This window comes from Dermacentor albipictus, chromosome 9 (assembly GCF_038994185.2).
Source record: "Dermacentor albipictus isolate Rhodes 1998 colony chromosome 9, USDA_Dalb.pri_finalv2, whole genome shotgun sequence".
In the NCBI taxonomy this organism is placed as follows: Eukaryota; Metazoa; Arthropoda; class Arachnida; order Ixodida; family Ixodidae; genus Dermacentor; species Dermacentor albipictus.
The window spans coordinates 66,663,220-66,730,307 of NC_091829.1; the positions used below are offsets into that span (position 1 = coordinate 66,663,220).

Below are 67,088 nucleotides of genomic sequence, written 5' to 3' on the forward strand. Positions count from 1 at the left end.
GGGGGAAGGATGTGACGTAATAAAATGTTGTGGCCTGCTATTTTTTATGCGCAAATGCTGCCGAGAGTGTTCTGTAATAGAACTCACAACAATGGTGCCATGCTTTCAGGAAGTGTTCATTATCTGAGCGTGTCTCGTGAAGAGTGCAAATTTGACTTGCTATACTAGATTAATGGTGGAGGAACGGAAAATAACACACACACACACCCAAAACTCTCACGCATTTTCACTCGTGCTCGCACGCACCGCCCCTCGGCAACCAACAGCAGCACCATCAATGTGGTATTGCGTGGCAGACGGGAGTGCTTAAAAGTTTCCATCACACTTGATGTTCCCTTACCCCTTACTATACCTACACCGACATTACGTATTCCAAGGGTACAGCCATAACAGGGAAATACCGTACGAGACGACGGCAGAGCCGCCACAAGATCGCGCGTCGCTGCGTGGTTCAAAGAGAGACCGTACGTTTCCCCAAGCGACGCGCGCGACGCCTCTCCTCCTCGGGAAAGCCTGCATACATCCCGGACTGACCGCAAGAGCGAAGAGACCGGCGATGAGCGCAGAAACCCCGGGCGCTCTGTGATGTGGGGGCGAACGAAAACGCGCGTCCTCCTACCGATTCGGCGGCCATTCATATCGCCGCCTTTATGCCGGTCACAGGCAACCGTTATACCCATCCCACCCCCACCCCCTCCTGGCTCCTCCGTGTCCCCGCTTCGCCCCCCCCCCTCCCTCCTCCTGCTCCCTCAGTCCGAGCGTCGGCGGTCGCGTCCTCGAGAAAGCTGTCGCCAAATCGTCCCAGCTTTAAACATTTACTGGGGCGAGCCTGCGGGCATCAATCTGGTCCTTTTTTGGTCGGCTCCGAAATGGAAAGAAATTGAAAAAAGGAAAATGGTGCGAGGCGAGCGCCCGGTGTTTTGTCCGCGAGTCGGAGCGTTGTTTGTACACGCATCGATGCGATCCATTTCCTGCACCAAGCTCTTTTTTTTGTGCCTTTTATTTTTAGTACGCGCGTTTGAATGATTGCTCCTGTTCAGTGGCAAAAGTGGCAATTTTCAATGGCAAATTTAAGCATAAAAAAGGAAAGAAGAAATAGAGGGAAAACCGAATGCGCGTGAGTGAAAAAATGTTTTTGAAGTATCGTTCTTTTTTATTTTGTCCCGCCTTCGTAGTGGTTCGTTCGAGGAATTCAGAACGTTTCCAACTGAGACGCCAGTGTGGCAAGTGCTCTACAAGCGACAGACATAGCAGTTTAATATTTTCAATAAGTAGTCCAAGTTTAACAGTGTCCGAAATAAATATATAGTAACGTGCAATCAAATGTACGTGTATCGGCTGTTAAGGCGCAATGAATCCTGTTGGCACAAGAACAGCGCGTAGCCGAAAAGCTGCAGAGACCACATTTTGAAGTTTCTCATAAATGTAAGGAAGTAAAAAGGCTCGTTTTAAAAGTACGAGTTCCATTGCATCATGCTGACGTGTATGCATTATTAAATTAGAGTCCTGATTCTAAAATAACGTGTTATTTAAGTACCTATACAACAGCTGTACGCATACAATAAACGTACTAGTTCAACTTGTAAACGTCGAATCTGCAGGGAAGAATGCGGTGGAAATTTAGCGGCGAATGCGAGACACATGCGGATGCATTGCGTGGCGCCTCTTTCAGGGCTCGGACCGACGATGCGTAGAGTAGGAAAGCATGAGATCTGCGTGCGTTGCTGGTGAAGCAGAGGCTACGTGCAGGATGCCGGAGATATTGCAACGCAACGCAAAAAAAAAGTGGAATCGTGAATAGTCATTTCTGTCGAAAGCCGCAAGTGACATTACTTGCACAGTAAATTACTATGTTCCTATAGCTAAATAGCCAAATTTCTCTCGCTTACATTTTAATGGCTGACTTTAACACGCACCTTTTCATTGCATAAATGTAGTGAGCCCACGCGTAGCGGTAGTCTTGGGACAAACAACAGTTTCAAGACGTCCGTTCACAAAATACATATATAAAAGAAAGTTCCTTGGTGTTACAATTATTTCCTGCGATGAGTGGACGAGGCTTCCCCAAAGTGCTAGGTGGAATGCCAATGAATAATGGCACAAATTAAGAACGGTCACATCAATAATAGTGGTAGTGTCGGAACATCAGCTAATAGAATATGACTTAGGTCATATCCCAGTTTCACATACCACTGGCTGCAATAACGTACAATGCCTGTCTGCCACGCGATATAAATTCAAATAACACATCGTATAGTGCGAAACAAACGCACCCCCATCAGTGGTTCAGGCTTGTTCTTCTTGCAGTGTCCTAGGAATTAACAGGTTATGGGAAAGCCTAAAAGGACACTGAGATATCAGATACTAGATCTAATATTAGATACTAGATCGATATATTGTTCGACAAGAAGTATATAATCCTTTGCTGTCTGCAAAATATCACTTTGTTACCTAGGAAAATTGCCGCAGAAATCTCTGCTGATGCTTCTCTATTTGAACCGCCACCGCCAAAACAGACGAGTAGGCGTAATCTGCACGTGACCTCCCTCTATACCCCTCTGTGACTAAGCCAGTGCTGACGTCACACGAGCGGTAGTATAGTCCAGAACAAGTGCCACTTCTTCGGAATTTTTATTTTAATCTTTTTCTCGGTTACAGAAGCTATTTTCTCGTTACGAACGGTGAATTCGTTAATGTAGAAGCCTAGTCTTTCCATCTAGCTAGGGTAAATGTTTCACTTTAGCACACCTTTAAGGACTTCCACGCAAAACAGGCATGCAGCCGCACACAGGCCGCTGATTACCTGTACGCCGCAGCTGCTGCAACGTTCGGGAAACTGAGCACAAGGTATAGGCTATAGCAATGAGGGCAGAGTCATGGTCGGGCTTCTACATCCACTACTACCCTGTGAACATTTTGTGCAGGGGTGGCAGCCATTAAAGCGAGATCGGAAACTGATTGTTTCAGCGACAGCTCATCGTTATTTCAAACACTTTTCTCAGCAACAGAGCAAGAAGGCCTGCTTGAGCGCTTTGCATGAGAAGACGTCTCAGTGCTCATTAACTCAATTGAGCTAACGAGCGCGCGCCTTAACAGCGGCAGAAGCTTCCAGTCGTGAGCGAAACTCGCTCTGTGACACCGATATGCTCCGATACACTGTCGTTGGGCGCCTGTAGAGCGTGCTTCACCGCGCGTGTACCCTTAGTGCAAAAAAGCCAACTTTGCGTTCTGTCGCGGCAAGTCAGCGCAGAAGGAAAAATAAAAACATAGGAAATAAACTAAATATACTGTGAAACTGAAATCGCGGGCGCTTCTGAATGTTTTCACGCTTTCGTTGCGCATACTGTTTTCTTCTCGCTGGACGCGCGCGCATGGGGACAGCGTGAAAAAAAAAAAAGAGGCCGTTAATTAAGCTGCGTCCGAGAACAAGCAGTCGAAGTGGGGCGACCACCTCCCCGAGCTACACACTCGGGTCTCGACCTAACGCTCCGAGAGCGGGCCGGGGAGAACAGACTGCCCCGACCGAGTCGCCAGGAAGGGCGGGCGGTCATAAAAGAAGAACATATTGGCCAGGGGCCGCTCCACCCCGGCCGCGGTTTTCGCGGCTCTGGGCCGAACGATACGTGGGGGGTACTAAACGATCCGCTCGAGCATAGTTGCGGCGTGACTCAAGGCAGGGTCGGCCCGCGGGGTGGTATTGGCCGCTTGTTAACCGCTGTTACCGAGACCACCAACAATATAATCGCCACGTCGCCATCCATCAAAGCAGGACGGAGGTCCGCTCGTATCGTAACAACGCGACAAAAGAAATAAAGAAAGGCGACGTACCCGATAGATACGAGAAACCTGAAAACAAAAGCGCGCGATTCTCCGAGTGAAGAAACGGCACGGTGGGATCCGGAGCTACCAGCGAGGAAGGTTCGAGCTCGAACGCGCGGGTAGTTTGCAACGCTATACGGCGCTTACGCGCAACTTATACGTGGCGCTTCTTGCAGAAGGGCCGCAGTGCCGGGTGAGGAGCGAGGATTATGGAGTGTTTTGCGAACCGCGGAGCGCGGTTAGCTCCCGGTTGAGCCGCCCAGCGGTGGCAGGGAGGATATCGGCGGCGTATAATAATGAGCATCGGCAGGAAAGTGGGCAGGCTGGCGGCCCCATCTGCCGCACTTGCGTCGGATCGCCCCGCGCCTCTTCGCCGCTTCTCCCTTTCTCTTTTCAACGACCAGCGAAGCCGCGGACGCCAAGTAAGGGGGGGGGGGAAGAGAAGGGTGCGCGACGTCAGGCCGCGGTTACGACCTGCGAAGAGCAAACCGCGGACGTGCCCGGACTCCGAAAACGAGTGCTCTGGAGGAGTGCGCCGAACGAAGGGCACGCTTGAACGATCCGTTGCACCTCGCTTGGGCTTCCGCAGTTCGTTTTCGCTCCGGGACGCCTTCTCTCCGCCTTCGCCACTGTCTTGCGCCCATTTCTTTCGACATAGTTGGGGGGGGGGGGGGGGGGGAGCGAGGTACCGACCGCTCGCTGAGTCAGCCCCACTGACAGGCTGATGGATTCCCGCGATTAGCCCGCTCCTTTTGCGGGAACGAGGACTGACCGCGAGAGAGCTAGAAAATAACAAAAAAATGAAACCTCGGACCCTGACAGTGGGCCTCGCCGCCAGCGCAGGTTTGCCGTGTGCCGCGCAGTTGGCGACGTGTCTGGCGTGCGCATTCCCGCCGTGACCCCGGGCAGGCGGACCGCGCAATCTGTCACTGGGTGCAGCGAGTTCTGAACCCGAGCTAGGGTAGAGAGAGAGAGAGAGAGAGAGAGAGAAACGGTCCTCATACGCTTCCTTCTCCGCTGCCTTTTCTAACGCTATAGCTTTCATTTAAGAAGCACTCCCCGGTCATGTCACCCTCTCCTTTTCTCCTGGTTCTGCGGACTTCGCCGGCACCACTGTTTCCATTTCTGACCTATGGGTCGTGCTTTGACACTGCGGTAGGTATTCCAGCAGTGCCAAGCAGGGTGAAGACTCTAGGCTGCGTGGGGTTAGTGGGGCGCGAGGGGGGAAGGGGGGGAGGAGTATGGGTTTCTTTTCGGCGACCCTGCCCCGTGACTCGTGCCACCGATGAAGGCGGAGGGCTTCGACGTCGTACGCCGGGGCTGAAGCGAGGACCCGCTCGACTCGGGTCGCGTCGTAGCCTCTGCCGTGCCGGGATCCGAGCGCTCGCGCCAGAGCGCAGACAGATTCGGTGCTCTTCAAAGCGTCGTTTCGCGGCCGAGCCCTTTTTAATGGGCCAGAGCCCAGCCAGCGTTTCTTTGCGGGCGTTCGGGTGCCCGGAAGGAACGGCAGGCGGACGTGCAGCCGCCTCTAGAAGCTCTTTTCCCTATTTCCCTTTCGCCCTTCCTTACGTACCCTTTCTCCCCTCAAGAAGCATTCGCCCTTTCTCTCTGTTTCTCCGGCGCGCGCAGTGTGGAGCTCTTTCGAAAGCGACGTTGCATAGCCGGCGGCTGGGCATGCATCGAAAGAGAGAGAGAGAAAGAGATGGCGAGCGGCCGCAGAGGGTCGGATTGCATCGTCACCCTCGCCGCTGCGTCGACGGCTGCACGTGGGCCGGCACTGGCGCTTTACTTCTCTCTCTCTCTCTCTGTCTCACTCTCCGTTCTCGTTGCCGCGGGTGATCTGCGATGCGCTTTTCATGAGGCCCGTCACGTGGCCGCCCGACGCCCGCAGAGCCCACAGGCGCGGCGCGGAGAACTGCGCGCGCCAAAGCGACTTTCCATTGAGGCTGCAATTAACGACGGGCCGTTGCCGCTGGCTGGATCGACGAGCTGCCGACTCGGATAGAGGGGAGGGGGGGAGGGGTGACGGCGAGCTCGCGAGACTGTGGAGCCCGGCGGCGCCGAAGGTCCTTAAAAGCGCCGCGGGGGCAATTAGCGGCTGCTGCCACGGGCTCGCGGCGGAGAGGGGTTTCGCGCCGCAAGATGTGGCTCTCCGCTGCTCTCATCTCCCATTTATGGGCTCTGGCGCGCTTTTTTTTTTCATCTGTGAGGTGCCGCATTTTCTTTTTGGACCTTGTTCCTCGCTAACGCTGCTCGCATTCGCCTCAGACAATGACTTTTAGTATTCTTTGCAGAAATTAAAACTTTGGTTCCATTCTCAGTTTTAATTGCTTGGTTCGCTCGCGGTTACGATTTGGTACGGGCGTGCACAACAGGTGGAAATGGTGGTGGACACAACAGGACATACGTGGTGAACAACTATCCTTTCGTTAATTTTGTTCCGAGCATCATCGGGGTTCTAGGCGCGTACAGCTGGCGTATGCGAAGGAAATATACGGAAGAATAAAAAAAAAATGGCTGGATTGCGTACGGCGGGCAGTGCCAAATCGTGACTGCAAGCTTACCGCTGTCGCTGACGAGGAAAGTGAGCAATCATTGCGTTCTACCGGCGCTGCCATACGGAACAGAAAATTTGTGGTTAACAAAGAAGCTTGAGAACAAATCAAGGACTGCGAAAATAGTGATGGAACGGAAAATGTTAGCCCTCACGTTCAGAGACAGGAAGAGAGCGGTGGGGATGAGGCACCAAACGGAGATATCCGATATTCTAGTTGACATTAGGAGAAAAAAATGGCGCTTGGAGAGCCATGCAGATAACGGGTGGGCCATTAGAGTTACGGAATAGGTGCTAAGAGAAGAGAAGCGCAGTCGATGATAGAACATTTTGTGGCGTGATCAGATTAGGAAGCTTGCAGACGCAAGTTGGAATTAGTGCAAGACAGGGCTAATTGGATATTGTTGGGAGACACCTCCGTCCTGCAGTCGACATAAATGTCGGCTGATGGTGATGACGCTTCTACTGTTGGTGATGGTGACCTGGTGTACGAGTTTCCAGAGTAATACATTCACTCGGAATCTTCAATGTAAATCTGCCCAATTTCTTCATTGACGGCTAAAGTGGTAGCGTGTGCGTCTAAATTAGTGCGCTGTTGAAATGGCAGGTGTGAAAGTCAAGCTTACGCTGTGTCTGTGTCTGGGACGGATGCAATTGGCAACTTCAGCACAATAAGGGCACATTCACACCGGCGACTGACAGTGGTCGCGCGACCAAGTTGGTCGCAAAGCGACCAGTCGCAAATGGTCGCAAACGGTCGCCTTTCTTGAAAAGCGACCATTTTGGGCCAGTCGCTCTCTGCGCGATTTTTCAGTCGCGCGACCGTGGTCGCAAAACTGATAAACCAATCAGCGGCGCACCGGAAGTGATCTTTCGTGTGTCTACGTCCGGCCTCCTCCGGCGTCGCGTTCAAATTCCGCGTAGATTCCGAGAGTTCTCGCTGAGAACGATAATCTCCGGGATTGCGACTTGCGGGTCGCGCTCAGCCGGGCTTGCCGGTGTGAACATCAGTCGCCTTCGGTCGCTTTTTGATTGCGAGTCGCAAATGGTCGCGCGACCTCCTCAAGTCGCCGGTGTGAATGAGCCCTAAGGTTTAAATGAAGCAGCCATTTGAACGCAGCCGTCTTCCTCAACTACGTTCCGTTGTGTTGCCAATGCCATGGGCCTGTATTGATCCAGGCGAGAAGACATATTAGGAAAGTGAGGCGACGTACGGAGTAGGGACCATTATTTGCTCTTTTTTTTTTCCCAACATGCTAAACTTCCAATGTACAAGGCACGCTTCTTAAGGGATTAACGAACTGGAATTTCTAAGCTTAGCGAGTTGCGAATTGAGGTGGCAGGCGATACACTTGCGCTCGGGCAAACTGATCCCCAGCTTCTCGCTGCCTCTGCGCTTTTGGGTGATAAGCAACAGTTTGCACAAACATTTTTTTCCCTATTTTAGCAGTGTCTCTTGGCATGTTGGCTGTCGACGCTAGTCCTATAGTCTATTGTTATTTATTTTCTCGCTAAATCTGCTTTTGAATCTCGGGTTTGGTTTCCGCAAACACATGCATATAGCACACCATGCCGCCACAGAATCGCTTTTTGGAACGTTCGGGGAAGACAAGAAGGTGCGGTACGTCTTCTTTTATTCCTTGCAAACTAGCACCAAAAGTGCAATGCGTTTTCGTTTTCAGAAAGCTAACTGTGGCGATAGTTATCCCCTCGTGGGGAATGTTCCGTGCACTCGGATGCTGGTCTTCTTCTCGCGATTTTTTTTTTACTCACAGAAAAAAAGAAATCGAAAACTTACTTTCCTTAACAATTCAAGTCTTATGTAAGTCGTCGACGTTGATAATGTGCTGCGCATGAATTGCACGAGCTTTAAGTTTGCCAACGTTGTTGACAGCGGTGGTACGAAGACCGGTCGCATCTCGAGAGATACCAACGCCCTCGGGCCAAATGCAGTATGAACGCCGCTAATGGGTGGGCTTCCCATTTTGACATCTGTGACAACGAACAGACGAGTGGCGTGTATATATATATATATGTATATATATATATATATATATATATATATATATATATATATATATATATATATATATATATATATATATATATATGACTACAACCGAAAAAGAAATCAAACCATCCCATCCCTTGTTCTCCCCCTGTTCTGTTACTCCTTTATTTTTTCTCGGTGTCGAAGTCGCCGTCTCGGCTGCGATGCGGGGGACGCCGGTATATATGGGCGACTTATGGCGGGAGGAGGGTTTAAGGGGTGCTGGGGCGTGCGAATATAATCCTCGAGCCATTTAACACCCTACACGAAACCCAGTCTTCCCCTCTCATCGACGGCACGAAATACGCGTTGAACCGACACGCAGAGAGCGTAGTGAAAAAGAAAAAGGGGGGGGGGGGGAGGTGTCACGCGATGGGTTCAAGAGGGGTGCTTGTTCTTCTCTTCGAGGGTGCTTTTAGGGAGGAGCGGGTGGAACAAGGAAAAATGACTCCCTCTCGGAGAGCGCGGAAGAAGCGAGAAAGAAAAGGCCAAGTGGAACTATTAGAAAAGCTGGAGGCACAACAGGGGACAAAAGTGAAAAAAAAAAAGTGAGAGATAGAGAGAACAAGCAAAGTGTGTTCAAGTGTACAGACGGAAACCGACGCAATCCTTTTATCGCGCGCCCTTTCTCCTCGGATTTTGCTCGAAAACCGAGAACCGTCGCACGTGGAGGAAAAGCCAACTGTTCTTTTCTTTCCGTTTCGAACTCTCGCAGCAAATAGCTTTCTGGTTGTGAATCGCTCTAGTTGAAGCGTCGACACGGGAAGGAGCGAAGAAAGCGCTATTTCTGCTGTTGACAGCCGGAATCGATTGCAAGATGACCACATCATTGTCCTAACACGGCCAAACCGGAGTGTCCACACGCAGCTTATATTTTGCGAAGAAGGTGTGAAAGAGTCGTTCACGTTTAAGAAGTAGAAAAAAGGGAGGGATCTATTGATAGTAAGGCTTAGGGGTGGGCCTCAGTCAGAGTTCTGACCAGCTACTCAATAATGAGGAAAGTAAATCGGTGTAAAAATATAGAGAGAAATGTGAATCATATGAATGAAAATGGTTTTGCCGAATGAACACGAACAGCGAAGACACTTTAAATTCTCAGAACCAGACGACTGTCGTGCACAGATTTGATAATAGTCTTCGTAATACCCAGGCGATGACAAGGGCCCGGTCAAGGTCTCGAGGGGCTTTTCAGGTGAAGGTTCGTCGGTGAGTTTTGACAAACGCTCAGCCAGTGATTGTCTCTTCTCGGCATACTGCCGGCAGGTACGCAACGTGTGTTCTCTAGTGTGTAGTGTGTTCTGCACCACTAGTCGCAGGCATGCTGCAGGCGCGACTTGATTAGGAATCAGCTGGCGCAAAGCAGGGGTAATTGGAGATCGCTGGGAGAGGCCTTCGTTCTGGCAGTGGAGATAAAAGTAGGCTGACGATGATGACGACGATGAAAGGGAAGAAGTGAGTTAACCTGCGTTAGTAACATTATTAATGACTCCTCAGACAATGGCAAAATGGCCGCTATAGTCGTGTGCAAAGTCTTGGTAAACAAGAAACCACGGTAAAACGAGGGCCGGGCACTGACGCTTATTGTTTCCGCATTACCTCCCCTTGACGTATTTCGTAGAATCTACTAATGTCTAGTCATACCATTTTGGATAAGGAAGCAGTGAATTATGATTTGAGTGTATCGATGACTGAATGCAACAACTTCGTGTAACAGTTACTGTGCCAGAGTGGCTCTTATGTGAGAAAACGTCTTCCTATAATTCATTATGTCATGTCGTTGTACTGGCATCGAGGTTTTGCAACCATATCACAAAAAGAAATATGGTTCATAATTTATTTTATACCGTAACACCCAAAATTTTCGGCCAGACTAATTAAACTAGAGTTCTTTTATTGAAAATAATTGACCACTATAAATTGATGTAGCGTTGCTCTTTAGCGTCTGTTGAAAGTGACGCTGCTGAAAAAAAAAATACGTTGAGCTATAATACTCAACTATTTCCCTAAAATAACAAGAAAAGCCACTCTTACCCCAGGAAGAGGCTTAATAAACCCGAAAACAAAAAAAAAGACCGCGAGACGACGGTGGCGCCACCGCCTTGAAGTTCGCGCACTAGCCGGTCGTAACGTCATGAATTTCGACGACGTCGGCTTGGGCCCAGTAAATGTATCCGCAAAGATGGATTGCATTGTACTCTAAAGGAGCCAAAGACGGCACTTAGCAAGTTTGTGCTCCTTTACCGTCCATAAGAGCACAAATACGAGGAAAAAAACAACAACATTAAATCAGTAAGGTCACGCGGTCGTAGAGGAGAGGCAGGAAGAGTAAGGTGGTTGGAGAACTGGAAAAATGCGAACATTTTAACGCCACTTGAGATAAACAGGAGAATAAACCAGTCACACACGACACCACCGTCCATATGGTCTCCGTCGTAATACGTGGCCGCTTCGTCGTGGAGGAGTGCGGGTGAACGGAAAATATCCTTTTCGACTCCACGAACTAACAAGTATAGTTAAAGGTATTGTTGTTACCACACTGAAGCCAAAAAGCACGAGGGTCGATGTATCAAAGAAAAAAACCTGAAAACGGACGCTTCTGGAGCATATTCTGCCACTGTGTCATTAAGTATAATCAATGACTATTTCATGTCAAAAAATTTTGATCTGCCGTGTTCCCTTGGGAGCTATAGTGCAGCGCACCACTCCGGCCTAACCGCGTTGCATGCGTTTGTCTTTATTTTAATGGTGTATTCACTTTGTAAAATTCTCCATTTATTTTTGGCCATGCATAGAGTTCCCCTAAATGCTTTTTAGAACACAATTATAGCGTGTAAGCGGACGTGCTGCAATATAAACGAGATTAAAGGTATTCATCTCAACGAAAGGCGTGCGAAAAGCGCAGACGTTCGACAGAGAGCTGGGGAGACTGAGTAGCGAGTTCATTTCCTCAACGTCAAAAGAAACCAGGTTGGAGAATGATTCAATGCGCTTTGACAACAAGCCGCAGAGCCTGGTAGCAACTGACTTTCAAGAGGTCTCATGCAGTGGTACGTTAACAATAAAATTTAGGAAAATAAATTTGTTGTTGTCGCTTGTGTTTGCAAGATTTTGCAGTAAACGTCAGTAGTCTTTTTAAGGGCAAGGTGAGGACCACTGATTGCACGAATATTGTTGTGAGGATGGCGAGATGCAGGGAAGAAACATGAACACTGTTCTTTTTTGCTGTCTGTATGCAGCGAAATCTCGTTTTAACGAAATGTGCTACAACAATGTAGTGGATATAACGAAGCAAGTGAAATTTTCCTTGAAATGCCCATATATATTCATAGAGCAGTAGATGCAATAATCGATATAGCGAAGTAATTCACGTAAATAAACAACTCTGACTCTCCATTCAACTTCGTTGAAACGAGGTTTTACTTATGTGTACTCTCAAGCAATGACATCTAGGCAAATTTGACAGAACGACTTGGGGCAGGCAGATCCATAAGACTAATGTTCTTGCTTGTGTTCAGTGTCGACCTACCTGCAAATACGGGCTAGGTGGTCAATTATAGGGTTATTAAATTTTCCCATTCCTCCAGCGTGGTTTCCCACTCCTCCCTATAGCAGGGATAAAATGCCTCGCATTTCGTAGTTTACAGTTTTCCCTCCCCTTTTCAAAGCTTCCAGGACGTCCTGGAAGAAAGAGCTACCGCGTCATTGCGGCCGAATGTCATGATGTAACCTTAGAGTACTTCAGCTGGTAGCTATGGCAGCAACTAAATTATGCAGGGAATTCACATGTGAGAGAACTCTGCTGTTCCTACCGCCTCTCCGCTGTTCCCGAGTCCCGGCACGAAAAAAAAAAGAAACTTTGACTGAATGCATCGCCTCTACCCGACGCACTTCGGCTACCTCTGCCCACTTTGCAACGTACCCGACACTCTGGCACACTTGCTCCTGGAATGTCCGCGGCAGGAAGGCAGCGATATGCAACCAGAAACGCACGAAAAACGAGCAATAGAAGGAAGCGACCTATTCGAAACGTGGGAGGCCAAGCTAACCTTCGGGGACCTGTAAGACCAACGACAACTCGTCGCCAGGGCCAAGAGAGCAGCCGAAGCCAGAGGGTTCCTGGACTAAGGAGCCCTCCCACCTTAGGGCGATACCCGGCCTCGCTCGGGACACTGTTTCGTTTAATAAACGTTTCTCTCTCTCTCTCTCTGTATTTTTCGCTTCCGATAAACAACAACATTGTACTGGAAAGTTAACGAAAACAGAGGTTGTGAAAGAATGCTTTACCAGTGTAAACTGATACTGTGTTTCTCTGTGTAGCGCCCCTTTTAACATCGCGTTTCATAGCTGCAGGCGCGTCCTGCCACCGTCGCGCCGCTTCGTCAGAAAGTGGCGCGCATCTTTCTTGTTCGCGCGGACTGGCATCGCACGATGGCCCGCGCAGTCACCCCCCAAAACGGCTCGCGGCGCCAGGCCGCGAGCGCGTAGTGTATAGTCAGGTCGCAGCGCGGGACGAATGATAAATGACCGCCCCGTCGGCCCGACATCAATCGCGTGTTTCGGCGACGCATGATATAGCGCCCCCCCTCCCCCCCCCCACCGCCCACCCTTTTCTTTTCCCGTCTTCGTTCCCTCCTTCACCCCGCCTACGTATCGATGCATCCGCATTCGAGGTCCATGTTGTCCCGGCCCCACGCGTGCACACACTTCGACGCCGGCACAAATACGCGCGCGCACACCCGTTCCTATTCTGCGGGACTTTTCTTTCCTGTGTTCCATTATACTCCGCCTCTACAACACAGACACTTCTCCTTTTCCGTTTCTGTTTCGGTGAAAGCTTCGAGAAAAATGAAACGTGGGACCTGCGGCCTAAGCGTCTTCGGCTTAACCCGAGTCTCGCTTTCCGGGTTTTTTAATTTTTTTTCTGTTTTACCGTCGATCGTGCCGACGAACCACGGCAGTGAAAGTGTGCAGATGCGAAATGGCGGGGTTGCGCGCGAGACGCCATTCCTCTCTCTCTCTCTTTCTCTCTCTCTCTATACCCCGGTGGTTCGGTTGGTTGGAGATAAGGGCGTTCGCTCGGAAGACTACCCCTCATTCCACTTCCAGATGCTCAGATGAGAGGTGCGGTTATCGGGTCGGGAAAGGGCTAGAGCGGGGGGGAGGGGGGGAGAAGGGGGGATATAGAAAGTGGCGGCGACGGTCGCGTGCCTAAGTACACGGAAAGAAAGGTTTTGAATAAATGCAACGCGCGTCGTCCCTTTCGCCGCGCCATAAGTCATGTCCTGACGGCGCGCGAAGTCGAAAATATAGGCGCGTTATGCGGCGCGCGCGAGAAACTGAATCGACGGCGGTTTCGCGCGAACCGGAAGGGCTGCGCGATTCACATTTTTTTCTCGAGAGTTCCTACCCCCCCCCTCCTCCCGTTTCCTCTCCCGCCGTAATCGTGCCTTCCCTTAAACACACTCTAAAATGAAATACCGTTCGCGGCGAGAGTGTCGTGAGAAACGAGCTGCTGGACAACGCGGAAATAGGAGAATAAAGGAGGCGATTGCGGAGGAGATGTCTGTAAAGTTAACTGCCACGAAATTTCGTCGTGGTTGAATCGGTTGTAAGTGAGTATTGTTACGTTTCGCCTACGACGCGCGGTAAAGCCAGCGCGGATGCAACGTACGCCGGAGCTTCGTTCAAAGCGGCGGACATTTTGGCCCGTTCGGAGCGGCCGCGACGCATCCCCGCCGAGCGCGTCCCGGCATGTTCAGTGCCACGTGTCTTTGTGTGTGCGTGTGTGTGTGTGTGCCCACGCTTGTCAAAGCGCGGCAGCCGGGGAGAGGAGCTCCCCCAGTGTGAAGCGAGGAGGTCTGACCGGCGCCGGCCCGGCTGATGCGTCACCTCCTTGTCTCTACATGTCTCTCAGTCCGTCCGCGCCTTGCTGTCACGTGGTGTCATCTCGTGACCTTCCTTCTTGCCCGCGACGCCAAGAGTATAAGAGCAGCTGCTCTTATGCTTGGAGACGCCAGGAGAGAGGCTCCGATTTCTTCTGTTGAGTAACGTGCTCTCCTGTCTCTCTACTTCGGTCGACCTGACCGCCCGCTCTTTGCGATGCTAGAATAAACAAGTTCTGTTAGCAATCGCCTCATGCTTTGCTGGGACCTTCGTATGCTCCCAGTGTGCCCCAGGCCGCCAGGCCAACGCTACCCTTGGGGCTTGCGACACATTTGCAACAACGGGCGCCAACGGTCCGGTTGCAACAACGGGTGTCAGCACTGAGGTTCCAACAGCTGGTGGCAGCGCTGAGGTTCTAACAGCCGGTGCCATCGGTGCGGATCAAATAGCTGGTTGCCAGCGGTGAGATCGCGACAACGGAGGCCAGCAGCGAAGATATGCGGTTGACTGTATGCTGAGAAGCACAACGACCATCCGGGAGCAGTGCAACGAGCCCTGTGTGATGACTGGTTGCCTGCAGCGGAACGACTGCGCTGAATTCTTGGCTGCGAGGTTTGGTGAGTGCGGGACTTTCTTCTTCTGAGTTTTGCCAGGCTTTTGTTAGTGTCAGAAACAGAGCTGGTAATTGGGGTTGTCGTTGCTGCCGGGTTAGTTGCGGCAAGACAATAGTAGGCAGTAGAGAAAGCAGCATTCAGAGCAGCCATGGATTTGAAGTCGTTGCGCAAACCGAAATTGTTGGAGCTTGCAAGAGAGTTGGGTCTGGATGTCTCAGACAAACTCAGAAGGCGAGAACTGCTAAGGGCTATTCTTGAGTTGGGAGCTGAGGATGACGAGCTGTCGGAATGCCTTGAGACCATTGAGGAGAGGGAGACGGCAAAAAGACAGGAACGCGAACTTAAAGAACAGCAACAGAGAGAGAAAGATGAGCTTGAACGAAACGAACGAAAAGAAAAAGAAGAGCGCGACCGTCAACACGCTTTGGAAATGAAGCGTCTCGAGGTGGAGATGGAACGCGCTCGTAATGGAAGTCAGGCACACGGTGCAGGAGAACGAGTATTGTTTAAAATGACTGACCTGATGCGGCCGTTTAAGCTTGGAGAGGACATTGGTTTGTTCCTGGTTAACTTTGAGCGAACGTGCGAGAAGCAGGGGTTCTCTCGGGAAACGTGGCCACAGCGCTTGCTCACTTTGTTACCCGGCGAGGCGGCCGACGTAGTCGCTCGCTTGGAGAGAGAGGAGGCAGAGGATTTCGACAAAGTGAAATCGAGTCTGCTAAAAAAGTACAGGCTGTCCGCGGAGGCGTTCCGTCGGAAGTTTCGAGAAAATGAGAAAGGCAAAAGTGAGTCATATACAGAGTTTGCCTACAGGCTAATGTCAAACATGCAGGAGTGGCTCAAAGAAGAGAAAGCGTTTGGTGACCACGAGAAAGTTCTGCAGTGTTTCGGGCTAGAACAGTTTTATAGTCGGTTACCTGAGAACGTGCGGTACTGGGTCTTGGATAGGCCAGACGTTAGTACGGTGGCTAGAGCCGCTGAGCTAGCCGAAGAGTTTGTGACGCGTCGGGCTCGCGGAGCTAAGGACGGTCAAAAGGGTGAATTTGGCTCCAAGTTTGAGAGGCCGAAGTTCAAGCCCATGAGAGCAAAGGGGGACACACGTAGTGCGGATGCGAGTGAAAGCAGTCCGACCGAACGTAAGGAGACGGCGGCAACCGAAGCCGAACGCAGAAAGCGGTTCGAGACTAGGCAAGCGCGCGTGTGTTATACGTGCCAGAAGCCGGGTCACTTTTCGGCTCAGTGTCCGGAAACAAAAACTAAAGTCGTGTTTTTGTCATTATGCAGCACTGACGAGAACATGAAGCTTCTCGAGCCTTACATGCGAGACCTCCTCGTGAACGGGAAAGAGTGACGAGTGCATCGCGATTCCGCAGCTACAATGGATGTAGTTCACCCTTCTTACGTAGAACCCGATATGTTCACGGGCGAGTGCGCATGGATCAAGCAAGCCGTGGAAGCTCATAGCGTGTGTCTGCCCGTAGCAAAAGTGCTTATTGAAGGACCTTTCGGAGCACTTGAGACGGAGGCGGCAGTGTCATCTATGCTGCCCCCCCAGTACCCGTACCTATTTTCGAACAGGTCCGATCACCTCCTGCGCGAGAAGGGGCTTTTGTTTGGTGAGGCTAGCGTTCAGGCCTTAACCAGATCGAAGGTTCGGGAGCTCGCTGCAAAGGCGGTAGTTGCGGGGCCGACGTTGTCGAACGATGAGAAAGGGTCAGAGGCGCAGCAAGCTGATATTCAGAGCACGCCCGAGCTGAATAAAACTGAGTCTGTAGCGTTAAAGGCACCAGATACTGGAGCGGAAATGCCCGATGCGGGAAAGTTAGAAGAGATATCTGCAGATTTGCTCATCGCGCCTACGTCAGACGGACTTAATAGGTTGCTAAAAGTCAGCCGGTCGGCTTTGATAGCCGAGCAAAAGAAGGATGGCAGCCTAGAAAACATACGCTGCATTGTCAAGGAAGGTATCGCCAAGAAAAATGCTCGCTTTGTGGAAAGAGGTGGGGTCCTGTACCGGAAGTATCTAGACCGCAGGGGAGTGGAGTTCGATCAGCTGATCGTGCCTCAGTGCTACCGTCAGGATCTGTTGCGCTTGTCTCATGGGGGTTCGTGGTCCGGACACCTAGGAGTTAAGAAAACTAAGGACCGTCTCTTGCAAGAGTACTATTGGCCAGGGTGTTTTCGGGACGCAGACCACTTTGTGAAGACATGCGACACCTGTCAGCGGGTGGGCAAACCAGGGGACAAATCGAGGGCGCCGTTGAAGTTGGTACCTGTCATTACGGAGCCTTTTAGACGGCTCGTTATTGACACAGTGGGACCTCTGCCGGTAACAGCCACGGGGTACAGACACATTTTGACTGTGATCTGCCCAGCGACAAAGTTCCCTGAAGCAGTGCCGCTTAAAGAACTCAGCTCAGTTGAGATAGTCAATGCACTACTGTCCATATTTGCGCGAGTTGGTTTTCCTGCGGAAATCCAATCAGATCAGGGCACAGTGTTTACTAGCGCTTTGACGACAGCCTTTCTCGAAAGGTGCGGGGTAAAGCTGCTACACAGCTCAGTGCACCACCCCCAGTCGAATTCCGTTGAGAAGCTCCACTCCGTCATGAAGCGCGTGTTGAGAGCATTGTGTTTTGAACATCAAACTGACTGGGAGCTGTGTCTGCCTGGGGCGATGTTTGCATTACGGACCGCGCCGCATGCGGCTACGGGGTTTTCGCCAGCTGAGCTGGTGTACGGTCGCTCGCTTCGGTCTCCGCTTCGCATGCTTCGAGAATCGTGGGAAGGCAGGGGCGACGACCCAGTCGTGGTGGAGTACGTGCTTAAGCTCCTCGAACGCTTAAGAAGGGCACAGGAGTTGTCAGGAGAAGCAATGGCAAAGGCCCAGCAGAGGGCCAAGGTTTATTATGATCGGACAGCCAGGGCCCGTCGTTTTGAGGTGGGCGATGAGGTCATGATATTGCGCACATCGCTAAAAAACAAACTCGACGTGCAGTGGGAGGGCCCAGCACGGATTGTTCAAAAACTGTCGGACGTCAACTACGTGGTCAGTCTGCCAGGAAAACGGAAAGCACAGCAAGTTTACCACTGTAATCTGCTCAAACCCTATAAGCAACGGGAAGCAGTAGTGTGTATGATGGTAAACGCTCCCGAAGAGCTTCCGGTCGAGCTTCCGGGACTAGGCTCAGTGACGAACAGGGAAGACACCGATCAAGTCATTAGTGACTTAATCAGTAAAGCACCGCTGTCGCCTGAGCAGAAAACCGAACTACACCAACTCTTACAAGAGTTTCAAGGTCAGTTCTCTGAGAGGCCTGGTAGGACTTCTGTCCTCACCCATGATATAGAACTTACCTCCCCAGAGCCACTACGATCCAAGGCGTACCGGGTGTCACCCCGCCAGCACGATATTATGGAGGCTGAGGTAAAGAAGATGCTACAGCTCGGTGTTATTGAGGCGGGTGAGAGTGATTATACCTCCCCTTTGATTTTAGTTGAGGCACCGGGCAAGGAACCTCGTCCTTGTGTCGACTACCGCAGGCTAAATTCCATAACTAAAGATCAAATTTATCCGATCCCTAACATCGAGGAGCGCCTTGAGAAAGTTAGTAGCGCTCAGTTTATTTCCACCCTAGATCTTGTCAGGGGTTATTGGCAGGTTTCACTTACAGAAGAGGCTAGTAGGTATGCGGCGTTCATTTCACCAATGGGAACATTCCGTCCTAAAGTGTTGAGTTTTGGTTTGAAGAACGCGCCATACTGTTTTTCAAGCCTCATGGATAAAGTGTTGCGGGGACAGCAAGAATTCGCTTTACCGTATTTAGACGACGTAGCGATATTCTCCGCATCCTGGTCTGAGCATATGGCACACTTGCGGGCAGTGCTAACCCGCCTGCGCGAAGCGGGCTTGACAGTCAAGGCTCCCAAGTGCCAGTTAGCACAGGCCGAGGTTGTCTACCTTGGTCACGTGATTGGTCGGGGTCGTCGCCGCCCGTCTGAAATAAAGGTGGCCGCTGTGCGAGACTTTCCGCAACCGCGCACGAAGACCGATATTCGGTCGTTCTTAGGTGTCGCCGGCTACTATCAGAGGTACATCCCCAGGTACTCTGATATCGCGGCTCCCCTGACGGATGCTCTAAGAAAGACAGAGCCGCAAACAGTCGTCTGGGACGAGACAAAGGAAAGAGCTTTTAGCGCCCTAAAGAGCGCCCTAACAAGCCAGCCTGTGCTACGATCGCCCGACTACACCAAAGGGTTCGTTGTTCAGTGCGATGCTAGTGAGCGAGGCATGGGCGTTGTACTGTGCCAACGGGAAAATGGAGAAGTAGAACACCCCGTCCTGTATGCTAGTCGTAAGCTGACCAGTCGTGAGCAGGCGTACAGCGCCACCGAGAAAGAGTGTGCGTGTCTCGTGTGGGCCGTTCAGAAATTGTCATGCTACCTAGCCGGCTCGAGGTTTATCATTGAGACGGATCACTGCCCTCTCCAATGGCTGCAGACCATCTCTCCCAAAAATGGCCGCCTCCTGCGCTGGAGCCTCGCTTTGCAACAATATTCCTTTGAGGTGCGTTACAAAAAGGGGAGTCTCAACGGTAACGCCGATGGCTTAAGTCAAAGCCCCTAACGTGGGAATCAGCCTCAAAATTGTTTGTTATTGATATTTTTCTTCCTGAGGCAGGATTTTTAACATATTGCTTTTGTGTAGTGTTTCAAAGTCATGATGTGCTTTCTAGTGCAATTTTCCAATTTGTGGACGCGTTCTGAGTGCTGCTATAGACTACTGTAAGGAACTAGGCAGTAGTATAAAAGGAGAAAGAGCCTGGCATGGCTTAGTGAGGGTTGTGCCGTGCTTGCTGACTGAGCGGCTGAGTTTCGGCGCAGTTCTAACGCTTGCTGGGAAAGAGAACAAAAATGGCAACTCTCCTGAAGTCACTTTGCAGTGTCCTGTGTGAACCTGAACGTGAGAACGAGGCCTTCTCGGTGCGCTGCGCTCAAGAAACGCCGAGGGACGACCGACTTCGGTTATGAGCATCATCGAGCGACATCCCTCCGGACAGCGGATGCAGTCCCCTGACCATCGGGATCTCCCTCCCCCGGCGGGGCGGTCTGTTACGTTTCGCCTACGACGCGCGGTAAAGCCAGCGCGGATGCAACGTACGCCGGAGCTTCGTTCAAAGCGGCGGACATTTTGGCCCGTTCGGAGCGGCCGCGACGCATCCCCGCCGAGCGCGTCCCGGCATGTTCAGTGCCACGTGTCTTTGTGTGTGCGTGTGTGTGTGTGTGCCCACGCTTGTCAAAGCGCGGCAGCCGGGGAGAGGAGCTCCCCCAGTGTGAAGCGAGGAGGTCTGACCGGCGCCGGCCCGGCTGATGCGTCACCTCCTTGTCTCTACATGTCTCTCAGTCCGTCCGCGCCTTGCTGTCACGTGGTGTCATCTCGTGACCTTCCTTCTTGCCCGCGACGCCAAGAGTATAAGAGCAGCTGCTCTTATACTTGGAGACGCCAGGAGAGAGGCTCCGATTTCTTCTGTTGAGTAACGTGCTCTCCTGTCTCTCTACTTCGGTCGACCTGACCGCCCGCTCTTTGCGATGCTAGAATAAACAAGTTGTTCTGTTAGCAGTCGCCTCATGCTTTGCTGGGACCTTCGGATGCTTCCAGTGTGCCCCAGGCCGCCAGGCCAACGCTACCCTTGGGGCTTGCGACCCATTTGCAACAACGGGCGCCAACGGTCCGGTTGCAACAACGGGTGTCAGCACTGAGGTTCCAACAGCTGGTGGCAGCGCTGAGGTTCTAACAGCCAGTGCCATCGGTGCGGATCAAACAGTATCAATACTTAAGAAGTGTTTTTGACAAAGCTTCATGGCTGCTAATTGTGTATTTTTTTTACTAACAGTCTTTAAATTACACCTAAGCTCATAAAGTGTGCGTCTGGCGATCATGGGACAGGACACAACGCAAATCTCTTCGCGTCTTCTCCGAGATTCTCAGTTCGCAGCTGATGCCGTCTATAATCCCGGATGTCGTGCCTAGGAGTCGGGCTGGTTCTCAATGTTATGTAGCTATAGTGCTTCATTTCTGGCCCACGGTAACACCGGCGTTTCTTTTTCTACTTTCTTTCTTATTTTTCTGCATTTCTTATGTAGGAAAAAATAATGTTTTTTGTCAGCTTTCCGAGAAATACTTTGCACGTAATACTTTGCACGGAGACTGCTGTATCCACACTTTCTGAATCTACGATTTTTAGGCGGACCAAGAAGATTGCGTTGCAAGTTGGCCTTTGACTACAGTAGCTTATGTTGGCCAATTCCCGCTGGGGGAAGCAAACAGAGGAAGAGAAGAATGAGGTAGATGGAGAGAGAGGCTGCTTGCAACATATCTAAGCGAAAGAGCTCTACGTCATCAAGTCAAAGGCGTTCGCACAGGCTCCTTGTTATAAGAAAGCACGCCAAACTTGTTACCTTCTAGTTCACTATAGTGATGCGATCCGTATTAGGGTAATTTCCGAGTGTAGAAGTGTTGGTTGTCGAGTTATAAATGACGGGAGAGATCGTATTTGCCTGTCGAGTTGGAGACAAAAGCACAACTCGGTGTTTCTTTCGGAGCGTTGTCGTACTGAACGCTTTTCGCCTCACCCATCACTGATGGGTGTGCTCTGATCAAGGTTATTATCGGTCACGAGCTGGTATAGAACGGCTGTTCAGTGTAACGTGCTCAAACTGTAGTGTGACACGTACATGCAATGCGACATTAAGGCAAACACATTGGTGTGTGACAAGGAGTCTGATATCGAAACAGTATCCCATCCTTATTTGTTTCTTGCCCAATATTATAACGTGACGATACTGAGCACGAGCTGGACAGGCATGTATACGGAGTCTCCTACGATTTATCGTACGCATGGCACTGGACTTCATTGTTTATGTTTTTTACTCCAGCACAGCAGTACACGTGCAATTTAAGACTAAATCTATGAGAAGCGATTAGTGTGAGGGTTCATGCAGCTCTCCCGAAACGTTTTTTGAAAATCCAATCACTTCATTCTTTCCATGCTCACTCTATCATAGCAACAATGACACTGAATTCATATGGGTGCTTACGTGTGTCACGATGCGCTGAAAAAGCACTTGCCAAGGAAGAAGCGTATTTGTTTGACAGTGTAAGTATTGATGTGAAAGGTAATAGGTTAGAACAAAAATCAAATTTCCTCTGCGTAGTTGATAGGGTTGCGATAATAGCAATTTTTTAAGACGGAATTGAATAGTTCCAGAAGCGAATCGAATCATATAACGAAAACTTTTTGAATATGGGGAGCCAATTTCACAGTTTACGTAAAAATATGTCGACATCCAAGTATTCACAAAGTTAGCTAGTTCCCGGCATTAAGCTACACATTAGCAAGCGTTGTTTAATAAGAAGCAAGTGGATCGTTATCAACTATTAAGCAGTTAGTTCACGTGCACGATGTTCTTCGGAGAGGGCCAATTTGATTGTTGTCACGACGTTCAAGTCGGGCTCCCTGGTTGACGTAGAGGGCTCCACTGCATAAGTTCTGAAGTTCTGTGCCTACAATATAACGGCGGTGATGAACATTATTGTACTTTTGCTCCAATTTTCATATTTGGTTGCGCACCCAGTTATAGCTTTAAAATATCCGAAAACTATTCGATAAACGTTCTTATTTACAAATAGTGTCTGTTTTATACGGTCTTCGAATCGAATAGGACATTATTCGATTATTTATTCGAAAGTTTCCGATATTCGCGCAGCCTTAGTATAACCCTTGCGCCATGGCCATGAACTCTTACGCGCTCAAGTGCTGCCTCTCAGCTATACATCTTGCTGACCTTCTCTTGAAGATTTGGCGTTACTGGCTCACTAATGCTGCTAGCTGAGTCGCTCACTGAAATTCACGATTATTTCGTCTCTTGTTCACTTTCATCTTCGCGCGTCACTTATTGCCACTCGGTTGCTTCGTTCGCTTCCCCAGCAGGCGGCGTTATTGATTTTATCTCCTTGACTATTTTTTTTTTTTTTGCTAGTGCGGCTGCATATAAAGGCGGTGTTATATAAGCTCATAAAAAAGATACTGCCGCCATCACGGGAAAATGTTTTTTCTGCAGCGTCAGCTGTTAGGCTCTGCTCACTCTGCGCTGGAGTGCTATAGCCTGCTTTCCAGAAGATTTTCGCTTATACGAGTTCCGTCTCCAGTCGTGCATCTCAGTGAATACATTGGATAAATGAGCTCTGTAATTTCGCAAGGTGCACAACACCAACCGGGTCGATTTTTGCTTCCGCATGGACGAGTCATGCGGCGTATATATAGTTGCTGCAGTTCTAATTCCGCCCCATGAAAACGCGGTCATTGTGTAGTCCGAGAATCGAACCCTCGACCTCATGGACAGGAAGGAGGGGGGGGGGCGAAGTGCCTCGGCAGTAGTAACACCTCAGCCACCGAGCCATAGAGCCTGGTAAATGACTCTCCGACGACAAATTAGCTGCAGGGTGTTTTAATAAAGCCACGAATTGCACCCATCATTATCATACGACGGCTTCAGCGGTCGCACTGGCTGCCCACGCAAACACCCGACCACGTATTTTTCTACCTACGTGCATTTGCGGTACGGCTCCGCAAGAAAGTCCCAAGAAAGCGATACAACGCCGAATCTCGAAGAAATCAACCGACACGTTTTCAGGCTTACACGCAACGCCGTTTCGGTCAGCGACCCAAGCAGTCGCAACAAACCTGGAAGGGAAAAACTAGAAGCACTTTCAAACGCATTTGCGTTTCACGAGCTCAATAAGCGAAGACGATGCCAGGGCGCAACGCAAGGCCCAAGCACGTGCTAGAGCTGCGCAAATGTCGCGGAAAAGTCACCACTCAAAAGACAATTTGTCTACGCCCGAGAAACAGGTCGGGGCAAAGCATAGCAGGAGCGGGAGCAAATTGAGGAGGAAGACGAGGGGGAAGGCGAGGAGCGTGTGTATGTGTGTGCGCAGGGAGAAGAAGGTGGCGGAAAAACGCCACCTCGAATGAAAAACGGTGGCGCCCGCGCTACACAAATCTGTTTCGCTTAAGGCGGCAGAAATGACGCCGATTCGCGGGAAAAACAGGCGACGACGCGCAGCGCGACGCATACGTCAGCGACGCAACCAACCGACTCGGCGCTCCTCGACGTATATGTGTGTTGACATGTGCCTCCGCTTTGGACTTGACGTGGAGTAAAGACATCCACGCCCCCCCCCCCCTTCCCATCCCTCCACCCTCTCCCCCCGGTTCTCAAGCGCCTTTCAATTTCCCCTGCAACTCCCATTCCTCGGTGTACGTACGCCCATCGCCTATACCACAGCGGCGCCCCGCAAACAAAACCGCTTCCCCGAGCGCAACCTGGACCTCAAATCATCTCAACTTGGCGGGCAAAGCTTTTTCGCTTACGCTATAAGAAAGCCGGCGCACGCCTATTTTGTGGCCGCAGGCACGTTGCCGCCAAACCGCCCGGAAGAAACAGAAACGGCACAACACCAAACAGCGAGGGGGGGAGAGGGGGGGGGGCGAAAGCAGCGACACCCGCGCACGTATCACCGCACCCCTCCCGTAGCGACAACCGGCGCGGCCGCCTCACAAACCGCGACTGTCGCCCATATATGGGGAAGGCGGCAAACGTAGCGAGCGAAAAGCGTCGTTCCTGCGGCGGCACCCGAAACCCAGACCCCGGGGAGTTTAATTATGAGCCCGTGTTTCAAACGCGTCGTCCGCCTCGCGCCTGCTACAGCGGCGCGACAGCGGGCGGGCGCTTCCCGGGTAAAAGATACCGAGAGAAGGACGAAAGAAAAAAAGAAACAAGTAAAGCAACGCGAAAGAAACCGCGCGAAGAAATTTCCTTCCGCGTTATTAAATCGCGCAGGCGGCGCCGCTCGCGCCTTGACGGGAAGCGCTTATGCCAACCGCTGCGTCCCCTTGCGGAGGAGAGTGGCGGCTGCGAGGGTACACGCAGGGGGCGCTGCAATCGCACGTCGTGCGATCGCGGACCCGCCGCTACCGCAGCGACGAACGCATGGCCCGGGCCTGGCGGCTGGCCGGCTTGGCTAGGCAGTTTCCGGGCCTGCAAGGCCTTATGAAGGAGTCTTCCTGCGACGCCCCCTTTCCTTCCCTTTCGCCACCGCTTCCCTTTCACCACCCTTCGCATTTCGCCGAAGCTCGCGCGCTCCTCTTCGGACCGGCGTCGGGACGGCGCGGAGCCTCATGAATTTCAACGTTTTCCTCGCGCAATCTGTTTAGAAGCGCAAGCCGTTCCCAGCTCCGGCTACCGTATATGCCTCAGGGAGAGGACGGTCGGTGAATAAATTGCGCAGCCTCCGTCGCTGTCGTAGCGATCTTGATTCTTATTTTTTTTTTCGTTATTGTTCTTTTCGTCTTGGACCGAAGCGTTGGCGCGAGCGATTTCGTTGGGCTGCCAATCATTCTTTCGAGGACCGGCCGTGTCGACAGCGGACACCCACTCGTATGTTACGCGCCTATGCTTCTTTCACCAGGCTGTCGGTTCGTTTCGTGCCCGATATAGAAAAGAGGTGAATTAATCTGGATCAAGGGTGACGCTGATCTTCAATTTGCACGGTAATCTCTAGCGGATGATTCCAGTTAGCGAGCAAGCTGACGAGTAGCAAAAATATATGCCACCGAGGAAAATGAAACCTAAACTTCGCAGTACTGTGCAACAGTTTAGGTGGCTACGTAAAGCGCTGATGTGTACCATTGCACGTTCTGTGATCAAAGCGTCATTTATTGGAGGCATTGATCATGGAACCTTAAGCCTTCTTATGAGGCTTCTAGGTAGGTAATTTGTTAGCAGCTGACCTAAAATGAATTTATGAATACGTGTCGATCGTTGAAGATGTGTTTCGAAGTCATGCACAGGGGCTTTCATTGTTTGTTCAGCCTTCATTAAAACTGTCTGCACGGAGCAAACGCACTGTTCAACGCGCCGTTACCGCTCTCTATGCTCCCTTTTCGCGGAGTAATTTGTTACAGAGTAACGAGATGGCGCTTTCGGCGGCGCGGCGCACGTTGCCTCAGCGAAGGCGTACGAATACGAAACCATTGCCGCTTCAGCCCTGCTACTATATACGATCAGCAGTCGGAAATGCAACTGGGTGTTCGCTAACACACTGTGCTCCATTCATGCTGCAAAATGTGAAACGGTAGTAGAAAGGCGTGTGCAGTAGTTGGCTGCAAAAAATACTCACTGGCATATTACGGAATGTAATGAATCTGTGGACCAAATCTACGAACCGCTTCTACATAATAAGCACTGCCTGTCTTTCCGCTCCTTCGCGATGAGCGCACACTTGAATCAATGCGCCGCAGCATATATGTGGTGGGGACTATACGCCGACAACACAGGAATGTTCAATACGGAACGTTTCGTGGGGGTTCCAGGGTAGGCGAGTGACTAGCGACAATGCGTCTTTGCTACACGCTATTGCAAAGTTCGGGGCATCTACGTTCCAAGCCCCTCGTGCGCAGCAAGAACAAATCTCTCGCAACTGCGCACACCCGCGAACGATTAGGCAGAGAGTAATGAGACAGTAACCGCAATGTGAAACTTTAACAGGGGCGGTGCCAGGGTGGGTATGGGGGGGGGGCGGTCTCCCCTCCCCCATATGTTCGCCCCCCCTCCCTGGCCCCCCAAGAGCTCCGAAAAGCTGACCCAAGGTATGAAACAAAATGACAATTTTGCCTCCTACAGTAGCTCTGTAGCGGCATGCAAGAGCCTCGGCCGCACGCCTCGACTCTTGTATAAGGCCCCCCTTCATCCCAAAAGCCGCGGCCAGTCTGCAATTACTGAAAGAGGCGCGTCGCCACTCACTCGGCAAGGAGAGGCATCGCGACCGTGACGCCTCTCCTACTCAGTGAAAAACATGGAAATCCGCTCCTTCAACGTGTTTGCCAAAATAAAGAACGATGAGCGAAACATTCTGATCCTGATTTAATTCATAAGCGGAAAGTTTGGATAGATTGCAATACATTTCTAGCCCCGCTTACGTCGCACCATTCGGACACGGCGTAATGAGCTCTGAAAACGCTTACATGTGTCCGTGGCCAAATCTTCGTGTCGTCCACGCAGTCACCGTCGATTTTATCCATCGAAACAGATGCTTAATGAGCGCCATCGTTGTCATGCAAATACATTGTAAACACGGAGGCATTGGAGGCAGCCGAGGCAAGCAATGGACGCGTCGTCATATGATCAAACATGGGGAGAGAGAGAGAGAGAGACAAAGAGGAGGAAAGACAGGGAGGTTAGCCAGTGTAAGTACCGGCTGGCTACCCTGTGCTGGGGAAAGGGGTAAAGGGAATAAAAGGAGAAAGAAGAAGAAGGGGAGAAAAAAAACATGGAGGCGCCCACGGTACCGCCGTGAAAAGTGTCATTCATGGCGGAAGAAAAAAAAAATACTAGGCGAGAGTGTCACATGATGCCGCTAGCCTCGGCAATCCAAGCTCCTCCCGCTCTCCGGGGCCATGTGCGCGGTGCCTCATGGGTAGGATTCGGCCCACATGGTTGCCGCATCACTCTGTATTTTTTGGTACGTGGCAACTTTTAGTGACGCCTGCCGTCACAGGCATGGATGCACGTAGGATGTACCGGGTTGTTTTCTGTGCCCTCGCGCTTCGAATGCGTTATCTTGAAACGTAGAGAGAGGCTGGGGTGCATGACTCATGACGACAGAATTTGAAAAGCGTCACTCGCGCTTACCACCGCGGTTAGTACAGTTGCCAGCGCTCTCACCTCGAAACTCGTCCAGAATGCCCTAGCATGGAGTGTTTCTCCGACGGACTCCTTAAGTTCCGTCAAATCAGATGTTGTACACCTTAAGCTGCGGTGAGTATTATTTTCGCAAACTTTTGTCCTGCTGTCTTGCACCTAGGAAAGGACCATATGTTTTGCGGGACACTTCTTTTGTCGCGTTTTCGATTAGTAAAAGGCTCTGCCGTGCCTCTTTCGTTGTGAGAGTAATAAATAGCCTTAGCCTGCACTTTAAACGCCGAAGTCCTTGTCTTTTCTTCAGATTTACGCGCATTTTTCTGTAAGATTGTGGGATTGAGACGTCGTTACGCTGTCGAGACGCGTCCGTTAAGTTCTCGCTGGTCCGCTGAGATGGCCGAAGAGCCGAAGACTTTGAGCAGAACGACAGCGCCCACTGGGACCGTCAGCCCTAACGATGGGCCGGCACGGCCTTCAGTATGTTCGGTGTCCCCGGCTCGACAGTCAGTTCTTGGGCACAAGAAGGGACGGTTTTTCTTTTCTGCCACAGGAAAGCAGTCGCTGCGCACCCTGGACGTACGTTTAATCGCTTGCGCGTGGCTGCGGGCGCGAAATGTGTCATTGTTTCCCAGAAGACGTTCCCAAAGGCGATGAATCGCCGTCGAAAGGGTGGCATCGTTGCCTGCACACGTTTGCAGGGCGACAGGCTTCCTCGTTTCCCAGAAGCCGCCCCGGATCACGACCCGTCGTGCTTGAGGTGGTCCTCAGGTTGGGCACCGTGCCGGTCCTTCGACGCCTTCGTTTGCTACACAGCCTTGACGCCTGTCGGCCGCTTAAGCGGCGAGCCGCGTGTACGTACCGTGAGGGGGTTCGGTGCGTTACCTGACGGACGTAACACAGACTCGACTGCTTCACCCGCTTGAACCTTCCCTAACCTCGGCGTGTGTCTGTCACGTCTATACCACGTGCGTGTATTCCGAAACCCCCGCAGCAGGCGCAACCGAAGCGAGCCCACTAGAGCCTACCGCTTGCCTACTTGTCTCCTATTTTTTTTTTATGACTAGGATTCAAGAGCGTCACGTGATGCTTCCTCCTAGTGTGTTCCTTCCTTATGGGGTCAATAGACGGAGTGTAGTGAAGCTGGGCCGGCACGGCGCTGTGCGGGGAATCGACCACAGGCGATGGGCTTGTGTCCTGTGCCGCCTCCGCGTTGTCTTGTTCGCCCCCCGACTCGCACACCGTTTCCGAAGCATGACGAACTTTCCTAGTATTTCCTGAAAGATGGCGTCCGGGTGGAACAATCGACGACATGTTTCTAAGGACGCAGTTGGACGTAGCCTCTACGGACCCAGGTACAACGGACGAAGTTGTCTTGGTCGACTCACAGACGCGACACGACGCGTGGGCGTAGGCTCTCCAGGAACCAAATCTAGCGCCCACCTCACCTTCATTGCCATTATCGTTTGCTAACAGACGTTGCATAATGTCAAGGCGCGGTCTGTTTTCCTGTTTTTTTTTCCCCTCTCTTCTTGATGACTGTGATTCGGACGCCCTTGTTTTCACCGAAACCCGGCTACATCCTGTCATCACTGATTGCGAAACTTTTTTTTTCCAGGCAACACCACTTACAACATATACAGGTGCGACCGAACTTGCAAACGAGGGAATAGTGTCATGATAGCGATTAAAATACCTTTTATGACACTTGCTGTTTAACACCAGTACCGACCTTTAGATCGTTTCAGTGGCTTGCTTTGCATCATCCGTGAGAATACTGATTGGTAATTGTTACCGTACGTACGCCGGATTCCGACATTGACTTTTTTTGAATTCGCTGCGTGACAGCATTAGTAGGTCAACTGGTCTCTACTATTTGGTCACTTCAACCACCCTCTAACTGACTTGGCTAAGTTATCCTAATCATGTCATACGTAAAAAAGTTGTATTACCTTGACATTAGACTTTTACCCTTTTCAAGTTGTTAACCAACCAAACCACGAATCAAATCTTTTATATCTCACTTAAACAACAGCTCCCTGAAACTGTCACACACATAACCTACATAACGGATTAAGCGATCATTAGCTGCTCCAAGGGACCATAATTATTCCACCCAAGTTCGCAAGTGTGACATCAAAGCAAATTACAGATTATAGCAATGGTAGTTATGGTATCATGTAATTCCGAACTTGAAACCTTCTTTAATAGACCTTGGGGGGGGGGGGGGGGGTTGGAGGGGGCCAACCGTAATTTTACAGCAGGTCCGTCGAAGAGAACTCGGTAGTTTTCAGAGAAGAGTTGTCAGGGTTAATCGAAAAGCACATACCACTGATTCCAATAACAATTGTATGGTAACTCCAATTGATGGTTGACAAAAAGAAAAGCTTCACCGCTTTAAAAACAAGGAAACATAAAAAAAACGCCTGTATAGCAACTTAAAGCGCGTGCAAACACCATTGGATGGGGATAGGTATAAAAACTATCGAAAGACTACTTTTCAGTTTTGTCGATCTACAAGAAATCTGCAAAAGAATGATCTACAAGATGTTTTCAAAAAATAATGGAAGAAAATTCTGAAAAATAGGAAACTCGAATCACCAGAGTGGCAGTGTGTCCTTACACGACGTAAAGAACACTCCTACTTCTGACAGGGAATGTCCGGCAGCATTTCATTTCGCGTCCGTTCATACAAGAGAAGTATTTCCAACACACCTTTTGTATCCGATTTCCATTTCCTGTACATGGCTCCTATCATTACCCCTTTAGAGGGCGTAATGTCCCTTATATGTAACCTTAGGGTACCTTCATTCTTTGGCATTGATGGTATCAATTCTAACATATTAAAAAAGATACAAATCCAGTATCAAGCATTATTCTGCTCCTCATCTTCAACCAATTACTTACATACTGATATGCGTCCTGCAGACTGGAAGGTAGAAAAAGTATTACCTGTATTTAAAAGTGGCCACTAAAGGTTCGAGTGAAAGTTACCGTCCCATCTCCGTGACATGTATTTGCTGCAAGATGCTCAAGAAAATTATCGCCTCTTGCATTTGCTCTAGCGTAGAATGTAATGATTTCTTACCCAAAACAGCATGGATTACGGAAAGGATTTGCTTGCGAAACCCAGTTCCTGGAATCCACGTCAGACTTGAACAGTGACCAACAAATTGACTGCATCTATTTAGATTCTTTTTTTCAAAAGCATTAGATCGTGTAGCCCACTATCGTCTGAAACCTTAACTGTCCGTGCTTAACGCAGACTCAACTAACCCTATCATGGCTTCGTAATTTTCTTTCTACTCGCGGTAGAATACGCTTGTTGATTTTGCTCTCCTCTTTCTGACGTTACTTATGGTGTCCCTCAAGGCAGTGTAATCAGATCATTTTTTTTTATTTCACATCAACGACTCACCGAATAACATATCCTGTTGCTTGCGATTATTTGTGACGATTGTATTGCTCGCGATGCAATTAAGAGTCCCACTGACTACGTGGTACCCGAAACCGATCTTCGACGTATGGCTGATTGTTATGCTACGGGGCTTATGTCCCAGAACAGGTCGATGTGCAGGGCAATTTGTTTCACTCGTAGAACTGTTAACTCCCAAGGTTTATTGCCACTTCAATACAGACACAGTGTCCCAGACACACGAGTAGACATATACTTAGGAGTTTTGCTCACGCACAATCCATCGTGGACTGTCACTGTTATCTCTGCTAACGATTTAGGATCATTAGGTTTTCTGTACTGCCCCTTAAGAAATGCCCCTTCCGAACTCCGAAAACTCGCTCATTTACTATGGTTCGGCCACAACTTCATTACGCCTCTTCATCATCAAAAATAGCTTATCGACATTCTGGAGGGCATACAAAATAGGGCGAGCCGTTTGATTTCAAGCGTTTATACGACGAACAAGAATCTTTTGGACGTTCTCGTCGACAACGTTCCTGTGTGCGCGCTCATTGACACCGGGGCGCATGTGTCCATTATGAGTGCTGCTCTCCGCCGTCGGCTCAAGAAAGTTCTGACGCCTGCCCCGAACCGATTTGTACAAGTCGCCGACGGAGGGACTGTCGCTATTGTTGGCATGTGCTCTGCGCGACTCACCATTGCTGAGAGACACACTGTCGTTCTCTTCACCGTCATCGAGCATTGCCCTCACGAACTCATTCTCGGTCTGGATTTTCTTGCCCATCATTCTGCCCTCATTGACTGTTCGGCCGGCTCACTTCACCTTGACTTGCCTCTTCTTGCCGACCCTGTGGACCCGCCTCCCAGCCATCTGAGCTGCATACGGTCATTGCTGCATTCAACTGCAACCAAAATAAGGCTCGACCTTTCATTGCATCCGTCACGTAGCAGGCGTGACAAATCTGTCACGTAGCGGGCGTCAAATCTGAAAGAAGCATCCTGGAAGACACGAAGACTGCTCAACCATTTGAGCTACAGACGAATTTGTGGCATTACAAACGCTTTCAGTTTTTCAGCTCTGCTTAGTGCTGTCCCTTCTGTCGAACCCTCCCTCGGATAACATCGCTTCCCAATCCAATCATTACACATTTCACAGTAGACTGCTCGAACCATATTATTGTTGTTGACCTGAGTGGTTGTATCGCATATCCACGGTGGGGGTTGGCAAATAATCGCGTGATTAAATTAGGTGTATAAAGGTAGGGGGTTAACAATTTCAAAGTTGGAATTATGAAAGTAAAACTTTTGTGAGAGGAAGGAAGCAATGAGAAGAAAACCGTAAATAAATAAATAAATAAATAAATAAATAAATAAATAAATAAATAAATAAATAAATAAATAAAATGTTTGGAGGATGCTTAACCCTCGACTTTAAGAGTGGAACGCGATAGCATTCAAAGATCTCCGACTGCTTCTCAAGCTTCCCGACAACTGTAGCTTATGTAACTGTAATGTTTATCGGGAAACGCTTGCGGGGAACGCTTATGTACTAAGACGAGCTCTCAGGTAGAAACGCGGCCTCTGCGTGGGTCGCGATGCAGCGGAGGCGGGCGCCATCTGGAGTGGTTGCAAGGAACCGGGCGCGCCGCTTTTTGGCCTTTGGGAGTTGCGAAAGGGGTTTGTGTTTAGAGTTTCCGCGCAAGATAATTATGTTTTCTCGTATATTCAAATTACACTGCGAAGCTGTTGTGTCTGCAGGTTTTGTGTAAGTCGTACTTTACGATTTCTTTGACATATTTTACCTTGAGAAATTCCATTAGTTCAGTAATTTTCTTGCGCTACATGGAGGGCCTGCGTGGTTGGGTATGCGTGGTCCGAAATGGACTTCGCCGGCATGACGGTCCATGCTGGGCGTGGGACACCGGACGCTGACGCCGGATGTTATGTGACATGGGGCCCTTAACACTATCGCGTTAATAAATAAATAAATAAATAAATAAATAAATAAATAAATAAATAAATAAATAAATAAATAAATAAATAAATAAACAAATAAATAAATAAATACTGTGGTGGGGAGGGGCTATGATCAGTATAGCATGGTAATCGATTAGATTCAATCACGCAATTTTGATACGCTTTGCTGTCTGAGCTTTCCAGTCCTTCTGTCTCTTCATTTTTTCTTCTACATTTGTTCTTTCCGTGCATCTTTCGCTATTCTTATCAAGCATATTCATTGATTTGTAGTGCATAAATTCCGTGCGTGTTATGTGTTCATTATTCATTTTTAGGAACAAATCCAGTGTGAATTCAGGCACTTTTCATAATCTGTGAACCTGCTACCTATTGTCGATGACAGAGTTTATTGTCGTCGGCAGCGTGACATTTTTCTCATTTTGCATTGCGATGATTAACCAGTTTGTCTTCCCTCGCGTTGGTATGCTGAACCTGTAATGCAATGATTTTCATGTAATACTCGTATTTATACGTATGATTCCGCATGTATTGGCTGCTGTTTTTCGTTTTTATTTTAATTTAATTTTGTACTGCCTATTCTGACGTTGCGTGCTATTGTGTTGTAGAAATAGGGCTTTTGTTACGCTGATGCTTTCAATGTTGTTTTGAATAATGCTTCCATTGTGTTTATGTAGCCATACTCCACCATTACCAAATGCCTTCCTTAAGGCCTGTAAATTATTCCTGAATGTCTTGATAGGCCAGATCAGCCTGCAGCCAACATCCTCCTGCACCAGGTAAAGTTAGGTTATCTAGGCATTTGTCGGGCAATCCTCACTTGTCGCTCCTTCAGGTGGCGCGTGGAAAATGGGTGTAAATCTCTGCACTAGTTCTTCAAAAAAGAAAGAAAACAAAACATGTTCACGTTCCAATGTGATATCTTCTGTCTGGGTCTTCTGTAACGCTCTATGGTCTAGTTTTCATTCGCTCTCTTAATAAATTCCCGTGGATTCCCCCAACCCCCCAACAAAATGCCCAGTGTAATATATCTCTACACTTACTTACAGAAATCGAGCTCTTGTCCTAAACCCGACATTCCCTAATGAAGCTGTGAAACAAAAAGTTCTACTCCTGCGGTGGAGCCGGTCTTAAAACACTCAGCTGAGTGCTCATTGCTAAATATAGTGCTCCTAGAGGCCATTGTTTAACGTGATACTGCGTATGCTGCTATTTCTGTGGCCTTGCTCAGAAGGGCAAATACCAAGCATGACAAATTGGCCAAAAGCCACCAGGCTGCTACACAAAACCTATCTAAGACATCTAACAAAATGTAAATATGTAACATAGCAAAAAAAAGAAAGAAAGAAAGCGGGTCTCAGTAGTCGGAATACTGTCGCAGAAATTTTAACTTCGTAGAAAAAGAATGTCCCTGACCTGTAAGCACTATACACCAAAACACCGTGAATTCAAAGGGCGCCGCCATATTGATGAGCGCCGGTCGCGCCATCTATCCCAAGTGCCGCGAAGTAGCAGGCCTGGGCTGCCACGCCGGGAGATGCGACCCGGCGCGAAAGCGAAACTTGGGCTTTTTAGCTGGCCGGAAGGCGTGTTTCGCGTTTTTTCTAACCTGTCATTTTCGCTGTCTGGATTCAATCAAACTTCAAGACCTCATGCAAGTCCGCAATGGCCACACTGAGTGCTGTGCAGACTGCAGAAGCAAATACATCGGGTAGGTACGCTATTACGTTTGTACAAACCGCGCGCTATATGCTAGAACACGTGTGAGCTTTTTGGCACGTAACCTGTGAAGGAATTTACAGCACTGCGTTGGTGCCATATATTATTAAAGCACGCAGAACACTGTCATCGGCACTTTCAGTTTGGTCTTGTTTGTCATGGTCTCTACTGGGTTGGCCGCGTTTGGCAACCAACTGGCGAGGTCGTTTGACTGCCTGGTTAGCAGACGCCTGCCCTTCACCACCTGCACAATGAAAACGAAATAGATGTTATAGGAAGAAGGGCTGTAGTTCTTTCCCATGCCATCACTGTTGCGAACATATAAAGTCCTCTCAAAATGAAATAGAAAATACACCAGGCCAATTGTATCGTGCAACCACTTAAGAGTACAACATTCAGAACAAAAGCCTACAGCACTCGAACAAACAGCATATGATGCTAAACCTGCACTCATTGGAAAATGAGGTACTACAGTAGTTATAGTGTTCAACTACATGTGCAGTCAAAGCCCGTATAACAGGCCGAGCATGACAGATGCAGGTGTTGTACAGTTGCACAAACCATGACAGGGCACGTAAAATTACCATCCCTACTTAAAGCTGCATCATCAGGACCCCTTTGGTACAAGACAACAACCGCACCTGCATTCCAAGAAATTAGCCCCACCAACTGCAGCTACCTGGTACCAGACCTGTTTCGCTTGTGCGAGGCCATCGGATTGTTGGCGCTCCCTTAGAAAAGAAAACAGTAAAAAAAAAACTAGTGAGAACGATCAAAATTTTGTTACAAAATACAATAATAATTAAGCACCTTATTTTCCTCGCCATATGAACGGAAATATTTCGCGCTTTGCCCCGCATAACAGCCCGCACGCAGTTTAGAGACGAAATATTTCGCGCTTTGCCCCGCATAACAGCCCGCACGCAGTTTAGAGACGAAATATATTGCGCTTTGCCCCGCATAACAGCCCGCACGCAGTTTAGAGCTCAGGAGGCTCAAATGAATTCGTTACGAATGACACCTGCAATACCAGCTCGTAAAGGTAGGTGCGCTGCAAGAACACCTTCGGCGACGAGTAGTCGTTGTTTACGTTTTTGTGGACGCATGCTACGTGAAGAGCAGACTTCGGTTTACTTTCATTAGCAATAACGCTCACCAGCAAGGCCTACAACTTGTCGTTCACGCTTAATGGTCATTCCGTGCACCAGCTGCAAGTATCGCTAACCGCAAACTCAACTGTTCCGCTTAACCGTCGGGAGCTCTGCCTGAATGAAAACACGAAAAGGCTTGCCTTTTTGTTATAGCCAAGGCGAAGCGCCGGCGCGGGATTCTGCTCTGTAGGCTTGTTGCCCAGAAAGTGCTCGGAGCAAACCTGCGTGTTACACGTATTACGTTTGTAGGGCGCAAAGTTGAACGTGGCACCAAAATATACACAGATCGAATACTCACTCGTGCATTTTCACTGGGTTGGTAGTTCTTCCTATTCACTGCAGCTATCCACCGGTGGCGCAGCTTGGCATTCTTCGTTGCGGATGGAAATCGGCGCAGGCTGAAAACACCGCACCGGCACGATTCCTTACGTGTGTTGTGCTCTTCGCAAACAGCGCTAAGCAACCTGCTCCTTTTCCGCTGGTTGTTTTGGCATCCAAACACGACGCAATGATGCCCAGATGACTTCTTCTACTTTGGATCTGTGTGAACGGGCACATTTCCGCACTTTAGAGCCCTAGAGCTGGCGATTGCCATGTCTACTGGTCGCCGGCGAACACACTTTGGCAGCCCAGTACAAAATGGCGCCGGTCGACCGGGTAACCCGGGTGCGAAAGTATGCGTTCGGTTAGTCTGGGTGCGAGACTATCGTATTCTGGTCTATAGAATCGCAGTTCAGTCATGGCTGTCGCCGAGCTCTGACTTGCACAGCTGCACCCTTGAGAAAGTGTTACCAATCGCATGCCTCCGTCTGGCGTACCGTCCTTCTTACTTTTGACAGGCGCCTTTTGAGCTGCGCGTTCGTGCAGTTATAGTTTCCAACGCCGTTGTATTTTGAACAGCGATCACAGGCAAATGGTGCCACATGGGATTGTTTGCATGAAGTTGGCGCCGGGACGTTTGTATAACGCTGGCAGGCGCTTCTGTACGCCGGTATTTCTAATCTCTACGTCATTACCGATTCTCATACCGTTGATGATCTTTCCATTTTAAGACGTAATTTTGCCTTTCCACATGGCTTCCTCTCCACTAATCCTGAAACATTATTTCTTGTCCCCACTCGGAATAATCTCTCCAACTCTTGGCCAATCTCTCATAGTGAGTACGAGCCATATTTTTATTGAATACCATCAACAGGCAACACTTCACGTGGGCGTTCCACGGCACTGTGTTAGGCTTCGTTAGGTAGATTGTAGATTGGCTTCGTTTCCGGTAGATTGTAGTGGTGACCAGCGACATCAGGCGACGGACATTACTGTAACTGTAATTTGGACGAGTTTGTGAGAATTCCTAGTTCCCCTAAAGCGGAAAAAAAGAGAAAAACGGGGACAAAGGAAAGAATACGAGACTGGAAGAGCGCTCTGAGTGGTCTTCCTTCGTTCTGTCGGGTTGCTCGTCTTGTCTGGTCTTGCTTCTTGTGTCCTCCGTATTTTTCGGCTCTAAGTCAAGTATTAGCGCTATTGTGTGCTCAACTCCTCATAAAGAGGTTTCGCTGTAATACGTAGGGTAATACTGAAACTTACACCGCAATGGGGGACTCTTGTTTTCTTCTTCTTTTTTTTTGTTGCTATTGTCGATTCAGAGTGAACTTGCCCTCTTGGTAGGCAACGTGAGCTCTATCAAATGAAGGTAAAAATTTTAGAAAGTAGACACACTTTCGCAATGTAATATGTCAATGCTCTTTGTTATAAACAGACCCCGTACGCAGTGACTTCGACAACAAACTTGTTTTGAAACCGGTTGAAGGTTTTGTTTATTTTATTCGTTGCTGCAAAACTTTACCTAGAACCCCTGGACGTTCTTGTCGCACATCGAATATAGCTATTCAAGTAAGATCATATGATCCGTGAGTACCAATCGTGTTCGATTGTGATCGATTGGTGAATCGCTCGCCGTGAATTGCAATTTGTTTGAACAGGTTATCCGGTGACGAAAAAGACAGCAATAAAACGCCTCAATAACTGATCAACGCGAAGCATCACATTACTTGCGGCGTAATATTTTAACGAACCCGTACAAAACATACCGCAAAATATTGTGCTAACAGCCTCGAACAGAGCCACGTCATATTCTGATCATCGCTAATAGAAATTGTTCCGCATTATACCTCTGGAACTTGCGGAGCAGATGACGTCGTCCCGTGACCAGCCTTGAAGTTTTTTTCTTTTTTTTTGTTACCGCGTAAGGTTAGAAACGTCGTGTTTTCGCGATCAAAAGTGGTCACAGCGATGCAAGCGACATCACGAAGGGCAAGTGACGTCACGACGTCACTGCCGAACCTGCGCCATCCGGAGTCCTCGCTTCTTCCGGTTCGCAAAAGAAAGGTCCTCAAAGCCTTAACGCACGACGCCGTTCGAGAGAGGAAATTTAAGACTGTCGCCGAGGCGCCGTTCTCAGTCCTCGTCTTCGGACTCGGCGCTCGTCGCTGCCGGGCTCTTGGACTCCGAGACGCCGTCGAGCGGGAAGCGCATCGAGCCGAGAAGACCCACGTGGTCGTCCTCCAGGAAGGCCACGTAGTCGGGCCCTCCCCACGTGTTCGGGCGCGCGGCGATCACCGGAAGCGCCATGACGCACAGGAAGCGGCTCCACGTCACAAATCTGCGCGAGAAACCGCGGCCAACTCTACCGTACGGACTCGTGTAAGGGCCGCACCCGCTTAACATCCGCACCCCCCCCCTAACTTGGCAGCACAACGTATGGAAAAAAAACAAGGTTTCGAAGGACAAGCAATGGCTTTCGGTGGCCCGATGCCGTGCGCGCGCATCGGCGCATTTTTTTTCGTGACGAGCGTACTTCCTCGTGCCGTATAGCAGTGACGTAAGGTATTTAGAGCCGTCTAGTAGCGGCCCTTAGCAGGACCGAACAATGGGTCGGTCCTACGTAAGGGCCGCAGCTCGTCAAAATTGCGAGAAAAAAAAAGCGCGGCCTGTACACGAGTCTATGGTACAGTCGGTGACAGCTCAAGTGTGGAGTGGCAAGCATAACCGCTGTCAGATTCAGTGAGAATATGTGTATAGGGTGTACCTGCAGCTGAACGTCAATCAAGGGGTTCAATAAACAAAAAATATTTAGAAAAGACACGGTGGAAAACAGTATTTTAGGACCGACGGTGCTTGGTCGTCGGACCTCTGACGGCGGAACACCGCAGGCCTTATAATCGCATATTGAACCGTGATTTCGTATTCATTTCTTTCTTTGAACACTTTGGCTAATGTTGGCCGGGACAAGTGGTAGATGCGCCACCCAAAACTCGCTCATTTCTATGGCGCCACGATGGAGAGGAACTATTTTCAATATCGGCGTCTCTCGAGAACAGATGTTTCGAACGCGCGGAGGAGCACAGGGCGGATGCAGTGTAGTTATTAGGGCGCCTCCTCTACTGATTTATAGGGTTTTCTCAGCGGATTAGGGTTTCGAAAATCGCGCCGAGCTTGGCACGTTTCCCTTGAGCGATGTTACGCAACTCAGGGGCAGCTTCGGGTGTAATTTGGAGACGCGGGAAGGCGACTACTTCGCCACGTATGACAATAAACTAGGGGTGTGCGAATATTCGAAATTTCGAATACGAATCGAATATTTTCCTTATTCGAAGCGTATTCGATTCGAGAAATGCATATTCGTAAATTCCCGAATATTCGAGGACGGCCGAATAATGGTCGAAACGGCGAATATATTCGGACAGACTGTGAATAACTTAGCAATTAACGAATTATACGCTTGCTCCACATTCTCCTAAGAGCATGTTTATTCACTGAGAGCTTCACATGATCCGCTCATTATATGTATGCTCTGCATCAAGATGGCAAGTTGGGCCAGTTGGTTGGGATTCATAGTAAGGTTCGTTACAGCGCAACACAAAACAAGGACAAAGGACGGTACAAAACGACGACACAGCGTTACTGCACTGCGCTCTTAAGTGCTGTAACGAACCTTACTATGAATGTGTACGCTCTGTTTCAGTCTATCTGCATCAGGCCCGTGAGACATGATCAGTTTCGATTTTTTTACCAAGCTTTATTCCAGGGCTCTTTCATAACTATATATGATGTACTTTCGGGCTTTGTGAGTATGCGCAATAAAATATGCACCTAGAAAATGTTGCCTGGACCAATGTTGTCACAGTGCATAGAGAGCCTTTACTTTCTGAACAAGGTGAGCAGTCAATTTTCCTTCGCGATAATCTGTAACAAGCGTTTACCTGACAGAGCATTACCTTACATTACCTGAGTGCATTACCTAAAATGAGTGCCTCTTTAACCTGAAGCAGCCTCGTAAAATGCAATATTATTTTTAAAAGGGTAATAAAGCTATTGTTACCTCGTTTCGCAATTTTTTACTAGTACATATATATTCGATATTCGATTCGATATTCGAAGACAGTTTGTCGCCTTATTCGTATTCGATTCGTATTCGAAAATTTCAATATTCGCACACCCCTACAATAAACCTAAAGTGTAAGGTAGAAGCTTTTTTTCTTGCGAGCGTATATAGCTGTTTGTTTCACTTTATTTACCGGGCACTACAGATAAACGCGAACTTACGCTGTATTAGCACATTGGGTTTCTGCAATAACTAAACAATCACTCATGTATACCGTAAGAAGAGTCTTGGCAAGCGGGATAGGACCATCAGTAACAAAAACAAAAGCAGAGAGGCTGCCCCGAGATTCACGCACTAGTTCGTCGTGACGTCACTGATATTGACAACATCCATTTGAGTTTTGTTTGTGTGTTTATTGGTACGGATATAAGTACCATTCTGAAGGATCGAAATACTATAAGTCCAGAAAACTTTCTAGAAGTTCGTATGGCGCCGAATGTTGAGTGATTCTTTCATGGGGTTTAACGTTCAGAAGCGACGCTGTGGCTCTGAGATATACGGTGTGCTGTAGGGAATACCGGTTACTGTGTTGACCCCATGGAATTCGTTAACGGTGGGGAATCGAACCCATACCCTTGTGCTCAGCACCGGGACATCATAGCCACAACGTGACCGCTACAGGTATAGTATACGGTTTTTAGGCGTATCTGGCAAAAGTAAGTTTAATCTATCAGGGATGGCGATAGCTCTTTAGAGCGGAGTTTATTATAGGTCAACGAAAAAAATATACCTCCAGCGTACGAAACTCCCCGCATTCCATTGCTCTTGGAGTACTTGTGCTGCCCGCGCTATGGCGAAATAGTGCACATGACTGTCTAGACTGCAGTTAATCTTTCGGTTACCGTACGACCGATGATTCGTCCTCCAAGGGTGCGTCTAGGGCCGATGTCAAGGAGGATCGTTCAAAAGCGATTTGATTCTTTTTTTCTTTTTCATTTCCTCATGGAATTCGCAAAAGAAACTCGCGACAGAAAAAAAGAGGACGCGTGAAAAAAAAGAGGAAGAAAAACGAACGCGAATTAAAGGAATTAACGAACAAGAAAAAATAAAACGCTGTCACGTCTTAATCGGTTCGGAGTGTCATTAGCTGCTTGACGGAGGCGTGAAAAACGCTCCGTTCGGGCTACAACACGCGACTATCGCCGCGCTCCGTGCGTATAAGAAAAGGAACTAAAACTAAGAATCGCCGAGAACGGAACAGCCGCAAACGTATAACGAACGCAACCCCCAAACCGAGACGCTGACTTTCGATTTCGCGGCGACCTTTTAAAACGTCCATTTGTATGCCGCCCTCCGAGCTTATAGGTGTACACGTCCGAGATGGCGACGCTCTCAACGTGCCTCGGATGGATGGGTGGGGCCGTTTTTAAGCCCGAGTGCCGCAGCAGGGCCGGGGGAGGAGGGTGAGAGCTACTCGCAAGCTGACGCAACGCGGGTCCCAGCTCGCAGCCCGTCGTGCGTTCATCTCACGCCGAATGCGCCGAGCGCCCAAGGAAAAATCAGAGCGAAGCGCCCGTCAGCGGTTCATGGGGTCGACACCCTTTGTTTAGCCGCCGCTGCGGTGTGGCAAGAAGCCGGCTAACAGCTGTGGTCTATAGTGAGCGAGAAGCCGCCTTAACTGGCTGCAGGGAACTCTTGCGTATAGGGAGGTTGAGGTCTGCCTGCGTGAGACCCTCGTTTTAGTACGCTCGAAGTCTACGAACTTGAAAGAAAAAAAAAAGGACTACTGAAATCCACAAAATGAGAACACGAAGGAGGCACCAGCTGGTTTCTGAAGAAGAGGCGCGAGGCGGTGTGATAAGCGGAGCTATAGCGGCGCCTGAAGTGTAGCTCGGCGAAGCCGGGCGTGTAATGGATGCGCTAACACACTCGAGAGTCGGTATTCCGTCTATAACAAAGATTAGCTAATGTGACCACGTATAAATGGGCTGCAGGTTATAAAGATTTTGGCACTGCGTAGGCTTTTGGCGGGCTCGGCATAGCATTGACGGGTTATTTCAATTAGAGTCCTTTATTGGCAGTAATAAATGACGCCACATAACGCAGAACAGATGAAACAAATGATGAAAAAAAACTTGTAAATAACCTAGATCAACATGCGCGTTTATCTCCTTACACTTTAGCCTATAAGCCTATAGCGCCGTATCTGTGTTTTCTTTCAGCTGCACTGTCACCGCTTATTCCTTCTTATATATACATATATATATATATATATATATATATATATATATATATATATATATATATATATATATATATATATATATATATCGTGCTCACCCATTTCCGTGCCGTCACTACGAAGGCGACCAACTTCTTTCAATATGGGTGTCTCTCGGGGACTCAGTTTCATGGCGTGCCGGCACAGATGATTCTTAGGGGCTCAGCTATGTTTTTAGGTTGTCACAAAGTATAGGCCATTCCGCATTGAACGAAAGGCCCGCGGATATCCCCGAAAGTGACTTTATGTGGCAGGTTCAAGAAAAGGCCACTTTCTGAACTCCTGTTCACCTATATCTGAGTGGCACTTGAGGGGTTCAGTTCAAAAAACTGAGAGTCAGAGGTTGCCCACCTGTCGACGTCACCAAGGTGCCTGTCGGGGTCCGGATGGTCGCTAGCCGCGCGGATCCGGTCCACGAGAAATTCCACGCTGGTGGTCAGGCTGCGCGCATTGAGTGGCATTTAATCAACGCATACCCTGCGAACAAAATCGCTGCCCCCTGCGCTTAGTAAAACCCTTTAAACTTCACAAAGTACTGACACTCTCCTCCTCCGCTTTCTCTCCTCCTCGTTTCTGCTCTCTTTCGCCCTCCTTCCCCGACTGTGGCGCCGCCTACACTGCTCTAGCGTAGGAACGGCGCCAACATGCGCTCCTCGCCACTCCGTAGACGCTTCTCGAGCAAAAATGGCGCTGATGCACGGCGCGAGGGCCCACGTGATACTATTAGGCCAATAGCGACGCGGCGTCGGCCTCGGCCAGAGCGCGCGAGGAGGAGGCGGCATTCTTCAAAGCGTAGCACTACTTTACAAAGTTTAAGGGGCTTTAGCGCTTAGCACTTGCGTAAAGCTCTCAGTCGACATACGCGACTACATGCCTGTGTCATGCGGACGTTGGACGTCATGATGAGGCGCTTTCACTCGCTTGATTCAAGGGTAACAAGACGTGGAGAGTGCATGGCTATGCATTGTCACAGAGCAGTTCTTTTCCAAAACTATCACAGCTTCAGACCAGTTCGAAAAGTCCGCGCGATCGCTCATCGCCATTCGCAACTCGCAGTCAACCCATTGTTACCGTGGTGAAACAGAACGCGGTTACCTATCTGTGGACAGTGCCATAAGCATAATTCGCAGTTTGATGCGCAGTCTAAAATGCACGTAGAACAAAAGCGCTTGCTCGCTCTGTTTCCATCTTCGTTTGCGTTTTATTGCGCGTCAAACCATGAATTCTGTGTCGTAAGCTACATCAAGTTCTAATAATTTGTATCATGTGCTTATTAAGGATATTGGCCTGCACTTTCCTGCACACTGCTTACCACTCTAAATATTGGCGCGATTCATAAATACTACCCTAGCTGTCCGACTGTTCAAAAAAATTCAAATAAGGTGGTCTGTATACTGAAGGATCAACTATGATGGTTGCGAAGTCGCAAAGAGAGACGGCTGAAATAACTTATGGTGAACTCTGGCAGGCAGTGTACCTAAACTGGCTACTATTGATGATCACGATGACGATCATGAGCCAATGCTTTTGACATGCTTCTCGAACTGCACGAAGCGCATGACCTGCGGAATCAAAACGCTAACAGGGCCAGCTCGTCACGTGTGAGCCAGCGAGTAAACAGGAACGAATGTGTCCACGCGGACCTGAAATAGCAACACAGTTCTGAAGCACGAACAAACGCTAAATTGTGACCCAAGTTCTTGCAGATAATATATGAACGAAAGCTCTGTGAGCCATGCATCCGGCTGGTAGAAGTTTCGGTATGCTTGTACCATGTCCTGTGTACACGTAACAACTAATTCAAAACACACTATTGCCCTTCATAAGACAGCCTGGTTATACCATAACACTGCCGTGATGTAGCTGTTTTATTAATTCACACGATGAGAGACCAATGCTACGTGTTTGCCCAGGACCAAGCTGCGGCTTCCTTATCATGCTAATATCGCCTAACTATCATTATGTAACTCAAGAACCCTCGCTCCGTATCTGTATTGCTGCTTCTTACACTGGTTTTTTTTTTCACACCATCATGTGTTTACTATGTGCAACTTTTCAGTAAGATGTAAGATCGAGGCAGTCATGGCGTTGCTCTAGGATTGCTACGCATTTCCCCCTAACATACAGGAACCACTATTAGCTTACTTTACGTGAACTCGACGTAAGGGGGTCGAGTCAGAAGGTGGGCTCAGACAGTCGGACGCGACAGTGTCGACCCGAACTCATGCCTTAGGAGTTGAGATTGCTGTGGCAGCGAGCGGGTCAGGTTCATCGCTACCGGCTGCCAACCGCCGAACCGACCCGTCCGCGTTTACATGCGCGTTTCAAGCGGGTCGAACCGAATCCACCTACCCCCGTACGACTGGCTGGCTCGGCGCGACTCGACGCTCGCTTTGTTCGACCGACTAACGTTTTCAAGAGCACTAGAAACGAATGTCCTTCCAACAAGTTGGCTCCACCCGCTTTTCTCGAGCTCGTGTAAGCCCTTCGGGAAGCTGTACTTTTACACGAACCCGATAAAGTCGGGTCGAGTCGGTTTTTGGGCCAAAAAAGACCTCTCGTCAGTTTCTTGAGAATGCTAGCGCGTTGCACCTGTGTTATTATAGCGAGCATTCTAAGCGAGTTTGATGAGCCCAGAAGCGAGTTGACTCGCCTCATGCAGCCATGCTCGACAAGATGCTCGTCAAACGCCGATGAGTCCGCCTGGGTGCGCTCGACTTCTGACTCGACCTGCTCGACTCCTGACTCGACCCGCTCGCGTCGAGTTCGCGCAAACGACCCGATAAACGTCAGCTATACCCAGTTTTTTTCGGGCAGCATCGTGTGCGGTCACTCACGCCATGTGGTCTCGCCACTCGTGCACCACGCGCCTCGCGTCGGCCACGCTGATGGCGCCACCGTTGTGGGTGTCCCGGAGGGCGAACTCTTCCTTCAGCAGACGCACCTCCGCGGGCTTGAGCAACGACACCAGGTCCTTCTGCACAGCGCGAGAACGTAACTTCAACGCACACCCGGTCACTTAATGCAACTGGCATTCTGCGCCCGTTGGTGCAATGTACACAGCCTGGTAGGCCCAGTTCGCAGCAATTGCAACCAATTGCTCGCACGCCGAGGAACCTTATAGAGCTCTTCGGGGAGCTAAATGTCATGGTCGAACAGAATACAAATATTTGAGAAACATTTCCTTGGAAGAGCGAATCGAATATCAAACATTTCCTTACTTCTTAACAGAGTGAAACGCAACGGATACTTACCACGCCCCTCCTGTCCCGCTCACTTCGTCTTTTTATTCCCTACGCCGTTTGGCCCCGTGCTGGGCAACGAACCATAACCTGCCTGTCTCCTTTTTTTTCTCTCTCTCTCTCTGTGCTAGGGTGGGAGTTTAGGTATTGTAGAAGCGTAATATCCAGCTCAACTTATTTTCCTATTTAGCGTCCTTTTCTCAGAATGGTATAGAGTATAGGGTGTCCCAGCTAACTCTAGCCTAGCCGTTAACCGAAAAAGTATTGATAAAACGCGCTGCTAGACAAGATTTTGATACCTACAGTGTTCGGTCGCCAAGAGTCTGACGATCGAACACCATGTAGGTCTTATAATTAATTGCACCTTGTACCATGTTTCCTGAATTTTTTTTTTCCTTTTTCCGTACAACAGCTTCGCTAAAGTTAGCTATAGGACACCCCGTACGAGGGACACGTTGCTTCGAAGACCAGTCAACGTACACCGACACCCGCAAATGTGCAGGAAGGATAAGAGCTTGCCATAGCTCTGGCTCTTCGCGGGTGAAATGCAAGACCTGTTGCGGACGCTCCGCATGCATATCGACGCGGCACGCATTATTTTTCGCGCGCGTCGTCTCGCCGAGCGGCGGATGCACTTTGGCTGCGACAGCATGAGCCTCCGCCCCGCCGGTGCTGCGGTTCCCAAGGGCTCCCGAAATGGATGAAGCGGCGAAGAAAGTGGAAACGGCAGAGCCGGTTGAAAGGCTAGTGAGAGAAGGATAGAGAGAGAGAGAGAGAGAGAGAGAGAGACAGAGAGACAGAGAGAGAGAGAGAGGAGGATGAGTCGCTCGTGCCGTTATATGCAAATGCCGCGGGCTGTTTCACCGGTGCTGCGGGAGCGCGCGCGAGCGTCTAAGTGCGCGTCAGCTGCTCGCGTCAGGAGTAGAGCGTGCGCGGTCTCTCGCCGCTGCAAACGTTTTTTTTTCTTTTTGCTTTTTTGTGTCCTCTCGCACCCTCTTTCGGAGGGCGCGCTCCGACGTTTTCCTTCAGCTGCGTCAGCTTTTAAAGCCAAGACGTCCGCTACGACAGTTTGCGTTCCTTTATTTAGTTTTCTCTCGGATACGGTAACAAAGAAAGCAGTATCTTTGTTTTTGAGTAATGGAACAACCACTGCAGCGTGGGAACTGCTGCACTAGTCGCAGGGCGTACAGCGCTGGAAAGAAAAAAAACGGCACTGTAGGAAGTTAACTGAGAAAATTTTATCTGTCACCTGTGAGTGAACCGAAGCTACATAGAGAGTTGAGGGTTCACGTGTTTTCTTACCTCCAAGGTCGCCTGTATGCGACGTTATATATTTCCTTCAGTATAGAGAGTACGGCCAAAAAAACTAAAAGTTCCTCTAGTGGGTCTCTCCGCACATATGGTTTGACCAACACAAGATGTCATACCTTGCGCTAAGGAAGCGAAGAAAGCGTGTGCTTGTGCTATAGGGGCGCCACTGCGTCTGCCAACAGCTCCAAATAATCAAAATTTTTCCCAACTGTTTCCACTTAAAACCAAAAGATGGACAAATGCCACCATCTTGTTTTTCTCCGCCTCTCTCAACGCCCAAGGCTCGTCTTCGCCTCACTTTCGCCATTACCTCTTTGAAATTGCTCGACGTTCTTTCTTTGTGCGCAGTGTAGGCGGGGTAAAAAGCATCGTGCCTATCACTCGTTTCTGTCTCCGCAAACAGCTTCCGGTGCATAGAGTGAGCAAAAGCACGGCCTTTGAGATTGGTTCTAGAAAAGAGCCGTCCTTGGGGCGCGGCATCTGACACCACCATTTCTTTCTCCCACCTTCCCTTGGCCTCACCCAACAGCCATCGAGAATGCGTCCGCCCGCCTAGGCACTCATTTTACAGCTGTTAAATGTCTAATCTAAAAGGACCATGAAAAGAAAAATTATATGGGATGTAGTAGTAAATTATCCTTCTGCAATATCCAAAAAATGCATTCTATACTGTTAGAAGTGGTTTGGTAAGACAAAAGAAAAAGACACAAAGACTAACGACAGGTGGCGACGCCGCGCTCAAGTTCCCACACCAGCTCACCGTGACGTCACAGATTTTGGCGACGCCTGCTGTTCCTAGTAACTTTTTTTATGGGCGAAGATGGGCAGCAATGTACTTTAAAAGGCCCAAGGACTGAACTATGCAAGTTTAAAGAACGTCGACTTGGGCGAAAGGGCCCACTTGCACGGAGCCGCATTGAAATCCGCGACGTCACACGGACGTACCAGTGCTGAAGTTACGGTGTGAAAAAAAGAAAAGGAATATACTTTGACGGTAATTTTCTCTTCTCATAATCAATCTGTTTCTGCGCAATTAGGTAATAGAGCTCTAGGCAGTATATTCGACAATCTAAATTGACTGGGGATTTTTTTAGCGTCCCTCTAAATCAAGCATCAATCAATGCGAACATTAAAAAGAAAGAAAGGTAAAAAGAAACATTCTTACGTTAGAACTAAGCAGAAGGGGCGCGGAGGAGGGGGCGTGTATATTGAAATTGTCCATCATGTGGACATGTCCATTTCGTCAGCTGTTAAAGTGCTGATTGGTTGGGGCGGCTGTCTCCTTTTGACGTGTACCCCAGCCCAGACAATCAGAACTTCAGCAGCAGACGAAATGAACACTTACAGAATACGTCCACCCCCCCCCCCCTGCACATTCTATAGTGAGAGTAGATTCAGACCTATCTTGAATAGGTTTTTGGTAGCGCGAATGAAAGACAGGACAAAAGAAGACACACCACACATCATACATGATGGTGTGCAGTGCCACCATATATGGCGGTGCTCCAAAAATATAATTGATTTATGTCCACTCAAACTCTGTCAACTTTGAAATAGTTCCCTTGCGCAGATATACAGGGCTCCCAGCGTTCCTTCCACTTTGCGAAAAGTTCCTGGACTTTTTCTTTGCGGAAGGAGTTGAGCACGCTTGTGAGATTCGAAATTGATTAGGACGATCGCGCAAAAATCGTACTTTTGAACTGGGTTTTTAATTTTGGAAAGAGCTGCAGGCATAACGTGCGCAGGTGCTTGCACACTTTACGGAGCGCTGGTTTTCGCCGGTCACGCACGTATGCTCTACTGGAGAATCGTACGTAACTGGACGCTTGTGGGTCTCTTTACTGGCACGTCTCATTTTTTCAATTTTTTTTTTGCACTGCCGCTTATTTGTGAGACTGGCGGAGTCTAACTAGTCGGTATATGAGATTGCGCTCGTTTGTATGGTAAAATGAAGAAGGGCATATCCAGCCGCACGCATCGTAACTCTATCGCTGAAGTTGGACACCTAGACCATTTCACCGAAGGAGGGTAATCAACGGTAACGCGCTTTTCGGTGTTTCAAGATGGTTGCTTCGCTAGGGAATCTTCCAGTTGCGTAATAACGTTCTCAGTTCGCTGACGCCAGCAAGCTTTCTCTCTGGTGTCACAACCTTAGTAGGGAGAGAAACGTACGTGTAAATTCGAGGTCGTGACGTCACTTTCGCGAGCCGGAAAAGCGTTTACTAAAGTGGGGGAGGTCTAAACGACAGAGCAGCTGTTTTCGTAACTGCACGTTTTGCAGTTTTAGAAGAGCTGGTGAGATCGCCTAAGCACGGCCACAATTCTCTCTCCCCCCCTCCCCCTTCCTCCTCGAGGCCGCAAGAATGGCCCCCGAGATCGTCACTGCGCGCGTTGGAAAACTCGGAGGCCACGCTTCAGGTAATCGCGGTAGTATTGGAGGCCATGTTGCAAGTCGTCGCCGTGTATCGTAGGCGTGAAGGAGGGAGAAAAAAGGAGCACAGCGGAGTTCATTGGGTTGAAAGAGCGCAGAAAAACCCATGGCTGAGCGGTAACGTCTCCGTCTCACCCTCCGGAGACCCTGGTTTGATTCCCACCCAGCCCATCTTGCAAGTTGTTTTATTTATTTATGACTTGCTTTCCGGGATTTTTCGCTCACGGCCAACGCCGCCAACCCCGACGACACCGGCTTTTCTGCGACACGAGCTCCTTAACGCTGTCGCGTTAAAAAAGGAGACAAGCCTGCGCTCACGTCAGTGTGCCGTTGCCGCAGCACCTGCAGCGCGAACCGGGTGAGCACCTGCGCCCACGAGATGGAGCCGTCGTGGTCGCGGTCGAAGCGCGCGAAGTCCTCGCGCAGCAGGGCCACCACTCCGTGCGGCAGCGACCCCTGCTCGTCGCGCGTGCCCGCGTAGAGGCGCTCGTGCAGCGCCAGGAAGCAGGGCCACGTGAGCGCGCTGGCCGCGGCCTCCTGCGCGTCCATCCCGACGGCGTCGAGCGCGCTGTGCAGCTCGGCGTCGCTCAGCAGGAGCTCCAGCGTCTCCTGCGCGTAGCGATGAGAAAATGTTCACTTTACAACTGAAAGTTCGTAATAAGAAGACGTACTTTGTAGCTTTGTTTTCTTTCTATAAAATTTTCCAGGAAGATCATTAGCAATGGGAAAATGGTCACTAACCTAACCTAATCTAGACTAAAAGCACCTTTCTGACACATTTTTTCGCCAAAATAACCTTTTTTACACCCAGAGAAACCAAAACTAACCTAACCTAAGAAAACACCCTAGAACTGTGATTGCACAGTGCTTTGTACCACTTTTCTCTTGTTCAGTTTTGCAGAAAGAGGAGCTATAAGCTATGGGAATTGGCCCGGTCGTGTCGGCCAATCAGTCCGTCCATCTGTTTGTTCGTTTATCACGTGACTGTGCGTCAAGCGTCCTCCTCGTAAAGCACTCGAAAATTGAAACTTCGATTGGGGTGGCACATTTTCAGAGTTACAGATTACATGTTGTATGACATACAGGTAAAATGTAAACATCCGGGTTAGCCATGGCCGGCACAACAAATAATCGAAATCAACCAGCACCTAGCTAAACGTTCGTAGAAATAATTAATTGGTGAGAGCTCAATTTACCGGAGCGAAAGCTTGAAAAAAAAAATTAAACGTGTGGGTCTTCTGCAAAGCAGTTCCCATGGAAGAACGGACGACCAACTGAAGGAAAACATTTACGTGGACACTGGTTCGCGATCTGAGTCATAGCTGTCGACATTAAATTCTAACACATCCCGGGAGACCCGCTGAAGCATATGCATAGAAGGAAGACCGGACGACCAAACTGAATCAAGACGTTTACGTCAACACTGGTTCCCGACACCTGAACCATTTGCTATCGTCATTAAATGCTAACGCATCCCGAGAGCCGTGGAATGTGGCGCGAAGCACTCACGCATTTCATGCAGGACCACGCGTGGCGGTCCAGGAGTGCCCCTCGCGGCTGGTTGGGCAGCCCGGCGGAGCGCAGGCAGCGCAGGTGGTAGCTGTTCCCGCATATGCGGCACTTGAGCATGTCCTCGAGCAGCGTCTTCGGGTGGGGCGGGTGGTGACCGTGCGAGTGGCACACCTCGCACAGCGGCTTCCCCACGCGAACCTGCGGCGAACAAGTGCGTCGATGCACGTGTATTCACTCCTACGAGCGCAACCAGCGTCATCTCACGGGCGTGAGTGCAAGTGACGAAGGCGCGCGGATCGGCAAAGTAAATGAATACTATAGCTGATACCTCACAAATCATCGTTGTATCTTTTTTTCTAATCCGATAGCAATTACACGGACACTCCAAGCAAATTTTCGCCGTGGTGCTCCGTATATGTCTAGGTATATGTGTGCTATATGCTTTCAATAGGTAAAGCGCCAATAGTGACGGCACACAAGAAGGAATTCAGACAGGACAAGGCGCCTTGCCCTGTCTGAATTCCTTCTTGTGTGCCGTCACTAGTGGCGCTTCTACCTATTTAAAGCTATGCACCAACTGGCCCCGCAACGTGTTCTACTGCTATATGCTTATCCGTGCCGTCCATGCGGCTTATATTACCACACCATTCAACCACGAAAGTTGCTCACACCAGGACCTACGTTTCTAACTAAATTGTTCATGAGAATGTGGAGAACGGCATCCGACAGACAAATGACATTAAACATAGCATTAACAGCGCATGCCTTTTATCTTAAATCTTTTCAGACTATCGATCACTTAAAAAAGTGCGAGACAGTATCAGCGCTCAAACCTGAAAGTGATGTAAATTTACACGCACGGCTTTTTTATTTTTCTGTAGCTCATTTTTATTCTGTAAATTTCCTTCTCATTATCAGGGTCCTCTGTAAGTGACTGTCCCAAGTAAACGTACTCCCCCATAGACTCTAGTGGCTGTCTGAGGATCATGAATTCTTGTTCCCTTGCCAGGCTGTTGAACATGAACTTTGCTTATTATCCTTCACTCCCGCTTATACTTTCTCGGTTAAGGTCCTCAATCATTTGTTGCACTCCGTTCCCAGTGTTGCTTAACAGGACAATGTCATCTGCAAGCTGAAGGTTGTGGAGACATTCGCCGTTGATCCTCACTACTAAACCTTATCAGTCTAATAGTTTGAGTAATTGTTGTAAGCACCCAGTAAATAGCATTGAAGAGATTGTGTCTCCTTGCATGGCCCCTTTCTAGGTAGGTCTAACCTAATATACGTTATGGCGACTGATATACCTACGGACCTTGCAATACCAATCTCAAATAAACCTTGCCGTGTAGCAGCGCCCCGCTGCAGCGACATTGCGGTGAAGAGCACTTGCTCACGGTGTCACTATAAATCTTCTTTTGTGACTGGTGGTATAGGTTTGCAAAATAAACGTTACTTACTTATAATTTCATGCATCTTTCACTATGTACCACACCAATTTTCCATATTTTCATTGAAAAATATTTTGTCCTTCACAGACTCATCTAGGGCTTTCCCCGGACGAACAGCGAATCGAGAAGAAACGCGCAGATGTAGTTACAGGACTCAATCCAGTGGACGAAAACGTGTTCAACAAAGCAGCAATACGGTATACGACACGATAGACGCTCTTAAGATGTATGGCAAAAATTGTGCAGGTCCCACGCACTGCGGGAATCGATGTTATGCGAAGCATTTCTGCAGGCACCTGGCTATCTGGCATCGCTTCGAGTTCAGCGAAGCGATATCAGGTGAACCAAAGTGTTTGTGAAATCGAGTGGCTTTGTGTACGATCGAGTCAGGACGAACATGTTGAACACGATCGTATGGCGGAAACGGCGTGATTTCTATGTCGATAGTTCGACGGGAGCTTACACGACATGGCAATTTTTTTTCCTTTCTACAAGGGTAGTGGATGAGCGTAAGCGTGAGGAACACGAATTATGACGTCATCGACGACTGCTCATTATGCAGTCGTACGTATTTGCCTATGACACGTGAAGTGGTGCATGTTGAAACGACGATGGTATTTGTACTCGGGAGAAGAAACGTTAGAGCAAGATTAACTCAGGCTGTCACGAAGTCGGTACAACGTCTCACACTTTCTACGCCGCGTGCCTTGAGGGAAAACTCTGAAGAATATGGGCCATTTCCCGGAGGTGACGCAGTCGCGCGAGCTGTCACAATAAAGAAAAGGGGAGGAAGTCGCACGGGGCTTTGGAAATGGAAAAGTACGCGTGCGACGCTCGACGCCAGAAGTTCGATACCACTGTCGGTCGAATATTATTTTCTTTCTATACAATCGCGGCGAGACAGGAAGCTTATACCTACCAATCGCAAGGCGCCAAGGAAGAGGCAAAGAATGCTTCACGTTAAACGCGTTCTACCGAAACGTTAGTAGTCCTCGTAATATGCATTCGCGACAAACAAGGTTAAGCGATTCCAGAGAGCCCCTATTTCATGTTAGTTCTATTTGATCCCGCAAACGTAAACAATATACATCCATCGTCGAACGTCAAGCTTCTATACGTGGGCGATTGCCCGCGACGGCGGCCTCGTTGCGATGGGGCTGAAATGGGACGAATGCCCGTCTACCCTGTTTTATGGGCGCGTTGAAGAAACCCGGGGTCCACCGAGTAGGTTCGGCAGTTTAAACGCCGAGGATGACCGCTCTTGCTACCTTTAAACTTTCTCTCACTTCCTCTTGGCGCACAACGATTCAGTTCTTTGAATGCTTAGCAGTCTGCGGGACTTGCGAGCCGCCGGGCTGCCGCAGCTCGTGGTTCTTGTATTGTGTGCGACCTGGCTTGACACAAAACCCCGATCCCTCCCGTTCCATCCTTTTTTTCTTTTTGGAAAAGTATTGTCTAGGCGAGAAACCCGGTGCCTCAGCGGCCTCGAGGTGGTCCCTGTAATGTGACTAGAGCTGCACGTTGGGCTGTTTAATACACTACACAAAACTACGCGAGACTAGAACGGCACGAGCACGGGCACCTATTGTCGAGCCAGCTTGATGCCTCTTTTGCTCTTGGGCTTGTACTAAATAATCGTTCAGAAGGCGCCAATGTACAAACCCTGCCAACCTGTGCGTTATGGGCTCTGTGATGTTCAGATTGATTGATTGATTGATTGATTGATTGATTGATTGATTGATTGATTGATTGATTGTATATTCATATTTATATTTATGACGCGACAATACGAGGTCGAAGAGAAGATAAAAAAAATTATTTCCGTTATCTAATCATAAACATGAACGCGTATGTACCAACTACTCGCCCGACTTGCCACCTCAGGCAAACTGTTGGCAGTGCGAATTGGAAAGCTGAGAGGACTCGCTCGAGATGCCTCGATTGCACGCGCTCCGGTCTGCGCGCTTGTTTTTATGCGAAGCATATTACGAGGGCTCAACCCAGCTCCTCAGGCGCGGCGGTGACCATGAAATCACGTGACACCGTGACGTCACGACAGAGGAGAACCGGCGCTCCAACTCCCGCCGTCGCTCGCGGCGTCGCGCCCCGCATCGGACGCGGTGCGCGTCGAGCAACGCAGCGTTCGGCGCGACAACGAAATGTGCGCCTGAGCAAGCGCCGCACGCCTGAGCCGACGTTATGCGAAGCATATTACGAGGGCTCAACCCAGCTCCTCAGGCGCGGCGGTGACCATGAAATCACGTGACACCGTGACGTCACGACAGAGGAGAACCGGCGCTCCAACTCCCGCCGTCGCTCGCGGCGTCGCGCCCCGCATCGGACGCGGTGCGCGTCGAGCAACGCAGCGTTCGGCGCGACAACGAAATGTGCGCCTGAGCAAGCGCCGCACGCCTGAGCCGACGCCGACGACACCGGCTTTTCTGCGACACGAGCTCCTTAACGCTGTCGCGTTAAAATAAAGGCTAGTATGCTTCGCATCCTGGGCTTAACCTTAGCTAAGCCACAGCCATTTTTTTTTTTTCCCTGCGTACTCACGATGGGCAAGTCCTGCTCGTAGTCCAGATAGTCCGGGCTGGATGCAGGCTCCGTCGTACCCGGCGAGTGGTCGCCCGCCGGGTCGCGGTGCTTGCGACGACGCTTGCGTCCTCTGCACACGTGACACAACAACAAAGGGAGCCTCACGCGATGACCAGAGCACTTCCGTTACGTCATTTCCGAAACTCCCCCCCCCCCTCCAGTAAGCCCCCTGCTTCAAAACCCGGACCCAGTGGCAAACAGCGCAGGGCTCAGCTGAGTGTAGCGTCACGAATATGAACATTGAAACTGAACATAGCAACTCTGCTTTCTCAGCAAAACGGTGATACAAAATATTGAAACGTACTGTAAGCAAAGGCGAACGGGGTTCTTGATCAGCACAGTTTCTTACAGTCAGATTTTTCTTTCCAAGCACTCTTTTTTTTTCTTTAATTTTAATGGGCGGTTACGACATTCATTTCGCAGCTCACAATATTGAGGACAGAGTCCGGAACATAAATGACAAGAATTGGGCAGCTATAGAGTGAATAAACATCCGTACGTCAAAGGCGCGGCACGGAGAAATATGTCAAGAAAGTTGACAGCCAAGTACAATTAGCTGGACGGAAAACCCGGCCACCCGAGTCACCACACGCACGCACGCACGCACGCGCACACACACACACACACACACACACACACACACACACACACACACACACACACACACACACACACACACACACACACACACACACACACACACACACACGCACACACACACACACACACACACACGCACACGCACACGCACACGCACACGCACACGCGCGCGCGCACACACACACAAACGGAGCCGGCAAATTGGATGCAACGGATAGTAGCAAAAAGAAAAGTTCATGCAGTTTGAAAAGGGTGGTAAACGAGAAATCCGGAAGGAAAATTTGTTCAACAACACAAAGGGAGACCCGAACAAACTGGCTGCCTGAGCCCAAAAAACATACAGGAGCGTATGTTACGAAAAATTTGGAGACCAAGATAGCCCAGCTAAAGTAGGTGGAAACGTTCACTCTCCAGAAGCAGGGGAGTTCAGATAGCTGGTGCATGAGCGTGAACTTGCATTTCGTTGTAGGCATCGAGAGACTATCGAAATTTTTGGAGCAATGAAAGCGGGGAAGAGATGGGAACGGTATCGTGACATCTATGAGCAACTTTACATGCGCAAAATTCTGGGCTACGGTATGCTATCCCTTGAGTATCGGGCGCAGATTGGGTGTCTATTTGTCTTCACCACGATTCAAGGGTAGTGCATTAGCGAACGCTGTCACCATCATTATCATCAGAGTTTGAGACCGGCATTTCTGGAGTCGTGTAACTGAACAATTCCGATGGGAACTGCACAAATAAACGTCATGCTGGTACGAGTAAGCGATGCAAACTTTTGTTCGCGCTAAGAAACGCTGGAAACACTCTTTGTTGGTAGTTGCAAGCTTTATATTTACGCTTGATTTGTCTAGGCCTTTAACCTTAAAGGGACATTAAAGAAAAGCAATAAATCAGCTGTGACTGGCAATTGAAGTACTGTTTCCAAACTATTTTAATTTGTTCGCGGAAAAAACAAAGTTGGAAAAACGGGACCCATACTTCCCGTTTCTGAAATTCTCGTCTAAATGGTAGCGCGAGTACGTCCACGAATCTTTGTCTTTTGTCGTATTCTGGTGTTTTCAGCGCAGGGAAACTTCGCAATTGAGGTTTCCCAAGTAATTTACTCTTTGGTTCTCTTTAAACGCAATGCATCCTTTCTTTGTAGATAAATAATTAACTAGACAGAAAGTGAACCAATTCGAAATCAGTGTGTAGAACTGCGTGCTTTTTATTTTCTTACCTGCCTCGTATTTCTTTGGTTTTTCTTGCCCTCTGAGACCCAGTTACACACAGGAAGAGACCACAGCTGCAGCTGAATAAGTGGCAGAGGCTTGTTTATCCAAACTCATGCATTATGGCTCAATATTTGCTGCACTGAGAATTAAAAAAAATGCAGTACAGAGCAATAGAAAAACTCACAGTGGATACAACGAGTATAACGTAAGCTACCGCGCGTAAAGAGGAGGTAATATATCGTTAATAACTAAGCGATAAAGAGAGAATTTTGCATCAGGATTGAAGATGTACTGTTGAGAGGGCGGAGTGAAAGAATTTTTATGTAATCTTTAACTGCATCGCGTTGAATAGTCTGCGGGATGATCACGGTACGAGAGGTGCGTTGCGCCTTATCGCTATCGCATTACGGCCGTCCTGAAGGGAGCCTAACCTGTAATCTTTTGACAGCGGAACACCACAGCCTCGAAGCCATCTCACTACAGGTTAAAAAAGGTGAGAGGGGAAACGTTTTAAAAGAAACGACATGCAAGCGAGATGTCCGCATAGGACTTCTCGTCACTTACAAAACCACCCAACTTCCCATGCCTGGTATACTCTGGTATACATGCGAAGAATGCGCGCGTGTTCCTCCCACATGTAGGAAATGATGATCGCAGACAGGTGTATTGCGAACAATAGCGAGATCGCTTTATAGCGATTCACTTACAAGCTGAGTGGGCATGGCTTTTGATGTCGAGAACAGCCTTCGCAGTACCACGCCCAACACACGTGCTCCGTTATACGAGCAAGTCGCCAGCGTGGGAGCTGTAAGGACTCCCACACAAAAGACACGGGGAAGGGGTGGAGGGGGGGAGGGGATTGAGTTGCAGATTTTGGGAAAGGGTAATCGCGTAGCAGCGGCGGGATCGATATCTCACTTGTATACGGTTGAATGCGTGGATCAACGGGGAAGAGGGAGGAAGAGCAATCAGCCGCCGGTCGAGTTAGTGGTGAGAAACGGGCAGCGCGAAACGCGAATCCTGTAGTCTGAATCGAGGAGCAAAATTAGAGAGCGCCTCGTTCTATTCAAACAGTCGCTTGAGCCTTCACGCTTTAATTATGGTCGGTTTTCCATGCAGTAACCATGCTGCGCGCTGTCCTGCATCTGCGTGCTACAACGAAAGCGGCCTTTATGGGTAATGTGGGGCGTAAAGGGGCCCCTCGTTATAGGGGCTTAAAGGATAATGAGGATGATGAACATTGAAAAAAAACAATGTCGCTGTTATAATTCCAGGTTACCCTGAACCACTTCTGACATATTTGAGCCCATTTCAAATAAAACACGTGCATCATGTACAAAATGCCGCAATGATTATCTCTCACGAAGATTGCAGCATCAGGCGCAGCGGAGAAGGTACAAATTAAAACAAAACAAAACTAAACATTTCGCGCTTCTCTCCGGGCTTTGCCGGTCCCTCCTTCACGCTGTCGATAGGTACATCTACGAAGGGCGCCAGTTCCAAACTGCTAGCTATATAGGACGCTTCTGCCATGCACACGCACGCACGCCCGCTCTTACTCGTCGACTAGCCCTCTTCCCGTTCGCAGCCAACCGACTTCACCTTCCGCAGCGTGTTTTGCATTGCGTGTAGCAGAAAAGCGCGCATTCGAAGGAGCCGGAAGATCATGGAATTTTCAAAAAAGAGTGCCAGCGTGACATTCGATGTTAACATAGCATCCAGATGCTTTCTTCAGAGAGGCGCGCGGGGAGGAGAAGGCGCCCGCGGAGAGGCCAGCAAAAGCGCGAGAGAAAGCGCTAGCTCGCCTACGAGCTCAACGTTGTTAAAGGGTTCTCTAGGATGCGCACAGGAATCGCAGAGTTCTGCTAATATTAAGCGAGCGACGAGAGACTGCGAAGCTAATATACGCACGCGAAAGATAAACATTCGCGATATACACTGTTTCATTAGAAACTAATTGCTTGTCACATATTTAAGCTAACTTCAAGGTGACCTTGCACCTCTCGATGGGGAACGTTTCCTTCGAACGCGTGCCAACAGGGTAGGAGAACTCCACCGCACTGTAGAGGAAATATTTAAAAAAAATTAAATTATGGGGTTTTACGTGCCAAAACCACTTTCTGATTATGAGGCACGCCGTAGTGGAGGCCTCCGGAGATTTGGACCACCTGGGGTTCTTTAACGTGCCCCTAAATCTAAGTACACGGGTGTTTTCGCATTTCGCCCCCATCGAAATGCGGCTGCCGTGGCCGGGATTCGATCCCGCGACCTCGTGCTGAGCAGCCCAACGCCATAGCCACTGAGCAACCAGGGCGGGTTAGAGGAAATATTGCGAGCACAGTAACGGTAAGCGTATTCCACTGAGTAGAGTAAGAGTGCAAGCATACTCCGTCGCACTGTAGAAATGCGTCACGCGTAGGTGTCGCGTAGCACGCGACGCCTACACTGTTGAAACGATGCTTCACATGCACCGCCATGCCCACGAGTGGCGTTGGCTAATACTCTCAGGGCTAAGTCTAACACGCACAACGCATATACGCAAGAACGCGTGCGTGAGCTGCAGGCGCCGTGGTAGATCAATTTGTAAAGCACCACACGCGCAATGCGAAAAATGTGGGTTTGGCTCCCAATTGAGGATCGTTGTCTTTTCGACCACTTTAATTTGTCCTTCTTGTTATTACGTGTACGAATAAACAATAAAAAAAATCATAGCGAATATTTCGTATCCTTTCTGTGGCTTCCTTGTCTGGTTGCTTATACATATGTGACGGTTACTAAAGTCTCTGAGCCCGTCAGGTTGCTTTATTGTTCTAGCTTATCGCAAGCAAAGTAATAGTGTAACAGCACTCTATCGTGGTGTAGAGGAACTCTATAAGTATAGTAGTATAGCAGGCTTTTCGCACAGAGAGAGAGAGAGAGAGAGGGAGCACACTCTATCGGGATGTAGAGAAAATTCTGCCAGTATATAGACAGCACTCAATTGTCCCCTTAGTGAGGCACACTTGCGATTATGTTCAATCACAGCCGCTGTTAATTATAGTGCGCAGTTTGAGGATACGTGTCAGTGTTGATCGCGCAAACACGTAGCTGCTCCTGCCCAGAAGCGCATGTTTTTTTTTTTCGTCCCTGCATTTCGTCGTGGTCAAACGCGAATAGGCTTTCCCAGCACAATGACCACTACGCATGAAGTCCCGGGTGAAAATACATCGTGCAGAGCAATAGTAGGAAAACTCGGGCGAGTTAGTGGAAGCTCGTATTTGACAAGTAGCCGCGCTAAAAAAAAAAAAAAAAGACGAGGACCAATCAGCTTTTTAGTTGGGAGTCAGCACCCGTGTTTGTGCTTCTCTTTTCTTGGTACACGTCTCATTTTATTGAACTCTGCTGCCTGTCAAATCCTGCGCAGAATCGCACGTGCTTGACATTTGCGAAACGCCAGCATAGAGGCTGAGACGGCGCAACTCACAGAGGCGACCCGAACTTGTTGAGGAACTTGCGCCGGTGCGAACCCGGCGGCTGGGACCAGCGTTCGTTGAGCGAGGCCCTCTCGGCGTTCGTGTAGAGTACGTCGCTCGTCGACGTGCCGGCTGGACGGCTCATCGTAGGACTCGCGGCCCCACGCTGACTGCCGCCCCCCGCGGCACAGCCTTCTTCCTCTTCCTCTTCGCGCCTCAAGACGAATGAGGCGGCGTCACGGACACTTTACGTTGTTGTTGTTGCCTCAAAACGTGGCTCGTACCACTCTTCATGTGGCAGTGACACTGGCACGTGTACCTACTCTCTCTCTCTCTCTCGAGAGAAGTTTAATGATACGAAATGCTGAGAGGTCGGCCCGAGGTATATTCCTCTAGCCAGGTACTCGGCATTGGGGGAAGGGGAAGAGGGAAAGAAAGAGGGAAGAAAGAGGTGCATGATGGGTGACAATGACGATAGAAGGAAGATGTAGGACACATGGCAAGCAATTTGGCATGCTCAAAGTCTGCAATCCAGGCCCGTACTTTTTAAAAAGTTCAGTAATGCCTGGATGGCCTTGAAACTCGATTGAGCATCTGGCCAAGGGCCTAAAATAACATCCTCCGACAACGGTGCGACCTACTCTCGAAGTGCTGCAGCCGAGAACCGGGTAGTTCAAGTGCGAGGAATTGTTGTGCTTTTACGTATAGAAGAAGAGAAGTAGAAGTTAGGTATAGGGGGACGTTAGTGTCAAAAGAAAAGAAAAATGGAGATCCCACGCCCTGTGGGAATGGATATTATGCGAATCACTTCGCAGGTAGCTAGTCATCCAGCAACGTTTTTTTTGCGTACGCCAAGCGATTGTGCCTGCGACAACATCGTGCGCGTCCCGACAGAAACAAGAAGACAATGTGTGATGGCAACGGCATTAAGACGTCGTTAATACTACGGAATGACGCCAGATTTTTTTGTGCTCTGACGAAGTGTTACAGCTTGTCTCGTTAAGACTCCAGCCGATTCCGAACGCGGTGCAGTGTAACACGGTATCTCAACGGCGCTGCAGCAACCGTGAGCGCAGAATGGGAGAGACTCGCACGCGCTCAATTTTATACGAAACTTGTTGATATGCGATGATACACGCATGAGAAGTACAGCGGTGAAGCCTTTACTCGCACCTTCGTTCCCAAAGCTGTTGCTGCCCGAATAGAAACTGCATGTTACGTGTGCACGTGCTGCTCACTCGTGCTATACGACATGCTCTGCACGCGCCGGACCCCTGAAAGAGCTGTAGCTCGCGTTGGCGCTAGAGAAATGTGCGTGAGATTGTGGCCTAATGGTCAGGCCATCGAGCTGATGCGCTGCCCGCGGGGGGTGGAGGTTCGCGTCCATCGGACACATATCTTATTTTTTTAATTGAAGAGTCCTGTAATGACGTGAGACAGGAGCTTACCGTCTGAAAATGCCCTGTGATATATCAAACAGTGCCTCAAATATCAAAAGAAACACACAGGTCGAACCTAAATTAGCAAAAGGGAAAATATGGTCTGTGACACGAACATGAACGGAAGTATTGAACGGCTGAGGCAACATTCCCGTCGGCCGAAAGTCGGAGCAATAAGAGGAAACGAACAGTAACCAGCCAGGGGTGCTTTGCAGGATGCCTCGAGTTTCTCACTCACCTGAGTTTGCTCGGCGCCATTCAGTGAACAAAGATAGCGCGGAACGCGCAAATACATGCAGCTCACAACCAAGGAGGAGGAGGAGACAAAGGAGAGGAAATACAGGGAGGTTAGCCAGTGTATGTACCGGCTGGCTACCCTGTGCTGTGGAAAGGGGTAAAGGGAATAAAAGGAGGAAGAAGAAGAAGAGGAAAAAAATTGAAACCAGAAAATTCAAACAGTAACGCGAAACTACGTGCTACAACATTCAAAGGCGGTCGCACAATTCGCATGCACAATCAAATGTAGAGATTAAGCCGCGTACGTCCACACGAGCTCACCCTGCGCCCGCCGCTTCGTCGTTTCAAACACAGATGACAGGTTTGGAACGCAGATGAGAGATGAAGCAAGGTTACGCGCCAGCGCCACCTATTGTTATCAACACATTATCGTAATACCGTGACTATACACCGGCGGCGGCTTCGTATGGAGCGGCTGAGCGCGACCGCGCGGACCTTATCTTAAAGGCCGTCTGCGCTGGGTGCACAGTCCAGGCGCAGCGAGGGCTGATGGCGTCGTACGCGCTGTGTTCTCGCCGCTTAGCGTTGAATGGAGAGGCAGTACGAATGAGAATTTTCTCGCTGCTGCTGCCGCTCTTCCTCAAGCCGTCATTTTCACAGCGAGCGTCAGCGCTCATCGACTGGGATGTGTTCATGTTTGCCTGTGCGCACGTGACAGCATGCCTGCTAATTTAGCTCATAAGCGAATGCCTACACGTTTATATGGCTGATAAAAATACTATACTTATTTCGTATAGCTCTATGTTAATTTGTTAATTTGTTAAAACGGCCGGCGACATTTTCTTAAGTTTAATGCTTTCATTCGAGTTCGGTCGTTGCATCATTTCTGTCCTAATGCAGGGCTCGGATATGCATGCTCGGATATCTTCGTCGTAACATTGCAAGATCGCCTTCGGCTCTCAAACTAATGCTATATAAAACACTCATTCGCCCTCAGTTAGAATATGCCGCTTCGGTTTGGGATCCGCATTATAATAATTTGGTACATTCGCTTGAAATAGTGCAAAATAATTCGGTCCGTTTTATACTCTCTAATTACAATCGAATCGCGAGCATCACGGTAACGAAAGCTAACCTTAAACTACCTACGCTTGCTTCTCGACGTGCCATGCTTCGCTTAGGGCTTTTTCACAAACTGTATCATCATCCCTACCTGCGCGATTAACTAATACTTCCTCCCCATTACGTTACGCACCGTCTGGATCACGCTCATAAAGTTGGCACTCCGTCATGCAAAGCAGAATCATTCCTAGAATCCTACATATCACGCACATCAAATGATTGGAATTGCCTTCCCAAATTGGTAGTAACAATTTCAGATCATGAAAAATTCGTGACTTCATTGACCGATGCTTTTTAACAACTTGTTGTATTCTGCCTCTTTTTAGCTATTATTGTATAATTAGAAACACTGGACTGCTTGTTGTAGTAAAAATTGTTTTGTTTTTCTGTATTTTATACCACTGCCCTCTGCAGTGTCTGTTGACCCTGAGAGTATAATAAATAAGTAAATAAAAATAAATAAATAAATAAATAAATAAATGAAAATCGGATGTGTGCATCGTTTTCAAAAAGCCAACATAAACATTGATGTATTTAGTAATGTCAAACTGAAGGAGTGAATCGCTGACGTCTTTCGCAAAGCAGAGAACCGCGAGGTCACTCCTTACTTTACGCTAAGCCGCGCACTGTCGGACTAGATGTCCAAACGAGCAAAATGCACTGCGTAATGTTATATGGCAAGTTATGCAATATTTGGTCTTCCCAGACAGCGTACTAAAGCGCTCGTGCTTAAACGATCATTCTTAAACTGAAAAAAAAAAACAAGGACCATCCAGGAACTGGGAAATCAAAAATCCTACTCAAAACAAACAATCAGTTTCACAAGTTCCACGTCATAGAGCATTGGTGTTCTGGGTTGTTCCCTTTAGGAGATGAATAACTTTCAAAAGATTTCACGAGGCAGGCCGGCTCGTCGACAATTCGTTTCATCCGAATACTATTAGGGACAGCAGTCGTAGTAGGCTCAGGATAGAAAGGCCGACGCGAATCGAGGCTCTTCCAAGTGATTATGTTGCAAGGGAACCGCGGTTCGGGCTCAAGTGAACCATTTCTTGATTCGATCTCGAACCAGTTCTTATTCGGTCAATTCTGCCGGATATTTTTATTTTCGAGTTGGTAATTGTCTCGCCCTGGGGAGCTTAAAAGTGTGCCCCCTCGATTTAGGTCAAGCGAGTGTTTGAGAGAGAGAGAGAGAGAGAGAGAGTGTTTGAGAGGTGTTTGAGAGAGAGAGAGATTGTAGAGAGAGAAAGGCAAAGGAAAGACAGGGATTAGACAGGACAAGAGATTAACTCCGGCTTGCTACCCTGTACCGGGGGAGGGGCAAAGGGTTGCGATAGGTGAGAGAGAGAAAAAAAGCATACACACGCACGACGCACGTACACACGATATACACGAACAGTTTCTGCGGACACTGTCATGCAGTCTGCGAAGACGTTTGAGTTACTTAACAAGTACCTGTGGTGCTGTAGCATTGTACTTGGCTCCTTTCAACGAGTACTACACTCTACTACGTGCATCTGGTGTCATGCCGTTGTTTCGTCTCAATGCTGTCGTTGTCAAGGTGTACCAGATAAGACCAGTGTTCTTTGTTTTTGACTTACAAACGTCCTATTGGACCTACCATCGAGTTTATAACGGCATTGCACAGGTATCAAATAACGTAAATGAACCGTTTGTTGCCGAACGAACTACGCAAAAATTTATATTTCACTTTGTTTAGAAATTGGAAATATTTAGTATTAGATTCGGTATTCGAACATAGTTTCTTTCAAGTATTTCAGTATTTCGTTCGATTAGAAAACTTCGTTATTTGAGCACCCGCACAAGTTATCCGAGCGCATGACACAGATTGCAGGATTCCAGTAACTTCAGTTTGAGGCCATCTCCGTTTCCCCTGCATTCAAGTGCATTGCAATGCTGTTGCAACAAAACCTTTCCCTTGCCAATTGACTTGAACGAAATTTGATGCATCAAATAGGCAACCCAATTCCAATGACAGAGGCACAGAATAATAAATAAAATGAACATAGATAATGCCGATATTATATATATATTTTTTAAAGAATCGATGTGTCGAGCTTAGAAGGGCTGATGTTTCGATCCTGCGTGCGGGTCCGAATCGGTATTTCGGTCTTTTTTTTTTTCAGATGTTTCAACCCCGTGGCGAGGGGTCAGTTTAGCGACGACGTTTCCAACGTCTGCCGCGACGGTGTCCGCGGGCAGAGTTGGCCATCAGTGCGGGCCTACAAGATTAATTCGGGTGACCTCCCACAAACTTTTCTCCCGAGGGGAGGTGGGACGACAGAGGCCGTAATGACGTGGCCCTGTCCGGCCACGCCCGCGCTGACCTCGGCAATCCTTCACACGGGACATCCGGCAGCCGTTGCTCTTTCCGCCCTTCCGTGTGTGCACACCGAACGGGCCCTTGTACACGCCCGGGGTCCGTTCTGTCTTTGGGATTATACTTGGGCGAACCGTGCTCATTAGAGAAGCGCGAGATTACTAGCCCCCCTCCACCACCCCCCCACCCTACCCTGAGGTTGGTACCGGAGGATAGTCGAGTGGCACGAAACAACTGTGTTTGCGAAGCTTGGAGCCTTTAGTGAGCGAGTTGTGTTCACGCGCCAGTGTTTTGGTCGGTTTTCCTTGATAGACAGTTCTAGCTCGTCCGTACAAGGTATTACCGTCTACGGAATGCTGGGTTATACCACAGATGTGAACAGCTGCAGCAAGGTCGGCAGTGACATCGTGTGACGCTCAATCCTTCTAAAACGCGCCAGACAAGTATTTTGGTTAGTTGGGTGCTCTTTGTCGAAGAAAACTGTTTTTTTAAAAAGGATGCACCATGTGGCGTCCCGTTTGCTTTTCTCTATTCGCTGATCTGTTGATAATGGGATCTCGAGCTACTGATTACTGCTTGGTGGAAGAAGAACAGGTCGCGCTACTTGCTTGGAGCTGCGGTGTCCTCAATGAACCCTAAAACGAAGTCACGTATTTTATTTCTTTTTTAATTTTTTATAACGTTAATCTTTATTACATCTGTTTAAGTCACAGTTACACATCTAGCCCGCATTAACAACATTGCTTGTGTGGGAGGCTGTGACTATTCTGTGAGTATATAGTAGTCTACGCATCTACTAATGATTATGGCGCAGTGGGCCCTTTACGCGAGCAGGTACGTGACATACCCGCCGCTGTGGCTTAGCAGCTGCGGGGTTGTGCTGCTAAGCGCGAGGTCGCGGGATCGAATCCCGGCCGCGGCGGCTGCATTTCGATGGGGGACGAAATGCAACGAAATACCCGTATCCCGTGCCTTGGGGGCTCGTTAAAGATAACCTGGTGGTCAAAATTGATCCGGAGTCCCCCGCTACGGTGTGCCTCATAATCAAACCGCGGTTCTGGCACGCAAAATCCCAGAATTCAGCCCGATTCAGGTAAGTAGATATGGTTGTTAACTACGCCACTGCTGTGTCCTTTATACCATGTGTCCAAGCTCTGACGACCGAAAACCGTAGGCCTTAAAAGTGTAACTTGCACCTTGTTTTTCTTTAATGTTTCTTTTTCCGATGAACAGCTTGGCTAACGTTAGCTGGGACAACCTATATTATTAAACTCTGCGCCTCGAGGTTAGTGGGACTGTGTGGGCAGGTATAGATAACACATAGTGAAGCCTGATAAACATTGCCTGTGTGCGCAGCATATATGTGGTCCTACGGTTCAAACACGCACGCAGCATGTTTGAAAAGCGTTGCCCTAAACGGACTCCAAGGGGGAACACCAAAACAGTTAGTCTGGTGAGTTACGTTTGTACGGTTCTATTTGCGATTATTTGGCGGGAAAAGTCCGTTAGTGTGCGTTTATGGATTTGGAAGAACTGTC

The 67,088-nt window shown here is 49.1% G+C and overlaps 1 protein-coding gene across 2 annotated transcripts; it reads right to left on the reverse strand.

The window, feature by feature from the left end:
* Positions 1-37,724: 37,724 nt before the first annotated feature.
* LOC139049749 (PHD finger protein 24-like) lies at positions 37,725-60,643 on the reverse strand. 2 transcript variants are annotated; one of them, XM_070525544.1, is made up of 7 exons: positions 60,423-60,643; positions 55,101-55,212; positions 51,094-51,294; positions 49,903-50,193; positions 45,438-45,577; positions 42,952-43,041; positions 37,725-38,597 (listed from the first exon to the last, which is right to left on the reverse strand). In XM_070525544.1, the coding sequence occupies exons 1-7, from the start codon at positions 60,554-60,556 to the stop codon at positions 38,393-38,395; spliced, it is 1,173 nt and encodes a 390-aa protein (XP_070381645.1). In that variant the 5' UTR covers positions 60,557-60,643; the 3' UTR covers positions 37,725-38,392. The 2 variants fall into 2 exon arrangements, with proteins under 2 accessions (XP_070381645.1, XP_070381646.1); XM_070525545.1 differs by lacking the exon at positions 60,423-60,643 and adding an exon at positions 57,524-57,642.
* Between the last annotated feature and the right edge of the window lie 6,445 nt (positions 60,644-67,088).

What these genes read in the sequence shown, in the direction of transcription:
- LOC139049749 (XM_070525544.1), bottom strand. Translation starts at nt 60,556, where the DNA reads ATGAGCCGTCCAGCCGGCACGTCGACGAGCGACGTACTCTACACGAAC. An exon ending in CGTGGTCCTGCATGAAATGC is followed by an intron (nt 50,194 to 51,093) that starts GTGAGTGCTTCG and finishes CGCTACGCGCAG; the next exon opens with GAGACGCTGGAGCTCCTGCT. An exon ending in TGCGGCAACGGCACACTGAC is followed by an intron (nt 45,578 to 49,902) that starts GTGAGCGCAGGC and finishes CGCGCTGTGCAG; the next exon opens with AAGGACCTGGTGTCGTTGCT.